Below are 72,089 nucleotides of genomic sequence, written 5' to 3' on the forward strand. Positions count from 1 at the left end.
AGAGCAGCCTCTGTGACTTACACCACAAGACAGATAAGTTTGACTACCATAATCTTTGTTTGCGAGAGTGAAGACAAGGGTCAGAAGAATAATATATTTTTCTATGACTGTATATTTTTCTTTAGAGCGCTCCTTTTAACAATACACACTTCGAGTTACAATAGCCTTTGTTGATTTAATCCGTCAAATAGATACCCGTTTGATCCCAAGATATATTTTCAGCTTCCATCTTTATTTTTAAATTCTTCAAATGGGATCTGAGAATTGTGAGCAATGAAATAAAACAAATCCTACATTCTTATGATATTGATCTCAACTTCCTTAAATGGGACATAAATTTTCAAATGGAAATGACATATCTCCTTGCTCCTTCTATGTAATCACACACTTGAGTCTGATACTTCATGTTTTTCCCTGTTTGAAGATATAAACTTCTAACACTACCTCCTTTATAAACGCACACATGACCATAAAAAAATCATATTTCATCAACAAATGTTAGGTGAAAGCAGTTATTATTTGGATCGATGAACTTTTACCTTATAAATAAGTAATACTTACCATTTCCTCCTCCCCTTCATTTCAGTGATCGGTCCATATTTCTGGCCCAGACCTTGAATCATCCCAAATTAATCCAGGTGGTGCAAATCGAAGATCAATTTTGCTGCCCTAAATGCAACGAGGATGTCCAGTTGAAGCATGACACACCCCATTTAAGCTTTCACATAATTCAAGAGGACAAATATGATTAACAATATATAATAGAATTATATGCACATAAACCAAGGTTCAACATATATGAATTATTTGAAGGTTAGTATTTCTAATTGCAATGGTTCCAATTAAGCATTCAGTGATGTTGATGAGTCAAAAAAATGGAACTTTTTCTTATGATTGAGTTGTTAGACCAAGTTATTTTTTAATTGAATAATTTCTCTCTCCTATTTTTATACATGTCCTATGCTTAACTGGGGGAGTGTTATAATCTCTCATCTCTTATCACCCTATAATTGGCTGGTTAGGAGGAAAAAGGGAATCCATAGATCCACAATCCTATTCACATTTTTTGTGACTCCTTTCAAGTTTTTAAATCCTATTCAACTTGATGATTTTAAGTCATCATAGCCAGGGTTAAATATACGCGTATTTGATTAAACATTGGTTTGATGAACATCATTTATCAGATTTGAAAATACGAGGGACCAGATAAAATTATATAAAATTATTCAGGGATTCCCTTTCCCATTTGTAGTTTTTGATTCTTTGACTGTTGTCTCCACTCTGAAATTCAATCAAAGATATGAAGGAATCTTATTTTGGAAATTAGATTTGGATCGTCTAGACCATCTCCTTGTTTTTTCTCTATCTTCTCATATATTTCACTCTTTCTACCTGATTTCTGTCCTATTTTTGAAATTGAACTCCTGATTATTTTTTTGGTCCCTGTGGGCCAACCCCTTCGTACGACTTCACTTGCATTGAGTGGGTAAGGTGAATTATAGGTATTATTAAATTTCCATAAAGCCTAACAAGAACATCGTATGTCGTCATTTTTAGACCTACTACACTTTTCAAGTAAAATACAGGGAGGTTCAAGGTGATAAGGATTTTGTAAAATAGATACCATCATATTATGTGGCTTGCAATAAATCATTTGTGGAAACAGAAAGGATATCGGATTCAATTATGTCCTAAGTGATTTAATTATCAGTTTTTGTTTCAGTTCAAAAAGGTCGATTATGATTCATTTTATTTATTTCTCTAAAGACATAAGCTTCAAATCACCATTCATGACCAACAAACCCAGTATGGAAAACTTGTTTCATGACTATGATTGTCCAAAAATAGCAGATCCATTGGTTTCGGCAGAATAACATTTTGTTCAATATTTCATCCATTCATGTGATACTTTAAGCACCAGATTTTTCTCTATCTCACATTTACATTGATATCGACAGATAATTAAGTGGCATAAAATTCTCACTTTCCTAATAATTGAAAATCTATCCTCTGGTGAAAATGATAATTAGAGGAGCATTTTTTTTAGAGAAGTTTATTTTCTTATCGTCTAGTGCATTTTTTATATAAAATGATCATGGTCCATGTCCCCTTACATTTTCAGAAATTGGGTTGACTTAAATCTTAGTTGGGTCAAGTCAGACATAGTTAAGTCTTTATTGAACTCTGCATGTCTTTTCTGGATTGAGTGGCCATGTTGATTCAACACCTAACATTGTGTTATCTTGATTCTCCAACCAATTGCCATTATCTCATTTTTAATTAGCTTACTCTGTAGCCCAAGCGCCTGACACATAGCTGCTAAACAAAGATATTTTTCATATAAATAAGAAAATAATATTTAATTTTTTTGAAATGTTAAATTTTATAAAGATACTAAGATGTACAGATAAAAATGCTAGAGAAACTCATTTTGTAGTTTTTGCATAACTTTGTCTATTCAGTCATATTTGAATGATATATAAACCAGGGGAAAATATGTTGAAGCATTAATAATTCATTAATCAATTTCATGAAACTCTGTATTAATTCATGCACTACAAAACTTGCAAACATGATAAATAACATGGAAATGCATATTTTGAATGTCTGTTACCTGATACCAACAGAAACTTTTTAGCAATTTTGAAGTTTTACAAATATATTTAGGCCCATCATGGATAAACTGTAGGAAATATCATGATTGAAGAAGATGAATATTACACATTAAGCGTAAATGGTTGAGAAATTTTGGAGAGCTAAAGAAAATATATTTGATTTTGGTATCCCCAATATTTCTTTTTGAGAAATTTGACTTCAATAGTTTTGGTATCCCCAATATATGTTTTTGAGAAATTTGACTTCTATAGTTTTGGTATCCCCGATATTTATTTTTGAGAAATTTGATTTTAGTATCCCGGATGTTTACACCACGGTGAGGTGTGATGTGAGGGATAATGTTTGACGATCCCTAACCTCAACATAGCCACGATTAACCATTCAACACGACAGGACAACTAAAACATCAAGATCAGCAGGGACTACATGTCAATCCGTGGGCCATTCCAATTGAAAAAGGGTAATACGCATGGGAACAGTTAAAAGGCCTACTGATGCCGACAGCAACGGAGAAGGGTTGGTGCCACAAAACTTTGGCAAATAGAGTTGGTGCCCCATCCTTCGCCTTCCACATCAGCCAACAATTTCTGGGTTATTGGGCAAGGGGAATTTAAGCACAGATTTTTTGCGTTAAATAATATGCTGAGAAGATTACTACCTGTTGTGATCTGTCGAACTGTTGAGATGGATATACCAAGACACAAAACAGGCCTCGTTGCCAATATGTCGAGATCTATTGATATGGGATTTTTTTATTGATAACTATGGGGATTTCTTGAATTTAAAGAGCTTTCTAATTTAGGATCAGCAGGATATTTGTGCGGTATAGTTTTATGGGGTTATATCATGGTGTGGCCCGAACTTTTTCAAAAATTCGAGTTACAGCCCTTACTTTTTTTTTGCCGCGACACAGCCCGAAGTCCCATTTGGTCCGCAGCCTGTGACGTGGAGTCTACGTGGCTACCAGGTGGAGTTCCGGCGGAGTCCACCTAGGCGGAATCCACGTGGCAGCCACGTGGATTCCATGTCACAGCGCGATTTGAAGAAAGAAAGATTTTAGCCCGCCCAATGTGAGTCACCCGGGCGAGAGCTGAGAAAGGCGACGAAGGAGAAGGAGACGGTGGAGAAGGAGGAAGAAAGGGCGCGAGGGAGAAGGGGCTTCTGCGCTGATCAATGTCATCGGCGCCGGAATCATTGCGAGCATGCCCTCGCCCTCGCCCTCCTCGATCGGCTGAAGCGGCCGCCCTACTTTGTCGCGCCGACGGTCCTCACCTACAACACCGTCATCAACGCCTGCTCTCGGGCCACGGAGGTGCCTTGGGATAAAGAGGAGATGGGAGAGCTAAATTCATGCTCTTCCATACCCATTCGTTCATTTGAGCTTGCTGTTCTAGGGTTCATTGAAATTTGATCTTCCATTCTTCTTCCTCGCAGATTCTTTTTTGCTTTGATCCACGAGTGATGGTAGACTGCGGACTGATTGGATCTCAAATTTCAATCTCTCTCTCTGTAGAACTCTCGCATGAAGGAGAAGGGGAGGAAGAAGAATTCCCGCGGATCGGAGCATTGTCTTCAATTTGCCAAGAAATCAATTCTCCAGACGCAGCGAATTTGTTTTCATATGCTTTTTTTGTCAAATTCTGTTGGAAATTTGGTTTCTCGTGATTTGAATCAATATTTATTTTAAGCAGTACAATTATCCGGCGGATGGATTTGTTGTTGAACAGATTCATCTTTGACTGATTTGCTTCTTAGTTTGATTCGTCCTAGGTTTGACGCCTTCTTTCCGCGTCGCCTTTTCTCTTGGTAGATCTGTGCCTTTTCTCTTGCGGTCGTCATGGATTTAGGCTGCTTCAGGATTCAATTTCTTGCTTCTTTAATTGGTGGGTCTCTTTGTAGAGCAGATTCTTGTGAGGATTGAATCGTTGACCCCCCGGTTCCCTCTTGGCCTATGCTGCAAGATCTAATGGAAAGAAAGAAGAACACGACGGATCTATTAGCCGCCGGACGGAAGAAGGTTTTTCTTGCCCCAATTCCCTTTCATGTTGCTTTTTCATTGTTCCAAGCATTAGTTTCTTGCTCTTTACGGATATTTCATGCTATTTTTCTCATTTTTTATCCTCATTTCTATTCAGTTGCAGCAATATAGGCAAAAGAAAGATCATAAATCTCCCATGGTTTGTCGAGCACCTTTGAAGATGTTGTTGCTAGAAATTACCTTGAGGAACGCCAAGCCCTCCAGAAGAAAGCAGAATCAATCAAAAAAGGAGAAACACCTCAGAATAACTTATCCTGCCTTTCCCAGATGACTGATGATGTACATCTGATTGAGATTCTGAAATCTCATCTTTATTTGAGCAGTGTTACTAAGGATTTTCTCCAGTCGCAGATTTCTGAGCTGGTCGATGAACAATAACTTAGTTCTGCTATTGAAATTTTACAGCCCCAGGATCTGGCCAAGGCGCATTACAGTTGAACATTATTTTTCCTCCTACAGATGTGAACCTGCCTTTATTTTATTCTCTTTCATTTAACGCTTTTAGATATGCACCTATGTCGTTTGAGAATTTATTGAAAAACATATTTCAAATTTCCTATCTCGGTTGATACCAAAATTTTCAGGCAAGAAAAGCAAGTGAGTTGGCTGGATTCTTTGTTCCCCACAGATAAAAAACTCCAACGTAGGAGACGGAGTTCCCCACAGCCGGGCTGCATTCTATGCCAGGTGAGACGAAAAACTATATTGCACCATGCGTTTATTATTAATAAACAGCATTTCAATAAAGTTAAACATTATTCTTGATTGGAAATTTGAATTTAAAATATGTTCTTGCTGGGTGAGAGCAGGGGACGGTGAAGGAGGCATTGAAATGACAGGGAGCATGCAGCTTATCAGCTTATCAAAGAGCTAATGACGAGGAGCATGCAGCTCGACCATGCCTGGAGGTTGACCCAGCACAGACCGGAGGTGGCCCGGAGGTGGACTGCTTGGCGTTCAATGAGGCCATATCAATTTTGCCGACATCTCGCAAGCATGATGGATCACTTGTATCAAATTGTGAATGAGGACGTATCATTTTCGCAGACTTGTGAATTATATGTTGTTCTGTGACTCAATTTTGAGGTCGCGAGGAACATAATGAAATATGTTTTATTGGAAGACAATTTCTTGGTTTATTGGAGAATACGTACTATAAGTAGGCATGACACTGGCCGATTTAGTTTGTAAGAACCTTTTGTTTTATTGTGAAAACATGGGCCACGACGAAGAAGAAGGGCGAACAGGAAGGACGAATAAGTACCGAAATGCATGGATTAATCAACGGCGATTCAGAACGGCGAACATGAACGAGAATTCTTTGGAATTGGATTACAAAGTTTTTATCATCAACCGAGAACTGAATCCTGTTCTAAAAATGTTTGTTTAGGGCGAGCGATTAATAAGCTTGAGCGCGTTGTGTTTCGTATCCGAATTGCAACTTCACCGGCGATGGTCTTCGACAATTGGCAGATATGTAGCTTCCTGAGATCCCTGCATGATTAGTGAAACAAGTTAATTGGTTAACGTTCGGGAAAAAACGATGACACATGTAAACAAAGTTAGACATAAAATTGAAATTGTACCTGGCCTCCAGCTTCCATTTTTGGTTGGGTACATGTCTTCCGATTATGCCCAACTTGGTGGTAGAGGGAGCACGTCATGTGCAGGCCTCTCCTCGACAATCTATGTACCGTGGGTTCTTTCTCATTGACGTCAATCCTCCTCTTCAGCTTGGACCTTCCAGGTTGTCTCCTCACAAGAGGAGGGAATACATAGCTCCCATCAACTTCACTGCATAGGTTTTTGCCATTCATTGGCGGGATACCATAAGTGTAAGCTAGTTGGTATACGTCTTTCTTGAACCATTCACTGACAAAAATGACGGGGTCCTCCTTGACCCAATGAATTCAACATATAGCATGGGGGCATGGAATGCCCCTTAACTCCCAATATCCGCAACTACATGTTCTGTGAAGTACATCGACCACAAACCTGCTTCCCAAGTCTGTGACCTCGAATTGATACTTCCGTGCATGCCTAAGAGTGCATCTCCTGGACTTCTTCTTGTTCTCTTCGACAACCTCCCTTATCCGAGGGCATAACGTATCAGTTCTATTTGAAAACAAGTCCCTTTTTTTTGCTACCCTCTGCATTACTGCACCTCTGACTTCCTCCAGCATGTCGATGATTGGCTTAGACCTGGCCTGTATGATGTAGTTGTTGAAGCACTCGCAAATGTTGTTGTTGATCACCTCACACCTTCTGTCCTCATTAATGTACGCCCTACAAAACTTCTTTATACCTATATCTTGGAAGTCTTGCGTGGCTTGTGGGTTCACACTGCTCATCTCCCTCATCAGCCGTTGGAAATCTTCGTGCGTGGTAGCCTTCGCAGCTTTCCAGAATAAGTTCTTCAAAAATGCCGTGGAATGTCCTTTCTTCTTCCAATTCGCGTAGATATGCCGAGCACAATTCCTATGCTCCGCATTGGGCAATAAGGGGGACACTGCGTTCTCTAGTCCCTGCACAATGTTAGACGGTACACATCTATTAATGTACTACACGTGTTTGACAGTAAGCGATAAGAGTCCAAAGAAATAAATTAAGTACCTTCTGCTGATCGCTAATAATCGTCCAGCCATTTTCGTCCACCATTCCTAGATCATTCATCAGTAGCTGAATAAACCACGTCCACGAAGATTGATTTTCACCTTCAACTACCGCCCAGGCGATGGGGAACATTTGATTATTCCCGTCCTTGCCGACAGCACTCAATAGTTGGCCTTTCAGTTCGGTCTTCAAAAAACATCCGTCCATTCCAATGACTCATCTACAGCCTTCAAGGAACCCTCTTGCTATCGAATCGAAACATATGTAGAGCCTCTTAAACCTAACCAAGGAATCTGGGGTCGCTCTAACGAGAACCAGCTCAAAAGTACCACGCCTATTTACCCTCTTTAACTCGGCAACATATGCGGGAAGCATGTGGTAATGGTCGTCCAATGTTCCTAGAAGCTTCGTGCGCGCCTCGGCTCTGGCTCTATAACATGTTTGTTTTGAAACAGTGATTCCGAACAGATCATTTATTTCACGCATCATCTCTGTCACCTTCATATCCAAATTCAGTCAAATTTTCTCCAAGAAGTGTTTCGCAACCAGTGATAATCAGCTTGGCTATTCCTCGGCGTCCTGCTGCACATATGAGTATCATTAAGCATTTTCACAACAAACGCCTCTCTCCTAGCATCCAAACTAGCATATATCCTCCACGGACAATTTCCCTTGCAGACGACCTCCACTTTTCGGTCACCGGACCTCGGAAAAGTGATGTTGAATCCGTTCCAAATGGCGTGGTCCTTCACAGCTGCCCTAAATTGCGACGCCGATTCAAACTTCATGCCCACTTGAAATATAAAACTCTCAGTGGGGCATCTCGGATCATACGTATTGCCCCTGTATCTGTACCTTCGATTTTCATCATCGTCATCGGTACCATCGGGGGTTAACATATCATCCTCTGAATCGTCATACTCGCTATGATCTACCAATTCGTCATTCCATTCCTCACTGGAATATTCATCTGGTGCACTTAAATACACGTCACTTTCCTCAACTTCCTTACAGATATCATATTCTGAGTTATCATCGCTATTATACTCAGAACCGAACACCTTGCACTCGTCATCGGCCCTGTTAAGTGACGGATGGTAAATAGTAAAAGAACATGCGTTAACACCATAAATTTTCGTCATGCAGGTTTTATAAAAAGATTATACAACCCACAGACATATTTATAACTCTGAAGAGAGTTCAACACCAAAAAAAGTACATTACCAATTTTAAAAATAATTTGAATCATCAACGCAAAGAGGGTTAGTATCGCGATGTACAAATATATCTCAAATAACATTGGAAATAATTAAAAATTAAAATTATAAGACGTGCAGGAAAAATAGAGATAATAAAATCTTACATTACTTGAATCCAAGCGTCCACTGTCGAAGAAGAGAAGAACGCCTAAAAGCGCAAAAAATAGATGACTATGATGAGAAGAGGACAACTCTTCATATTTTTCATAACAGAAAGCAAAACAAATTCAAAATAAATTAAATAGGGATCACACTTCTTGTTCTCACCAATAAGTATGAGAAAGAAACACCATATCCTCCGTGATCAATAGATAAACACCAACATCTTTGTCATGAAAATAATCTTATTCATCCAAGAGATATAAAGAGAGAGAGAGAGAATAATGATACACATAATAAGAGAGAATTGCACGAGTGAACTCAAAACATTTATCCCAAGCGAGAGAAAGGAAATGCGGGAGAGATAACTTATACGAATGCAAGAGAGAGAACGACACAAATTTAAAAAATAAACATGGTAAGATGAAAAGAAGAGAGAGAAAGTTAACTTTTACACCGAGTCAAAAAACGCAGCTCACCGTAAACATCATTTATGGCGAGGAACTGAAATTTTGAAATGCCATTGTATGAGATGTTTAAACTGATAGAGAAAGTTACATGAGTGGAGTGTGAAAGTTCTACATGAAGGCAAAAATAACAGTCATAAATAATCTTCGATGAAGAGAGAGAGAGAGACTAAAATTATCCAAATGTCATTGAACAAGATGTCAAAACTGATAGAGAAATTTACACGACTGTAGTCTGCAAGTTTTACACGGAGACAAAAAACAACAGCCCAAGCGATTCTTCATTTAAGAGAGAGACTGCAATTTCCCAATGTCTTGTTAATCAAAAGAGCAGCTCAAGGAAATCTTCCTTTAAGAGAGAAAGAGATCGTAAAATTTTCAACTGTCACTAAACAAGATGTGAAAAATGAGAGAAAGCTGCAAGAATGGAGTTTGAAAGTTTTACATAGAGACAACCAAACAGCCCAAGGTAGTCTTCATTAAAGGGAGAGAGACTGCACAATTTTCCAAATGTTACTGAACAGAATGCTAAAAATTAATAGCAGCCCTGGGTAATCTTTATTTAAGAGAGGGACAGAGAGAAGAACTTTAAAAAGTCATTGAACAAGATCTTAAAATTGACAGAGAAAGTTACATATGGGCTTCAAGAGAAAGAGAGAATATCATCGGTATTTTGAGAAGCAGTAATGCATGTCCATCTGGAGAGAGAGAGAAAGAAACCCACACGTAGCTAAAGAATGCGGTAAACCATGAAATCTAGAGGGAGACACAAAAAGTTACATGAATCGAAGAGAGAGCAATAAAATATGGGCTTCAAGATAAAGATAGAAGATCATCGGTATTTTGAGAAGCAGTAATGTATGTCCATCTAGAGAGAGAGAGAAAGCAACCCACACGTAGCTAAAAAAGCAGTAAACCATGAAATCTAGAGAGAGATAGAGAAAGTTACATGAATGGAACAGAGAAACCCTACCTCGTGGAACTCCCGTAGCCAGGAAGAAGCTAGCAACGATTCCCGTAGCCAAGAAGAAGCCCCTTCTCCCTCACGCCCTTTCTTCCTCCTCCACCGTCTCCTTCTCCTTCGTCGCCTTTCTCAGCTCTCTCCCGGGTGACTCACATTGGGCGGGCTAAAATCTTTCTTTCTTCAAATCGCGCTGTGACGTGGAATCCACGTGGCTGCCACGTGGATTCTGCCTAGGTGGACTCCGCCGGAACTCCACCTGGCAGCCACGTAGACTCCACGTCACAGGCTGCGGACCAAATGGGACTTCGGGCTGTGTCGCGGCAAAAAAAAGTAAGGGCTGTAACTCGAATTTTCAAAAAAGTTCGGGCCACACCGTGATATAACCCCTAGTTTTATTTGTCCAAACCATAACGAGTCCCCTACCTCGCTAACAGATAAGCACAACGTCAGCATTGCATCAACACTACACTGGCAAACATGTCAGCATTGTGTAATGGGGACCCGTCAACCAGTCTACTCATTACATGCTACGTCACAGACATTTAGTCATGGCGGGCTAAGTGGACAACGCATATAAGAGACAGTCAAATGGTCGCTCTGCCAGGACCACCACCACCCTACCATAATGGTAGAGTTTGGTTAGATGGCATGGTCGTTTTATTTGACTGCTCGTCGCATGCCATATGGATTGATATAATGCTGGGGTTGAGATACCCACCGCTAAATTTCTCATTAATAGGCCGATACAACCCGTATAAGGATACAAACCAAAAAAAATGGGTTGGTCCATTGTGACCCTTCTTGACCAATTATTTTTCATATCAGTCGTTTAAATCTCTTTTTGACTGCATTTTTTGCTCACTTCGAGTCCTGTGGCCCTTTATTCTTAGGATCCATTCAAGTTGTGACTTCTAATAGACATTCCGTCTCCTTTTATTCTGATTTTTAGTGTCGATTTCTCTTCTCTTTATCCACTTATAGTTCTTTTACACAATCTCCTTAACTTCTGTCATTCCCTGTGGGTGTTTTACCCTAGGATTAGACATAAATCTCGGGAACAAAAATCTTTAAATGGACGACGCGCTTACTCCTCCGCATGTGATAGCTGTTTCTTGAAGTTCAGAATTCGCTATCTTTCATTCGAGTATCTCTTCTCTATGAGAAGTTGCAGGTAAAGAAAACTTCCGTGCCCCTCTAGTTTGTTCCACTACACCAATAATTTTCAATAATTGAAAGCGTACTTTCTTCAACTAGTTATACAGTCAGTGTTCTATTTTTCTCATTGATCAGCAGGCTTTGATGATAAGAAAACATAACGACAAAAGTAACATCCAAATTTTAGCCTCGTCTGCCTTCTTTATCATAAGATATCAAATAAAAAAGTTTTCTTATTCTAAAGCATTTTTAATTTCACCTTCTTATCAACACAGCTTCCATGTCGTTTTAGGGTCTGGAGTCATTGTTATCTCCAAAATCCCTTTCTGTGATTAAGCCTCAACTTCTGCATTTTCATTGATCTCTTTTTGATGGCTTGATATGTGTCCTTGAAACAGAAAACAGATAATGCAACAACATTATAGCGCTTAGTGTGTGATGTAATGTAATAACTCTAATCTGTAGAGATAATCCAAATTGTAGTTCTCATCTTTGTCTCTCTTTTTTTAATTTTTATTTCAATATTTCGTTTATTTGAATGTTACGATTGGTAGATTTCGTTCAAAAAATAATGACCCATTTATGAGCTCATTTTACTAATAAAAACACAGTCAAATTTGACTTAAATTCAGGTAATTTTATTTATAATTTCTTTACTTTTACTTTTTGACTCCTTTTTTATATCGAATCGTTCAATAGCTTTCTATGTAGGCAGACTTTGAGAATATAAGTCGAACACATCATCTTTGTGGATAGAACTGGAGGGCTTTCTTGCCAATTCAAAGTTTGTACTGGGCAAATGTCCTACTTTTATGAATTCTTTTGTTTTTTAGACATTTTTTTCTGGGTATTTTCATAACGTTTCACTGTCACAAAGTTCTTTATATGGATTGGTAGTAATGATGGAAAATGTTTTTGCACGGCAAGCCAATCACACATTATGTTCTTGTTGTAATACATGTGTGATGCTCATAATAAAATTCCATGAATTCATTATGATGAGAGCATAATCCCTCTTAGTGAATTAATTATGAATAGACCATAATATAACTGACACATGGTGGTTGCAGCACATGGTGACCAGAAATAATCTCACATTTGAATGAAAAGATAAAGGAATATATTGTTTTTAACCACAAATATATTCCAAATTCCAGAAAATATGTAAAAATACTTTATTGATTACATTTATAAATAGAAGTTAAATTATTTGATGGAATTTTTAAAATGTAATTCTGAAATATAGATTACCCATTATTTGGTATGAACAATTTTAAAGTTGATTTGTTGATTTCAAATAAATTATAGAAACTCATAAAAACATGTATTCATTTCTTTGACTAAATACATTAATGGCTAATTTATTTGATGTAAACTATATGGAACGGCTCAAGAAATTAGTGATAGTCTAGCAGTATGTGTAGGTAGCCTTTGTCAATGTAAATGATGCTCATGTAGAGATGATAGTACATGTCCCTAAAGGGATATGACTAAAGATTTAAAAGTTAAGAGCCCACTCAAATAGGGTTCAATCTTACAACCCCTAAATGATCTATATACTGCGAAGACCTAGAATCTAAATCCCTGAGACACTATATGGGAGTCATTTGACAAGTGATGGGACTAATTGATATACATTATTAAAAATGTCTATTCAATGCTCACAGGGTCAAGGGATCTTCTACAAATGATGATGTGCTGAATGTTCAAAGTTCAAAGTTCATTATTAATCTTTACGTAAACAAAATTCAGATCAACCTGGTTTGAGTAATTAATTTGTTCAAAAATCTCAAAGTAAATTTTAGAAGTAAAGACCGAAAAAACCTTGGTTAGTATGACCAATGAGAATAAGTTTCATATCCTTGAGAAGGATAATAAAACGAATGATGTTAAGGTAGCTTTACCCCAAAAGGATATCTACAACATTGAATGCTTTCACTGTGTGTGAAATCTCACTAGATGAAATACCTTGTTGAGATAGCTGTGAGATATCTCAAACTCTGAAAATTGGATGAAATTTGAGGCTAGAAAATACTAGAAAGGTTCTGATGATCACTAAATGGATAGTCCACCTCAAACTTCACTTGGGACATGTAGCATCTTTAGAGCATTATTATGTTCCGAGCGGAAAAAGTAACATTTCATCTGCTATGAGCAGAATCAGATATTATCTAACTATTTTGAACAATAGGTATTCCATTTATATGAAAAATAAATGGATTTCTTTGGCATAAATAATAAAGGGAATAAATAAATTGGGTTTTGCCTTACAGTTATCTCCATATGACATTTCTACTAAGATGATAAATTATTATATGAATAAGGCTTATCTACATGAGCTAATGGAGTATTGATAAAAGGTATTATAGTAAGATGAATGGGATGCATACTTAGCACACTGATTTGAATTTTCTAATCAAACCTGTGGGTAACGTAGTCATTTCATACATTTTGAAAATAGAGAATATGCCAAGAACGTGATAGGTTTGTTACATGCTGATGTATGAGGCTAACTACCTAAAAGAATATTAAGATATTTTAATGGGATGGAGAAGAAGAAAACTTATGGGCTTCATATAGTTCATGAAGGATACTGCTATCCTAACTGGACTAGCCCAACCACATACATTTCAGATGACTGTTTCATCAAACAGGCGGAATAGAACTTTTTGGAGATAGTGTGATCTGCTATGAGCTTCTTCATACTGTTTGTGTTCTTATTTTATATGAAATTTTAGTTGCATACGTGATTAACATGTTCATATGAAATCATGAATTATAATCCATGAATGTTATGGAAATGAAAGGAAAGGAAAGGAAAATCAACTTTAATCATGATAAAAGTTTATTTCAGAAGAGGAGGCATAATTTCGATTAGCTAAGGATGCAGTGTATAAGGTACGGATTTTATAAATACCCAAATATATATTTCACTGAAAAATGGATGTCTTTTTAGTAGACACATATCTTCTATAAGAAGAGAATGGGAGAAAAAGTTTCACTGGAAGAGACTCCAGATTCAAAACCATCACAACTTGATTAGATGAGGACTGAATCCTAAACTTGTTGAGGTAAATACAAAAGAGCTTTGTGCATAGGGAGAAGACGACTAGAACACTTGATCACACTGATGGACATTAAAATTCAAGTAAATGCAAAGATAAATATTCTTAGATGTAAAAATGTCTAGTCTACGAAGAAGCTATTCCAAATTAGGGAATAAAATAAGAACATAATGGATCTTGAATTTAGTCCATGCACCTAAACCAACATTGGAATTTGGTACACATTCTGAAGGCAATGGGACCCATCAGGTGAGAGTGGATTTTTAAATAAATATTGGTACTGATGGAGAAGTTAAATTTTCAGAATTTTATGGAAAACTGGTTTTTCCTAGCTGCCATAATCATGGTATGATTCTGACCATAGAATAATACCACGATTATGGACTCTGAGAAATGGATGAAGGCATATGCAATACAGTCTAAAAATATATATCAAAGTGTGCAAGTTGTGAGAGTGCAATTATGGACTGAAGAAAGCTTCTCTAAGTTGGCTTATGAGTTATGATAAAGTGAATAAATATCATGTATTCATTGAATAATAATAACAAATCCATGTGTGTAAACATGAAAACCAGTCAGATCAAGATTACTAGTTATCCTTTATATAAAAGACGTTCTGGTTATTGAGAATGGCGTAGAAATGTTATCCTTGCTAAATGCCTGACTGTTAAAGATATTCTCCATGAAGGCATTTTTGAAACACAATTTTTGTATTTTGAACAATGATATACAGATAGAGTTCAAGAAGGTATTCACCATTCTGTAAATCCATGAACATAAAACCACCACCAAACGTGTTTTTGGATGGAGTAATCTATGAGAAATTCATTGTGCAATGATCATGCAATGGAATGTCCCTTTAAATATATGATTACTGAATATTCCAAACAAGTAAAATAATTATGATTTTAACAATCATTTTCTTCTATCATCTTTAAATTACACCGATATAAACATTCTAACAAGTTCACATTTTAACAATCATCTTTAAAATGAAAAATTTTATACTCATATCAACATTTAAAAATCTCATTATTAGTCGAGTAAATGACACCTTACAATCTTTAAAAATTTGTAGTGTTTTCATAATGTTCAGGAGGATGAATTCACCATTGTCTCCTTATTTAAATGTCATCTGATAATGAGGAGAATGATGATAATGATGATAATGATGATGTATTCATCATCTTCATCTCACATATTATGAAGATTGCTATATCATCCTTGGTATGATCATTAGTGCCAGATGACGAGGAAGATGTAGAGTAAATTAGTATACTTTTTATCATCCACTATATCACGACAGATTTACTATTTCAGCACCACATCAGTTGTTAGCCACCTTGCCTCATTACAAAAATCATGAAAAATATTATTCCATTTTTTAGATATTGACATTGCTGACTAGCCACAGATGAGGGCATTATCATATTTTCAATGGTACACAAGTACAAATTAGTATTAAGGCATTAACCATGATTATGATTTTTTTCTCTGCATACTTGGTCTTCTACTTCCTGAACCATGACGGAAGCCATTGCCCTGCTGGAGCCATTTCATTACCATCTAAGTTCATCCATGGAGATCAGTGACAGTATTCCACTGGCAAGGCACCTACATGTATACCCTTGTATAATTTTAATGGTTTGAGAGCCTCATTAGCAATCTTAATATGATTAAAGACATTTTTATAATGATGCTATAATTTTATGGATTTTGGTATTTTATCATTTTTGAAAACCATATTTTTAAAATACATATTCTATAGTCAGAATCTATTTTTGATATTTTTAAATATAATATTTTAATTAAAAAATTATAAACCGAGTATATAAATCTTTATTTGTTATTTTTACAAATTGAAATATATTTTCAAGAAATATATTTGATATTTTATATGCAAGAAAGTGATTTGATTATCCATCAAGTTTTCTTTGTGTTTTTTCATTGAGTGTACTTATGAATTGAAAGAGAAGTGCAGGGGCTCTCAGTATGTCATAAATTAGCCTTATATTTGTGGAATATATAGGTCTGTGGTGAGTCTTCTTGCACTTCATGAGCTTCTTCTTTACATCCATCCATTCATATTTATATATCCACATCCATCTCATCCGTCACATCGATTGGCAGCTATACATCAACATCTAATTCATTATTCACAGCCATTCACATCTATCCATCCAGATCCCTCTCCTCCACATCTATACATGTTGTTCATCTCTCTTATCTCTTTCATCATCATTCATCACACTAACGTATGCCATTAACTTTTCTACATTCACTAATGCAAATATCTATATTTAATTGTAATCCTCCCCATCTAATAATATTATTATCCATTAATCATCACAGAAAAAATTAAATAACTAATTTCAGTTCCATTTTGAGATAACATTTATCTCTTATTGTTCAAATTTATAAGAGACAAGGTTGATAAGATTTTAAGTATTAACTGAAATGAGAATGCCATGTTGAGATGACATGCGGCCCATTAGGTATGTCACTCTAACCTGGGCTGTACCTAGATGTCAATGAGGCCTAGGCTTACCTTTGGAACCTATTTACTCTGATGCCTTTCTCGCTCTAGTGACAAGTTAGAAACAAGTCTAGGTTATGTAAATTTATGGATAGTAGTGCGTTTGGAAACTCTTGCTTCTTTGAGTTATCATCCGAATGTACTGGATTTAATTTTCCAAAACCACCCAAATATTGGAATAAAGGTCCATTTAATTATTTTAATTTTATTTTTAATATTACAAGATGTTGGGCTGCTTTAATCGTTAACAAACTAAAAATTGGCACATGGCTTGTTCCAAGCCTATATTTTATCATTTCTTTCCCATTTATTTGCTCCCAAAATTAAACTGAATTTATTATATGATTTTTTAATGAAATTATTTATTCGATAAAACATACTTATGTATTGAAATTTTCATTTTTTAAAACTTTTGAACTCGGTTTTGCTTTCACTTATCTTAACGTGTTATCTCCATTAACCTTAACTCAAACATTAGATCAATGTCTAAAGGCCATTCCCTATGGAGATGACATTCCTCCCACTATACTTATGTGCCTCATTTGTTTTTGACAATAAAAACAAATGTTTTAAGCAATTAAAATTTCATTTTTTCTAAGCAAATAAAATTTACGATGACATCAAAAAAAACTAACAAATAACAAATAACAAAAAAAAAATAACAAATGTGCCCCATTTGGCCCCCAACTGAAAGTGAAACATTTATTATCTCCAGCAATAGGACATGGTCAGATATGAAATTTATGGGATATTACCACATTACACAGGATACTAAACAAGTGTTGGTTTTTAAGGACTATTTTTTCACTCCATTGTTTGAATGAAATCTTATCTCTGTAACCAAACTGGTTAAATATTATTGAAAATCATCTTTTGATTCATTAGTTTATGTAATATTTTAATGATGGGAAGTAATCATTTTGGTATATCAATTATAGATGGATAGTTCATACTAAACATTACTTCAATTTAGCCATACACTTCTGTAGTTGACAACAGCCATTCATAAACTAATGAAGGCTTGTACCACGTCTATAAGACAAACTCGTTATGATTTATGGACTGATAAAAAACCTTATTTTCCAGCTGCATATTTGAAGTTGACCAGCTGAATTGAAGATTTACAATCATAATGAGTGATATCCAGATTTGAGGGCAGTAATATCCAGAGTTATTTATATATTGGCTTTCTAGAGAGACCAAGAGGCTACATTTTCTATTGTTCTACACATACCACTAGGAATGATGAGTCTGATTGAGCAATCTTCTTAGAATAGAGGTGTATTAAAGTATACTAAAGAGTTTTTGCCTTTAAAGAGTTAGCTGGAGATACAATGGAACCTCGTCATCGTACAAAGGATATCGGTAGGTACCCGCCTTAGGAGAGATATTCATACGTACCACTTATTATTCTAAGAAGATCTACTTGACATTGAAGGCCACCAATTGCATCATATTATGTGGTATACTTATTGGATCGCAATATGTGTCAAGGAGAAATGAGCCTGGAACATGTTCTTAAGCCATAAACTCTACAAAATTCGTTCCTTCACTTCATTCAATGAAAGATGAGCTTGAATTGATGGACCATAACCAAGTCAATAAAATTTTGAACCTGCCACAAGGTAAGAAATCGATTGGCTATGGGTCTACACAACTATTCTTAATCTTAATGGGCCAATCAAGTAATATTAGGCCAGACTTGTTGCAAAAGGTTTACACAGAGAGAAGGCATTGTTTATTATGAGGCCTTTTCTCATGTCTCATCAGAGGACTCATTTTGAATAATAATGGCCTTGGTTGTTCAATTCAATATAGGGCTACATCAGATGGAGGCGAACATGCTACTCCTAGATGGTTAATTGAATCAAACAATGTACATGCAGCAACCTCGAGGTTTTGTGTTAGTGCAAAAGAAAACATGGTTTTAAGAAAGCTTCTAAAAATTGGCATCTCAATGTATATACCTTGAGAAAAGTGGAGTAGCCGGATTCTGTCAGTGCTCAATGTTGATGACCTATTTTTTGTGCTTCAAGATTTATTCTGTTGGAAGAGAACAAAGAATTCCTATCCAAACATTTTGATATGAAAGACAACAGTGAAGACAACTTTCTTACTACAGTCGAAATACAACAAGTTCGATCCCTATGTACTCTAGGACTATCAAAAGGGCTATATATATATATTGTGTTGTAGAGATGTTTAGTGGAAAATTATTTTCCAATAAAAGCCCCTATCATTAAGGGTGATTTTTCTGTTGAGTTGATTGGTTTCTCAACAATCTCCATATGTGTACACTAGTTGAACTAGTTCCATACTTGTTTCCTCACGTAGTAGATTAGAAGATAATAAAGTGACCCACATCATCATTAGTCATATAGTTATAGAACACGATGTCATATTGGAGAGTTATTTGCTCCGTAAAGATGCCCATCCAAGTAAATTATGACAATGAGGCTAACATAAGGTTCTGCAATAACTAGAATTGCTCAAGTGCTTAAAGGCACATAAAGGTCAAGTTCCTTGTTTTTAAAAAGAGAATAAGATATGGATCAGTGTCTATTGAGCACACATGTACTGGTTCAACTCTAGTTGACCAGCTTACTATGGCACTTCCAACTAATACTTATTATGGGCATGCCTTCGATAGGGGTTTGACTAGTTTTCCTTGATCTGTGTGGTGAAACTCTCACTCGAGATACTAATGTACTCACATGACATTTCTTTTTTTCTCTGATATACTCTATATGAATAAATATTTCTTTTCAAAATATTTTTGGAATGAAGCTCGAGTCATTGTCATAACAATACAAGTTCATCTTGTATTTTCTGTACTGATACATAATGTCTTACATGAGTATTTGTTGTATAGTTGGGATTCAGGCCATGGAGGTGTATTATTGATATGATTAGTTTTTAAATATATATAATGATCGCATGCTGTGATAAGTAATGATACCCTGAATTATAACCATAGGATTCACTATAATGGCATACCAATCAAATCAAGTGGGAGATTTTTCCATGTTCATCTTGCTGACAAGACACAAGGTTATTGTGATTTTTTTCCAATGGAAGATGAGTGCACATTATGGTTAAGGCATTGTGGGGGTATTATGCTTCATCTCCTTTTAAGGTAAAACGTCTTAGGGATCTCAGTAACTAGTTTTCAGGCTCCTTGCTTGGTCTTCCAGGTCCCTAAGCCGTAGAGGGAGCCACTGGCTTGCTAGAGCCATTTACGACCATCAGAGTCAAAATATGGAGCTAGGTGACAATATTTCAATGTCATGGCACCTATAGGCATGCTTTTAGATCCATCAAAAGTAGTATGCCTTTATACATGCTTTCTCACAGATATGCAAAACAATTTTGTTTTCATATCGGAAATAAAAGTCTGAAGATAGAATTATAAACACAAGTTATATCAACAAGCCACAGATAAAATTTTGAAAACCTCATATAAATTGAGATTCTACTTTGTATGCCTAACTAAAACTATCCCCAAAAGATTCCCAAAATACATGCAAGCAATATTTATTTATGAATAGCAACATGCACATCACTTATAACAAACTTAATGAAAAGGCGCAACAAACTATTTGTAAAGTCATTATCCAGATTCATTCATTTGTCATTGTCATCTATTTCTCAAAATTTACCGTTCTCATCTATTTTTCCAAAATTTTCATTGTCATCCATCACTTTGTTGTCTTCCTCATTATCAACATTGCTGCATTGAGTGGCTTCAATGTTGATACCAATGACATTGGTAACCCATGTATGGCAATGCAGATTTCATCAATAGATGACAAACAATACTAAGGAACGACAACAATAAAGGGTGAAGACAGCATGTTTTACTATTTCATTCTTACATTTTGTGAACTCATCAACTTATAATAATAATTTTTGTAGCATTTTTATTATTCTATTTTTCACACATCAACTCTAGTAATATTATATAATTTTGTATAACGCGTCCAAATGATTATAAAATATTTTAGATAACAGTATATTTTTTTTTGTTTATGCAACTCATTTAGCTTCCAATAGACATTAAAACTACCATGGGTGTGAAATATATTTCGCTTGTGTCCTGTAAGCAAACTTAAAGTACCTTACCACTTTGTGTCTATCCTTATTGTCACTAATGCAATTCAATAACTCTAAACATCTCAAAATACTATGCACTTTGTTATATCATAAAAAAACCATTTTCCAATATTTTTATTATTCAAGGGACTATTGTGTTGAGATTTAGTTTGCTTTTTGTAATTAGACCATTAGTACTACATAAACAGGTCAATTTAAAAATTATGTGCACCAGATGTGAAGTAGGCTAAATTACACATTATTCTGATTGTGTTTAGCCTATTTTTTAATGCATCAAAAGTTTATGACTCCTAAGATTCATGAATTTAATTAGACCTTTTGATCAAATGCATTTTTCATTTCGATAATGAAAACATCATTAATTAGGAATTGGGGATCAAATCAAATCAGATTGATTGAAAGTTTATTAAATGATTCCAACAAACATAAGCTAAGTCCGAAAAGATTCAATCTTTTGACCAAAAAAGAGTGTTGCTCTAGATTAATCTAAAATTTGAATAATTTTTTTTCAGAAATCGAAACCAATTATAATCTTATTTGGATTGTTAGAACAAAATCTAACAGTTCAGTTAAATGGCAACTCTCTCTCACTTGTTCTCTCTCTATCTTGCGTTCTCTATCTCTTTCTCATACTATCTTTCTCTCTCTCTAATTCATTCTCTCCGTCACTCTCGCTCACTCTCTCTCTCTCACTCTCTCTGTTGAAGTATCATTACATCTTGAGCCATGCGCTGCTATCAGTCACCTTTAAGTCACCAACTCCACTCAAGTTACACAATAGCATTATGGTGAGTATAAAGGTGAAATGACACATCACAGCAATGGGACACCTATCACGATGGCCTCCCTCTATTTTTTTAAATGCATGCCGTATGCTTCCTTTTCAAGTCACAACTATAAATCATGTATAAATCGACAATGTTGAAGTTCAGGGGACTCTTTCCTCCTATTACGATTATATCTAAATCTCATTCTCTTGTATCCAAAAAGTTATCATCTTCAGACATGAGACCAGAACATGGAGAGGGTGGAAGTGTGCCTACGGAAATATCATTTTTGTGAAACCAAAAGTTCACTTGATATTCTGCTATATTGATAACCCCTTCAAAGTCTATCAAGTCCACCCGAAGCAACTATTTCATTTGGAAAATCCAAATATTTCCCATTGTCGAGGCATAGGGCTTGGGATGGCAGCTTACAGATCCACTTCCACCTGACAAATGTGATACAAATAATGAAAACACTCCCTGGAAGAGGAGTGATCAACATGTACCACCCACTATTTTTGCTTATACAACTGACAAACTCTTTCCTATGATCTCATGCTTCCAAGCGCAAACGTGGCTGGGGATAAGCTTGCCGATCATCTCTCCTCTATGTCTGAATCATGCATCATGTAGTTAACCTAAAGTTCTGATTTTCTAAGAACGGTAATCAATCATCTAGAGATTAGTTATTACCCCTATCAAATATGTTACTGAATGCACAAAAAGTTTGTCTTCTTTAGAGGCCTTGGTTCAAAGTTTTGTTCCTGTTTTGCCACTCAAAATGAGAGCCTCTCCTTTATGTCCTGATAGTGTTTCTCAGATCCAAAGTCTCACTTTATAATTTTAATAGTTATAGAAGAAAATCCTGAAGCTCCAGTCACCTTAACGGAAAATTCAAGAAAACTCAAGAGGGTGCGGGGACTGCAATGGAAGTCATGGCAGAGACGTCCAATGCAGAGGCATTCATGGTAGATGGTTTACTCCCCATTGTCAACTCTGTCTTAAATAAGGCCATTAAGAGCTCAAAATCAGCTTTGGTGCTCCCAATTATCCGTGTACATCCAATCCTATTTTGATGTTTCTAAGATCACCATTGCCACAAGCTTTTGGAGGACCAATCCTTCTACCCCAAAGACACTAACCAGTTTTCTTTGGCCATCCATATCATGATGTCATGCAATACCCTGATATTGAGGGCACTCACCATGTCACGCTTTGATGTCCACATTCTGTATGATGCCATTCCATATGAAGGCTACGAGCAGATCTCCAGGGTTGATGGCCCAGATTTGCCCATTGAGTCATATGGCTCCTCCTCACTTCTCCCTCAATATTCCATAATTTTGCTACAAAATGTTCTGCGTGTAGCTAAGATTTCCAAAAAACTTACTTCCTATTCATAAACTTACGACAGAAAATAAGTTATATGTGGAATTTCACCCTAGTATATGTTTTATAAAGGATTGAATGACAGGGATCCCCTCCACACAGGAACAGTTCGTAATGGCTTCTACTGAATCAAACTGGGATGAGTAAGTTTGCATATTTTCCAGAACAACAACCGACAAATCTTTAGCATATTCATTTAGGACAGCCAGCTTTTGTGTTCTTTGACAAACAATCAAACATTTTGGTCTCCCTCTCTCTTTAACTCTAAAAATATTTGTTTGGATAGCTTGTAGTTAGGCTAAGACTCATTAACTTTCTTTTAATTCTAATTGCTTCAAATTATTTACTCTACTCATTAGGATTGGCTACTATTAAGTACTATCTTGTGCATAATTTACTGATGAAACCCGGAGGTACGCTTGGGTCTATCCAAACGGAACGCCAAAAATGAAATTTTACCCGCCTTTCTTCACTTCCAAAAACTTGAAATGATCATTCTTAAACATAATCAGGAACTTCATGTCTGATTCATGAGGTGATTTTCTAGCCCTCCATAAGTATCTACAAACTTGTGCTACAAAATATCAGGTATCTTGCCCTCACACATCGGAGCAAAACAGAACTATTGAGCAAAAGCATCGAAATACTATCAAAACTACTCTAAACATGTTCCATCAAGTCTCACTAATAATGAAGATCTGGGACGAGGAGATAGCGTCAAATTAAATCAATAAAATTATGCTTTATACTTTATTTTACCATATATTTTTAGTGTTGCACTAGTATTATTCACCTTTTAAGGATAAAATGAGAAATTTATGATTTGTTGTCCTAAGTTCTATTTTTATATATTTTATTGATTGTTGAGACTAACCCCACTTGACTCTTTAGAGTCAAGTGAATTTCTCACTTCATCTTGGATTTTTATTTGAAAAACATGACTTCGGTAAATACTATGGGGAATTTGAGATACAAATGGGAGAAAAGTAGAAATCTAATAGATAATAATAGGAGGCCCGAAACATTTTGAGAAATCATAGGTGGGTCATTGGTAATTGGCTTCCCTATCAATTGAGAAGTCTGGATGTCGAATCCCATTGGGTGCAATATATTTTTTGAGATTTATTAGAAAAAAAAAAAAAAAGGAGAAGGCCCAATTCCACAAGAAACCCATTCTAGAAGCCCATTCAAACGTCCTTAAAGACCGGGTCAACTAAAGGCAAACATTGTTGAACTAACTCACAATTGAATTTGAAAGGTCTATTTTCAAATCTGGGAAAGAGGGCGCATGGTTGCAGGTTGTAAATCAAGAAATCCTAGCCCTCCAATCCCTTGGAATTAAATCGAATGGCTGGGAGAGTAAGTGCACTTCTATTTATTCTCTTCTCCCTCTCTTTGTATCTCATCTTGGATTTATTCTCCCAACTTGTTATTTGAGGCCTAGTCCATCACAAATATTCCATTGATCAGTACTTGTTCTAAAATATTGTGGGAGAGAGAGTTCAAGGGTAATCAAGATTCTTGGAGAAAGAACACCACTTAGCCCTTGGGGGAAGTGACAATAAGGTTCATGTGATCTCCCGAATGTTTTATTTTATTTTTCTCACCATCTTATCTAGGTAAAAATTCCAAAGGATATCCTAGACTTCAAGCTTTCCAACGCCTCAAATAGCACTAAACAATTCCTCCTATAGCAGAAGTTACTATGTTTTAAATCTTCTACCCCCCCCCCCAACGTGCGCAGCCCACAAATTGTGGCCAAAGGTTTTCTTCGACGTTAAATCTTATTTCATGCCCCAAAACTGCTCCATAAATTTCCTTTAAAATCACATATTATTATTATAACTTATCTAAAACAAAATAAATATGTATTTCATTTATTTTAAATAATTTTAACTAATTTTCATTTATTTCATTGATTTATCTATTTAGAAAGTACTTTTAAAGCCATAAAAATATAAATCACCTAAAATAATTATTTTAAAATATATTTGAAATGGAATTTACTCTTTCAGTACCTGCTCCTTGTGGATTGAACCCTTACCCTATTCTAAGGAAAATTATATAAATATTGTTGCATGAACCAGAGCCTTAAAATGACTTATTTAACCCAAATTCTTGTTTATCAAAAGCCAATGTCAACAGAAACTCATCATGTTTATGCGCAATCTCTCGCTGGCTCTTTCTCTATCACTCACTCTCTCACTCGCTCTCTCTCTCTTGTTCTCTGTCACTCTCTCACTCGCTCTCTCTCTCTTGTTCTCTGTCACTCTCTCTCTTGCTTTCTCTCATCCTCTCTCTCTCTTTCTCTCCCTTGATCTCTCTTTTTATCTCTTGCTTGTTCTATCTCTCTCTCTCATTTTCTATCTCGCTCTCTCTCTCTCTCTCTCTCTCCTTTTTACTCATTTTATCTCTTTCACTTCCAGTCTCTCTCTCTCTCCCACTCATTCTTTCTCCACCTGGCTCTCTCTCTCTCCCACTCATTCTCTCCCCTGGCTCTCTCTCTCCCACTCATTCTCTCCCCCTGGCTCTCTCTCTCTCCCACTCATTCTTTCTCCCACTGGACCTCTCTCTCCCACTCATTCTTTCTCCATCTGGCTCTCTCTCTCATTATTTATTATGTTTATTTATTTTGAATTAACTCAAACAATTCAATCCTATCTGATATGAACCGGGAAGTTTGGATTGCATTAGTTATTCAATTGTAACACTGGGTCGGCTAATTTTATATGATCTGATCCAATGAGTAAGATCATGATGGAACTGATTTTCTGCCTGAATGGTTGAGGTTTGGATTCAATTGAAAGAATGCTTAATCTGATTAAATATTCAATCGATCATATTAAATCCCTGGTCACAGATCTACTAGATATCTATCATGTTGTTTTGCAGACTAAATATATGAAGAGATTTAGTGTTAACCAATCACTAAATGATACCAAAAAATCATGTTTAATAAATAAACATTACGGCATTTAACAAATATCAATTATTTTTAATGTTGCTCTCAAGATCAACAAGTACCATCCGTTCCATATTCTGATAATGGCCCACACCTTAATGAGGATAAACATTCATGAATGTAATGAATATTTGACAAATGGTTGAACCCTTTAGATTGTGACATCAGCTGTATGATCCGATGTTCTCTCATTCATTATCAGACATTAGCAGACTTAATACATGACTAGATGTAATGTCGACTAATGAACTGAGTTGATACCAGAAGATCACGCGACATAAAAAAAGCAACAAATGAATTTATCATCATTCTTGAAATAGGTAAATATAATTATTATAACCTGCATAAATGTACATGTTTTAGAGTATGTTTCCCGTAGCTCATTTTTACGATTTCCCCACTATTCTTGTATCAATTTTGACATTTAATTTAAGATTGAAATTCTAAGAGGTCACATTGACTGAAGAAATGATTTACGAAAATATGTTACCATATGAAAAATAGCACCCTTTCAAGAACAATAGTGCTCAAACTGTAGTGCCAAAGAGAAGAGGAATCTTGATCATTGAGTAATCGAAATTCAGTTTTGGGCACCTCCCTCTCCTACTGTTGAGCTTCAAGAAATGAGTCCTGAAAGAAAAGTCAACTTAAACATATAAAAGATTGGTTAAACCATTATTTCAGATTAGGCAAGATGAAGATTAGTTGGTGCACGATCGTAACCAAATTTGAAATTTAAAAATACTAAGTCATTTTGTGACGCATTTTACATTCTCGTGCAGCACATTCTAATATTCAAGCCATACCCAACGCTTTCTTTTTCATCAGCGATATTGTAATAAACAGACATTTACAACAAAGCTATAAATGGAACCTTCTATATGAATCGTGTACTGCTTTTAATAGTTATTTCTGTTTTCAATAGTTGCGTTTCGTTATTCAGCATAATGCATGTATTGGAAAAAAAGATGAATCTTGATCTTCCTTTATCCCACTACCAGTAACTCATATTTATGATTTATATAAACTGTCATAATTGACGGTGTGAACAATAAAACAACAAAATAAAAGACGAAACCAGAAAACTAAAACAAAAATAAATATCAACTTCAGATTTGACAAGACCAAAACAAGTCCAAAGAGTCAGAGGAAGGGAACAGTCTCAACTGTTTTATCGCATCATTTGGCACCGCATGAAATATAAGTATCACTAAAGTTCTCCAAGTAGGCGTCAGATTTCTCATTCCATTTCTCATAAAAAATATTGGCACCTACAAACCTTTAACTCACTGCGCGCCAACTAACCGACGGAAATATCATCCCCCTCGCTGTCGCTGGTATCCCATAATTTTCACTGCTCTGGAGTCTCGCCACAGTGAAAGACTGCCTGCTCATGCCAGACGCCATTCAAGTTCGACTGCCAGAGTCTGACTGCACCGTCTCCTCCCGTGGAAGCCAATGTCATCCCACTCATGTCCCACTCCAGTTGCCATACCTACCTCACCAAGGAGAAAAATATTGCAATTACAAGGGAGAAAAGCAGTTGCTTCAGTCAATACAGTAAATATCAGTTAACTTGTGAATCAACAGTGAATACCTCGCCATCATGTCCAGAGAGTAGTGCCACTTTCTCTGTGGATAGTCTACCACCCGTGTCAGGGGTCAAACCCAGATGCCAAATGGCTATGCCTTTACAAGTCGCAACAGCTATGAGATCGTAGGGCCTCCACATCAAAGACAATATTTCAGAAAGATTCATTCTGAAAAGAATTTTTTGATACGAAAAGGGTTTTGGGTCCTTCTCCAGGTTGAAGAATCCAAGAATTTTTACCTGCCGATATTAGGGGCCCAAGCGACTGCATGTACTCGGTCACCCTGGTCTTCAGGCAATGCTAACTCAGCGATTGCTAGCCAACGTTGATGAATCTCATCGAACTCCCAAATCTGAAACGAAACAGAAAACTTTGATGGGATTTTTCATAGAAGTAACTAGGTTAGTTTGATCAGCAATTTCTACGATCAACACCAGTATAATCAAGAAATACCCTCGCCAGTATCTAAGCATTGCAACAAGGAAAATGGGACAGGATAAACATTAAAAGAAAAAAACGCATTGTAATCGATAGCCCAAACTGTAAACAAACCTTCGGGGAATTTATTTGAGGAGAATCTGCGCTAAATCCCACAACAAATATTGATAGATGTTCATCCCCCCTTCTTGGACTCCATGCAACTGATGCGGAAATACATGTTGGCTTCTCAAATCTTGACGCAGAGTCAGTTACATTTTGGAACTCTGCCTGGAGGGAGGAGAGAACTAAGTCCAGATGTGGATATAGAAAAGAAGGAAAGTAAAAGCACGCATTGAAAATTAAATTAGAGAAAGAACCTGCAATTGCCAGGTTTTGAGTTCAAGAGGATCCAGGAGTTCGTAAATCTTTACAGTCCCATCTGAACATGCGGCAACCTTGGACACAGACAATTTATGCAGCACCAAAAAGGTATTAAATCATCAAGGATTACAATGTTAACAAGGACATTCCTTAAACGTAGGTTGTGCAAGGGTCGAATATATAAAAGATTCGTTATGAAAGGTTTGGCCGAGGCACACTAATATAGACCATAAGGCAACACAGTGACAGAGCTGAGACCATTCAACATAGTTCCCATTGAATAAGCCTCACATTGGCTTTCGCTATTGATATTATTTTATCTACTAAACTGAACGAAAGTTTTTTTTACATCACAATATAAGAAACTCCCGGCTACACACAAGAAACATACAAGGATAGAATGAAGATATTAAAGCGATTGACGACTGAAAGCAAATCACGGGTATCTTTCAGAACCCTCTGATACAGTACTAGCACTAATGTTACTATTCTCTATATTTTTACACTTTCAAGACAATCTTACTCACTGTAAATCTTTGCCTAATGTTACTAATCTATACTACTCCCATGGAGCAATATTTGCCTTCAACTAGCAATTCATGGATCCAGTAGGACTTTTGGTCGAGCACCCACTGTAAATCGCTATTCAGGACTAGTGGAGGGGGATGACCCCCTATTTAACCCTCGGCTTTCTGTAACCACCCAGCTTACGACATTGAATAAGACATCAGACAAAGATCGCGAGCTGAAGAGGTAAAGTAGTCTCTGGATTGAAGTTGGAAGCTGGGGGGATCACGAAGACAGCCTATGGAGGAAGACCGGGAAAACCCATCTGGAACTTCTTTAACAAATTTGAAGTGTGTCTCTCTCTCTTCTTTTTATTTAACAAATATGTACCTTTATGGAACTGATAACAGAGTTTCAAGATTCAGCACCCCTGGTCACAGTAGCCTCCCAAGAATTTTGTTGCCCATCTCCCCCTTGCAGACACTATGATAGCCCAAGCACTCTGAGAAGATTCTTGACCAAATCCAGCTGTTCCCCTCTCCAAAGTCTCATGCTTAAGGATTTCAAACAAGCCAACTTTTCCGCCTGAACTCCATATATATGCCATTTTCTATCCCCATCATCTGACTGGCCCCGTCATTGGCCTATTTCTGAGAAGTTGTCATGTGCTGCTGCACGTGCTGGCTCTACTTTCTATTTACTTAATCAAGTCAGGGTTAACTGCTATGTGCGCTTGACTTGACTGGTGTTGCCCCTACGTTTCTGTTTTCTCTTATATCCAATGTAGATAACAGTATTAGATTACTTCAATACCAGGATCATATTTAGGTATCAGTGAGAGATCCTGCGAAAACCAAAGAGTGGCCACAGGTTAAAAGTGGCACTCCCGTAAGGGGCCTACACAATTTAAGGTCATTTTTAGTCCATTATTTCCCACGTTTGAAATAAGTGACTAAAGTTAGATGGGCCCAGGCCCAATTTGTACAAGCCAGTATTTAACTGGATGACCCTCCTAACTACAACTTTTTGCGTCCCTAAGAGATAATAAACTAGATCCTAGCAGAGCTTAGTTAAAATAGGCATACTGATCGCCGAAATAGTCACCTGCCCAAACTCAAACTCCTCTTAACCTGCTCAAATCAAAAGCTTACTGACACCATGTGCTCCGCTAGAGTCCAATGTGCCGAGTATTATTGAGGATCATGGAGCTCCCAAGCATTCACACTGACTACTTTTACAATTTCCTTGGCCTTAAGCCCACAAGAATAAACCTGGCCCACCGGAATACATTCTTCCCGAGAAATTGGCAAAAGGTTCAACCAAAGGGGTGATAATGAAAACACACATATCCACATGAAATTTGTTTCTACTTAATGATGACTGAAGAGAAAACTAGAATTCTGGAGTTCAGTAATTCTTTTAACCTTTAATCATGAATCAGGGACCCAGAAAGAAGCGTTTTCTCCCACTTTAGCATCCTTCTCCATAGAGTTCTTGTAATACAAACCCCATTTCTTCGTGAGTATAGTCAACTCACAACTTAGCACATTAGATTTTGCTTTAATGCATAATTGAATACACCGTTTCTTACACCATGAGGAACAGAGTTAAGAGGAAAATAGTGTTTTAGACAGAAAGTGGAAGAGTCAAGGTGTTAATGACTGAACTACGATAATGATAATGCGTTATTAATGATTTTGGGCTTGAAGCATAAAGTAAACGGCAGCAAGTAAAAAGCATAGTACAAATCATAAGACGGTAAGTAAAATTAAAAGGACGTCTAATGACTCACTAATTTTAAACTTGTAGTGCAAACTCCAAATTGAATATCAAGAACTTTAGATTTTTCACCCTCAAAGAGCTTACAGAGCTTCCAAATGGGATTTTCAGTGTCTGCCGTCAGAAAAAGAAGGGTTTACTTATTATAACTATAAATCTCAACAATGTTAAAATGGAAATTTCAGAAAAATGGGAAATTAATTTACACTTCGTAAAACATATAGAAGTGCATCATAATAATGTAAAGGGTAGTCATTGAATTTAAAGGGAATAAACAGACAACATATGACATCTGGTGCACAAAGTCACAAGAGCTAAATAGGTTTTATTAAAGGAATTTGAGATCCCACGAAATTTAATTTTCTTTCATCACTGTGGCCAAGCATTTGGTATCTTATTTGGTTTTTCAAAAAAAAAGGAATCTTATTTGTCTTCTTTTTTTTAATTGTGTAACCAACGAAAATGGGAACGAGCGCTGAGATTTACAAGAATAATGATTCCAGTTGGAATATAGGGAGTGTTGAAAACTCACACAAATTTCACACGGAGAGCAGTTTTACGAAATACTGTAATAATTCTACACAAATGTGAACGGGTATGAGGTGATGTGTATAGTTAATGTATGAAAGATAGCCCTTGTCCGAATTAGCAAATAATTGTGATCCAATCTTGGGGAGAGAGCTGTGATTGGAAAAACGGTAGTTATCAAAAAATATGCGAAATCAGTAGTAAATATTAATACAAGTAAAAACATGGAGATGCCCAGCTTCTTACGTTTCCTTGTTCGGATGTAACATACAAGAAACAAAACTGGAATTATTATTAAATTGAGCATAAAGAAAACTAATAAAAGAAGTTTCCTCCGTTCATAGTAAGACGTCAAATAGCAAATAATCTAATAGGGCATCTTCCAAAACTTCCAAAGGAATGAGTTATACTTCAAAAAAAGGTTAGGGAGGAGGATAACCGCATCCACAATCCATTAGTTACTCAAAATTCTGATTTCATCCTTTGACATACCCATCGCCAACGACTATCGATTATGACAAACGGAATTTCACGTGTTCCGTAGAAACTGGTAGCAGAGAATATAATTTAAACGATACGTTTCAAAACAAACGGATGGAAAAACCTTCTTGCGTTTCCTCCCACAAAGATATTGTGCCATCAAGACAAATACTCGCAATCACATCACCGTACACCGGAGGAGCCCATATGACATTCCGAATCTTGGCTCCATGCGCCTGTATAAATGAAAGATATAAAAATATTCATTGTTCGACCAACAGACTAACAGACGTCTAATGCTCTGACCATCTCCACGATTTGTTCCTTAATGTATTTTTAGATTCTTCTCATCGATATACTCGAACACGATTTTCTAAAGGAGCTCACTCAACAAACTGATCTGAGATTCTTAGAGGATCCTAGAGTTGAAAACGCGGATCACACAAAATAATAAATGAAGAAATTAAAAATGAGAAAAGCGCGAGCCCGAAGGGTCAGTAGAGCCATAACTTTCATTCGGAAACTACTTAAATCAATGTCCATCTTCACCATAATCCGTAATAGTGGAAAATGTATGCATTTCAACTGAGAAATGGAATAGAGAAGAATCCCAAGGAAAACTTTCTAGCAAACCATGTTTTCCACCAGTACACGACCAATGATCAATTAGTCCAGCGAGAACAAGCCCAACGAAGAACAAACAATAAAAAGGCCGACGAAATAACCTAGAAACGGCGAATCTTCTATCACAGAGGAGACCAATCCGCAGAGAACGGCAAGAGAAGGAAAGAAAATCGAAAACTAACCGGCCACTGATTCGTGCGAGTGAATGACGTGGTGGAACCAGGCTCAGCGGAGTCATGCACAGCGATTCTTCCATCATCGAAACCCACCGCGATTCTCCGTCCGCAGTAGTTCCATCCACAACACAGCGCCCCTTCGTCTAGCGCAGCCACCCTCTTCTCCATTCTCCCCCCTCTCCCCCAAAAAACCCAGTCTTTACGAAATCCCACTAGACCCATTAAACTTTCACGAAGCTATATATAATTCTCCACCCGTCGCGACGTGATTGGACAATAAGAGACTCGTAACTCTTGGCAGGAACCCTTCCAGCCGGCGACGACCTTGGCCAGGGCTACGTGAGAGGCTCCGCCCTCGGCCAGGCCGCGGGCGGCCTCCAGCTGCAGCCGGCGCACCCGCTGGCGCAGACGCGACCCTTCCTCTCGAGCCATGAGGGTCCGCACCAGCCGAGCCACCTGGACGCGACCCACCAGCCCGTTCTCCTCGGGGGTGGCTCGCAACGCCACCCCGACCCCCTCGGCGAGCAGCCTGGCGTTCATCCTCTGCTCGGCGTAGAGCGGCCACGCGATCATGGGCACGCCATTGACGACGCTCTCCAGCACCGAGTTCCAGCCGCAGTGGGTCATGAACCCGCCGGTCGCCGCGTGGCTCAGGACCCGCGCCTGCGGGGCCCAAGAGGGGAGCACCAGGCCCCGGCCCCGGGTCCGCTCGAGGAAGCCCTCGGGCAGGAACCCGACCGGGTTCTCGGCGTCCACCACGCTGAAGAAGGCGGCGTCGGCTCGGTCCTCGCTAGGTCGGCGGACCACCCACAGGAACCGCTGCCCGCTGGCCTCGAGCCCGAGCGCCAGCTCCGTCAGCTGCGCCAGCGACAGCGTCCCACCGCTACCGAACGACGCGAAGAGGACGGACCCGGGGGGCTGCCCGTCGAGCCACGCCGTCGCGGTGCACGCGCGCGGCTCGGGGGACTGGACCAGCGGCCCGACGGCGTGCACCGGGGGGCCCCCCGCGAGGGCCGTGAACGTAGCGCCTTCCATGGCCTCGAAGCTGTTGACGAAGATAGCCTCGGCGAGGGGGTAGGAGCTGGCCTGGCGCAAGAGCCAGGCGTAGGCCTCGTCGGACCGGTCCTGGCACGGATCGACGAGGTCCGCGCCGAGGAGAGGGACGCAGCCGGGGAGCTGGACCGGGCCGGGGAGGTCCCTGAACTCGCCGGCGGTCCTCGCGTCGAGGTCGGGAAGGCTCAGGAAGAGAGAAAGCAGCATCGCGTTGGAGGGGAAGAAGATGAAGGGGCGGAGGCCGAGCTCGCGGGCGAGCTCCAGGGCTGGCCCGCCGAAGAGGTCGCACACCAGGCCGAGCAGGTTGGTGCGCGTCTTGAGACCGGCGATGACGCCGCGGAGAGCGGGCAGCGCGCGGACGACGCCGACGGAGATGACGGTCTCGATCTTGGCGTCCGGTGGGAGATCGTCGAGGGTGATGTCTTGCAGACCCACGTAGTCGATTCCGGGGGGAAGAGACGTCGGCGGCGATGAATGTGGACGTGATGCCGTGCCGGAGGAGCAGACACTTGGCGAACTCGGCCATTGGGGTGAGATGGCCGACGCCCGACGTGGGGAGGATCACCAAATGAGGGGCTCCCATGGAGTCTCGGAATGGTACGTCTGCGGAGGTTGGAGGAGTGGTTGGCTTTATAGAGCTCGTGTCCTTGCACGAGTTGAAGTGCTACCACTGCCGACGTAAGTGCGCGCGTATGGCTTGCCTCAGCTTATCTGGGATTAACCGCTTAATGCCATTTGACCCGGGTGGCGATGGGGAGGTCGAAATATCGCGTCCATCCCCCTTGCATGGCGTCGAAATTTAGGGCTGGCATCATTCTTCCATCAGCGTTGCGTATAAAACATCCATTTGTTTATTATTCTCTCTCGCGCGCTCGCTCCCTGGTTTAGGGAACCGCACATCCGGGAATTGACGCCCCGGATGTGACGAAACGGATGACGGAATGTGATGGACGGTGACGTGACAAAACTTTCATCGCGTCACCATCCCATCACGCGTCCCAGCATATGAAAAAATCCATCATGTTTCCGTCACCTCTATTGGGCGTCTCGTCACATCCCCGTCACCGTGACAGCGTCACCGTCACGGGTGACGTGAGGAAACCTAGTATTAACAGACGAGTCCTCTCTTCTCTCTCTCTCTCTTCTGGTTTTTACTGCTCTGCGTCTCTCCGTCGGCCAGAAATCTCGTGGTTAGCCACCCGTTCGAGGTGCCTAAGAAGGCGTCCTCTTTAATCGGCCTACGCTCCTGCCCCCTTCCTTTTAAAATTAAATTATGGGCCCTCTCGATGAACATCCCGGCGTGGTTTTCCTTCGCCGCTGCTTTCATCTTCGCCGAAAAAAAAAAACACCAGCAAGTCGCTTCCTGGTACATCTCCTTCATCCTCAGCCCAGTACACGGAGAGAGCTCCCGCTTCGTGGGAGAGCTGATTTCCAGCTCGGCAAATCAGGCCCCCCCCAAATTAACTACGGCTTCCTACTTCATGCACAATCAACTAAAACGAAGACTCTTTCTCCAAATCTCTCTATCTTTCTCTATCTCTCTCTCTCTCATTTTGAAACCCAGTAAAGTTGACAGAAATCTAAAAGGGTGTTTTTTGGGTCAGCGGAGGGCGGTCGGCACAATCTTGGGCATACTTACGATGACCAAACGAGAGTAGGTCAGATTCAATTCACACTGTTTTATTATCTTTCCAGTTGTATAATCTCTCGATAAAGATAAATAATGTGAATGCAGACAGTACTGCGAGATCCATCGTGTTTACAGACCATATTACCTGTGCCCGTCTGCTATATTGTCTAATTCTCTCCGTAGAACAATTTTAAATGAATTTAGAAATAACATCACGGCCGTCATCCGTGACAGCCATAACATCACGTCACGCGTCCTGGACTCCCCGTCACTGTCACGTCACCGTCACGCCCCCTCCGTCACCCACCGTCGTCATCGTCACGTACCCCTAAAACCATCACTGTCATCGTCACATCCTCCATCACAGTTTTGTCATGGTGACGTGTAATGTGACCGATGACGCTTGCCATTCCCTAGGCTCTCTCTCTCTCTCTCTCTCTCTCTCTCTCTCTCTCTCTCTCTCTCTCTCTCTCTCTCTCTCTCTCTCTCTCTCTCTCTCTCTCTATCTTTCTATCGCTCCTCACTCTCTATCTATCTCTCTCGCTCTCTCTCTCTCTCTCTCTTTGTCTCTTTGTCTCTTTGCCGTTCCTTTGGTACATCCTACATTCTAGGACATACCAAGTGATCCTACTTCCTCAGATAAATTCCAAAAAAAATTGATAAAATTCCAGAAAATTCTTAACTTGATCTCCATATTAATTATTATTATTATTAAGCAAAGTATTTAAACCTGCCAATTTCTTCGAAACATAGTTATTACAGGCTTCAGTAATTTCATATAATTGGTGAATTAACAGGAAATAGTGAAAAATCAGACATTGACTTGGAATAAATGGAATGTAAATATATAACCTATACATGTATAACCAATCTTTATTAAAACCTGTATAATCTGTATAATCAATATTTAATGTCACAATTTGATGCACCCACCCATTTTGGCTAGTGAGAATGAGCTCTGATAGTTTAAAATCTATATATAATCTTTCTAATCTGTATAATCGATATCTGTATAACCTGTATAATCTATATTTACTGTCATAATTTGATGCCCCCACCCATTTTAGGCTAGTGAGAATGAGCTCTGATAGTTTAAAATCTATATATAATCTTTCTGATATGTATAATCTATATCTGTATAACCTATATGTATTAAACCCTGTATAGTCTGTTTAATCTAAATTTACAATCATAATCTGATGCACCCACCCATTTTGGCTAGAGATAAAATACCAGAAAAATCTTAACTTCATCACCGTATTAATTATTATTATTATTACTATTAAACTAAGTATTTAAACCTGCCAATTTCTTCGAAACATAGTTATTCCAGGCTTCAGTAATTTCATATAATCAGTGAATTAACAGGAAATAGTGAAAAGTCAGTGGAAAGCTAGTACTGCTACTTTCACCCGTCTTATTGTATTCTGAAGGACAAGAAAACCAGCCAAGTTTTACTCAGGGGAACAATTAAAGAAGGACTTTACTGTCTAGAGCAGCCAAATACGGAACCAGTTGCCTTGGTTGGAGAAAAGTCATCACCAAATACGTGGCATTCAAGGCTTGGGCATCCCAATTTCGAGTTTTTCAAATAGTCATAAAGAAATTTGGACTTCCTTTTTCAAATTTTCAAAACATTTTTTGTGTGATTCCTGTAGAATATCAAAATCACGTAGATTACCCTTCTCACCTACTTATCATTGTTATGGGGGCCTTCTCCAATTCTTTCAAATTTTGTTTTTTCTTATTATGTTGTTTCTATTGATGGCTACAGTAATTATTCTTGGCTATATCTACTAAAACGAAAAAGTGAAGTACAATAAAAATTTGTTGAGTTTCAAAAAATAGTAGAAAATTAATTTTCTACTAAAATTAAATTCTTTCAATCGGATCGGGAAGGAGAGTATCAAGTACTTCATCCAATCTTAAATTCCCAGGGTATTGTTCATTGAGTATCACGTCCACATACTCCTGAATAAAATGGGACAGCAGGAAGAAATTGTAGACACATCATAGAAACAGCTTTGGCATTACTCAATCATGCTTCAATGTGAAGAAAATTTTGGGATGAGGCAATAGCTACAGCTACATTTCTCATCAATAGACTACCAACTACTACTCTGGAAAACAAGCCCCCTTTTGAGATTCTACACAAAAACAAACCAGATTACTCATACTTAAAGGTTTTTGGGTGTCTTTGTTATCCATATCTAAGATCTTATTCACAACACAGCCTGGATCCAAGATCAGAAAGATGTCTTCCTGGGATACAGCTCAATGCATGCTGGCTACAGGTGTCTATCACTCCGATCAGGTAAAATTTATATTTCAAGGCATGTTATTTTTTAAGATAGTTTTCCATTTTCATCAAATACTACTTAGTACAGAGGAATACTTGGATCTCACCCACCTGTAGCATCCAATATTCAGATATTATATAGAACACAAAAATATTATTATCCGAACAAAATTATGCACCTGATAATAATACCTCTGTGGTTTATACTGGTATCATTCCTTAATCACCTGGATTAGATGGTCAAGTGTCAACCACATTACTGAATAAAAACACAGAATCATCTGATCCAAATGGTCTCGTCCTGCAAGAAAGTTCCAGTACTCTTGATCATATTCCTCAACCATGTGAAATCTCAAAATTAAGAAACTTAGTGATAAATATGATAAAGTTAGCACTCATTTATCTTATCAGCTATCAAACATCCCATTCCAGAATGTTTGTTTACGAGTCTAAAATACATTGAACCATCTACTTACATCGAAGCATCCAAGGATAACAACTGGATGAAAGCGATGAAAGCTGAATACGATGCTCTTATGCAAAATAAGACATGGGTTTTGGTTCCCACAAATCAAAATCTTTATGTCATCGGGTGTAAATGGATATACAAACCCAAGTACAAACCCGATGGTAGTATAGATAGATATAAGGCTTGTTTAGTAGCTAAAGGATTCAATAAGCAGGAAGGATTTGACTTTACGGAAACAATTAGTCCAGTAATAAAACACACTACAATACGTTTACTTCTGTCATTAGCTATTAGCAAGAATTGGAAAATTCATCAACTTGATGTATCAAATGTATTTCTGCACGGGGAGCTGGAGGAAACTGTCTATATGGAGCAACCTCAAGGTTTCAAAGATACATGATGGTGCACGCCATCGGAGATCGTCAACGATGTCATCCGCGCTGCCCACCACCGTCGTCGAAGATTGGGTGACGAATGCTCAATTATCGTTTCTCTTTTTCATCGTTGTTTCTTGCGTGTTTTATGTTTTCTCGTCGAGTCGTTGTGTTTTCGTCGCGTTTGTGACTCATTCCGTACGTCCTTCATCGTCGTCAGGGGGAGGGGTACCTAGTCTTCGCCTTCCCCCTTGTTCTCTTTTTATGCTTTTCTTTCCTTTATTTTGTAATGGGGGGAGCCCATTTGTATAAGGTCTCCCCTAATGGACCTTCTTCCCCTTTTGTTGACCCACTTAAGGGCCCATCCCTTTCCCCCTTTATAAGGGAAGAGGGGGGGCGCCCTAATCTTTAGACCAGGAAAAGAAAGAAGAAATCGTGTTCATTTTTTTGTCTTGGTCTCACCTCTCCTTGCAGAAGGAAGAAGACGAAGAGGGGAGGGGAAGGGGTAACTGAGCGGCCACCCTGCAGATCGGGAGGGTCCCTCCTTCCCCACTCCTCTGCCGTGGCTAATCAGTCGAGAGACTTACGACCGCCCTGAGCGATCGCCGCTGATCCCGCGTGCATGTGCGGAGTGCAGAGAGGAACCACGTCGGGCGTCGTCTTCGAGTTGGAAGATTGGACAAATATTGGTCTGCGCTGATCCATTGATTGCACCCGACCCGAAGTTCGCCCGCGGACGGAGATTACGTTGGGGGGATGGCCCTCTGACTCGGTGAAGATCCGATCAGTCGGCATTTTCCCAGCCCCGCCGCCTCTTCACGACGCCAAGGGGGTTGTCGCGTTGACTGGTCGTTGATCCGACTCAACACCCGGGCAGCTGCTCTCATCAGGCAGCAAGAGAGTTCCTGGCCATCCACGACCTTCGAGTGCCCAGGCCCCACCGTGTTTTCCACGTAGAAGGGGGGGTCGATCGATCCGCCTGGACCCAGGAAGACCACGACTGCCCAGATCAGCATCAGGCGCCCTTTGGCACAGAGATTGCACCCCCGATTAGGACCTTAGTGCAAGAGGCCGGCGATCGGGATTCATTCCTGGTAACTTGTCTCACTCTCTCCTGGTGAACCTGTGCTCAACGAAATCTCCTGGTGTGCTGCCGAATCCTCTGGCTCAACCTGCCCGAGTCGTCGGAGCGGACGATACCTACTCGACGGAAGCTCCAACAACCTGCTGGCTCACTACTGGCCCACGCCCGCCCTCTCTCTCCCCTCTTCCAACTGCTCCAGCATTACATTGCTCGTCGAGCTGCCGCTCTCCGGTGCCTCTCTGCCCCAGCTGTTTTGGTCGCCACCGATCATCGACAAATCCTGCTCTCGAGCCCACTGACAAGGTACGCTGTCCTCTCCCGTCGCTTGATTAATTATCACTTGCAGTAGATTTTCGATTTGACTCCACCGCGCTCGGGCTAGGTTGGATAGAGAGGCATTGAGAGAACTACGACATTTGAGTGTATTACCGGTACGGACGAGTACGTCCGTTACGTGCGAGCCCTATGGAGAGACTCCATTCGGCCATAGACACCTTCGTCGCTCCGACGAGGTTCGAGAGGCCATCGTCGCCATCACCTGGCGACCCCGTCCAAGCTTGGGGCATGGCTCCTCCTTTGATCGGAGACTGCACGTACTAAACGGAGGACATTCATACTTGCATTGTAGTTACATCGACCCGTTAGGGTTACCCGTCAGACGACGAAACCGTCGACGTTTGATACCACTATCTCTTATCGGCACCGAGCCATCATACTCGGTGTTGACCGGACGACGTCGCCGACGCGGTCCGACATTAATGTATCACATCCTAATTTCGTTTGCATACTCAAGAAGTCTATATATGACCTAAAAAATACCTCGTGCATGGTTTTTTACAAATTAACTTCATCACTCTAGTCTCTTGGTTTTGTTGCTTCTAAAACTGATACATCGCTGTTTTTCAATCATGATGGAGTTCCAATTTTTGTTTTAATATATGTTGACGATATTCTGATTATGTCTCCATAAACTAATGAAATTCAAAATATAGTGATTAATTTGCATAAACATTTTTCAATTCGTGATCTTGGACCAGCTAAGTACTTTCTTGGAATAGAACTTGTACCACATCTTAAAGGATTTATTATTACTTAATCGAGATATGTCTTATCTATACTTAAGAGATCAAACATGGAAAGTTCAAAACCATTATCAACTCCCATTGCTCTGCCTTCAACAGTCAAGGTTTAAGACAAAACAAATGACTCTTTGAGTGATACTGAGTATAGACATATAGTTGGAGCTCTACAATATTTAACTCTCACAAGACCCGATATTGCATTTGCAGTGAATAAGGCATGCCAAAAAATGCATTCACCTAACTCTAATGATTGGATTGCTCTCAAACACTTACTTCGTTATCTCAAAGGCGGTCTTCTTCATGGATTGTTCATTCATATAATGTACAATCTTCTTCATGGATTGTTCATTCATAAAACACTTACTCTAACATTAGTGCTTTTAGTGATTCTGATTGGGCAGGTGATTGAGAAGACAAAAGATCAACTGGAGCCTATTTAATCTACATGGGAAGAAATCTTGTATCATGTAGTTCAAAAAAACAGTCCACGGTTGCCAGATCAAGCATTGAGGCAGAATATAAAGCAGTTGCAAACGCAACTGCTGAAATTCTTTGGATTCAGTCACTATTAAAAGAACTAAAAATGCAATCTGAATCCATACCAACATTGTGGTGTGACAATGTTGGTGCCACATATCAGGTAGCTAATCCAGTGTTTCTTGCCAGAATGAAACACATAGAAATAGATTATCACTTTGTAAGTGAACAAGCTGCTGCCAAAGCACTTAAAGTTCAATATATTAACAGTGATAAACAGTTAGCTGATTTACTGACGAAATCAATTGCGAAGATTCAATTTTCTTTTCTCAGGACCAAGCTCAACGTCGTCTTCGACGGCAATGATCTTGCAGGGGTGTGAAGGAGCTCGACTCGCCATTGGCCAATAGGATTTAATTTAAGATTAGGCTAGCAAAATACGGACACGTACCCTATACTCGCTGAGAGAATTAGTGGCTATGATTCAATATAAGAAAAGATAGATGGTTAGGATTTCACATAGTTAGGACACAGATAGACGGACAGGATGAAATCTAGACAGGACACAGATAGACGGTTAAGATCTGGTTCAATAGAGCCGTTACTCGACTTAACGGATCAGAACGTTTCAACCAACTCAACATCTTCATTTAGCTATCACATCAGTATTATAAATAGAAACAAACGTATATCATTTTAAGCTTGCGGATTAATGACGATCTTTCTCTGTTTTCTTTTGCATCTTCTTCTTCTCTCTGTCTTCCCAACACATTATTTTCTTTCTTCGTTCACGCTCTTGCACCAGGCTTAATGAATTTCAACATCTACATCCTATAAGTACCAACCCACTTGTCTTTCATTTTTCAATATTTTAGAAGAGAGGAATCACGATCTACATCCCGTTCTCATTCTTCTCATCATCTCTCCTTCTCTATCTCCATTCTTCTTCTTCTTCTACTACTACTCATCGTGAGTGATCTTTTCATGGAATAAGGGGAGGGAGAGAGAGAGGGAGAGAGAAAGACACAATGTGGGATAAGGGGAGGGAGAGAGAAAGAGAGAGAGAATAAAAGGGGAGGGAGAGAGAGAGGGAGACAGAAAGAGAGAAAAGAATAGGAGGGGGGAGACAGAAAGATATAGAGAGAGAGTAGAATTGGGGGAGGGAAGAGAGACAGGGATAGGGGGAGAGAGAGAGAGGGAGAGAGAAAGAGGCAGCGTGGATAGGGGGAGGGAGAGAAAGGGAGAGAGAAAGAGAGAGAGAATAACAGGAGGGAGAAATAAAGTGAGAGAGACCGAATTGGGGGAGGGAAATAGAGACAGGGATAGAGAGAGAGAGAAAGAGGAAGTGTGGGATAGGCGGAGGGAGAGAGAAAGAGAGAAATAATAATAGAGGGAGGGAGAGAGAGGTGTGAGATACAGAGAGAGAGAGAGAGAGAGAGAGAGAGAGAGAGAGAGAGAGAGAGAGAGAGAGAGAGAGAGAGAGAGAGAGAGAGAGAGAGAGAGAGAGAGAGAGAGAGAGAGAGAGAGAGAGAGGGAGAGAGAGGGAGAGAGAGAGAGAGAGGGAGGGGGAGGGAGCGGGAGAGAGAGAGAGAGAGAGAGAGAGAGAGAGAGACAGAGACAGAGAGAGAGAGAGAGAGAGAGAGACAGAGAGAGAGAGAAAGAGAGAGAAAGAGAGAGAGGGAGAGAGAGAGAGAGAGAGAGGGAGAGAGAGAGAGAGAGAGAGAGAGAGAGAGAGAGAGAGAGAGAGAGAGAGAGAGAGAGAGAGGCAGTGAGGGATAGGGAGAGGGGAGAGAGAGAGAAAGAGGCAGAGAGAGATAGGGGGGGAAAGCGAGGGAGAGAGAGAGAAAGAGGCAGAGAGAGATAGGGGGGAAAGCGAGGGAGAGAGAGAGAAAGAGGCAGAGAGAGATAGGGGGGGAAAGCGAGGGAGAGAGAGAGAAAGAGGCAGAGAGGTATAGGAAGAGAGAGAGAGGCAGAGAAGGATAGGGGGAGGGAGAGAGAGAGATAAAGGAAGAAAGAGGCAGAGAGGGAGGGGGGGAGAGAGAGAAAGAAAGGGGCAGAGAAGGAGAAGGGGAGAGAGAGAGGGAGAGATGGAAGAATATGGGCAGGGAGAGAGAAGAATAGGTGGAGCTAGAGAGAGAGAGAGTTATAGAAGGAGAGAGAGAGAGAGAAAGAGGCAGAGAGGGATAGGGGAAGAGAGAGAGATAAAGAGGAAGAGAGGGGTAAGGGGAGGGAGAGAGGGAGAGAGAGAAGAATAGGGGGAAGGAGAGAGAGAGAAAGAGGCAGAAAGGGATAGGGGAAGAGAGAGAGAGAGATAAGGAGGAAGAGGGGGATAAGGGGAGGGAGAGAGGGAGAGAGAAGAAGAGAGAGAATAATAGGGGGAGGGAGAGAGAGAGAACAATAGAGGGATGGAGAGAGAGAAGAATAGGGGGAGGAAGAGAGAGGGAGAGAGAGTGAGAAGAATAGGGGGAGGGAGAGAGAGAGGGAGAGTTAGAGAGGGAGAAAGAAAGAGAGAGAAGAATAAGGGGAGGGAGAGAGAGAGAGAAGAATTGGGGGAGGTAGAGAGAGAGAGAGGGAGAGAAAAGAGAGAGCGATAGGGGGAGGGAGAGAGAGAGGAAGAGAGAAAAAGAGAGGGAGAGAAAAGGAGAGAGAGCGATAGGGGGAGGGAGAGAAAAAGAGAGAGAGCCATAGAGGGAGAGAGAGAGAACTAGGGCGGTAGTGAGAGAGTTAGAGGGAGAGAGAAATAGAGAGAGGGATAAGGAAAGAGAGAGAGAGAAGAGGGAGGGTGAGGGAGAGCGAGAGAGCTAGAGGAGGAGAGAGAGAGAGTGAAGGAGATAGAGAGAATTGGGGGTGGGTGGACCGAGCAAGCATATTCTCATCTGGAGCCCAGGTAAGTATCTTTAAATTAGTTAGAGCAGGCGGGAGATCACGTTGTTTGGTGGGCTGGACGGAAGCGCGTAAAAGCACATGCCATGGACGTTTTCACTCGCCATCAATTTTGAAGGTAACTCTCTGGCCATGGAAGAAACAGCTTCTTCTATATCCGGAATTGTGGCTTCATCATTAACCGATGGTGGTGGACTATTAAGGAACAGGATTAAACCCAACGGTGACATCGGAATCAAAGGATAGAAGGAACAACAACAGACGCGATGACCTGAGTTGCTCGTAAATATTTGTTTGCAATTCTCATCTACGGCGTGGCGGTGCAGCACCCCTTCCAGTCTGCGACCACCTTGGCCAGGGCAACGTGAGAGGCCCCTCCATCGGCCAGGCCGCTGGCGGCCTCACGCTGCAGCTCGCGTACCCGCTGGCGCAGGTGCGTACCCTCCTCCCCCGCCATGAGGCTCTGCACCAGCCGAGCTGCCTGGTCTCGGCCCACCAGCCCGTTCTCCTCGGGGGTGGCTCGCAGTGCGACCTGGACCCTCTCGGCGAGCAGCCTGGCGTTCATCCTCTGCTCGGCGTAGAGAGGCCACGCGATCATGGGCACGCCGTTGACGACGCTCTCCAGCACCGAGTTCCAGCCGCAGTGGGTCATGAACCCGCCGGTCGCCGCGTGGCTCAGGACCCGCGCCTGCGGGGCCCAAGAGGGGAGCACCAGGCCCGTGGCCCTGGTCCGCTCGAGGAAGCCCTCGGGCAAAAACCCGAGCGAGTCCTCGGCATCCACGACGCTGAAGAAGGCGGCGTCGGCTCGCTCCTCGCTAGGCCGGCGGACCACCCACAGGAACCGCTGTCCGCTGGCTTCAAGCCCCAGTGCTAGCTCCGTCAGCTGCGCCAACGGCAGCGTTCCCCCGCTACCGAAGGACACGAAGAGGACGGACCCGGGGGGATGCCGGTCGAGCCACTCCGTTGCTGTGCACGCGCCCGGGTCCGGCCCGGGGTCGGGGGACTGAACCAGCGGGCCCACGGCGTATACCGGGGGAGCCCCGGGGGAGCCCGCGAGGGCCATGAACGTGGCGCCTTCCATGGCGTCGAAGCTGTTTACGAAGATGGCCTCGGCGAGGGGGTAGGAGCTGGCCTGGCGAAGGAGCAAGGCATAGGCTTCATTGGACCGGTCTTGGCACGGATCAAGGAGGTCGGCGCCGAGAAGAGGGACGCAGCCAGGGAGCAACACCGGATCGGGGAGGTCCCTGAACTCGCCGACAGTCCGCGCGTCGAGGTCGGGGAGCCGCAGAAAGAGGGAGAGCAGCAACGCGTTGGAGGGGAAGAAGATGAAGGGGCGGAGGCCGAGCTCGCGGGCGAGCTCCAGGGCTGGGCCGCCGAAGAGGTCGCAGACCAGGCCGAGCAGATTGGTGCGCGTCTTGAGGTCGGCGATGACGTCGCGGAGGGCGGGCATCGCTCGGATGACGCCCATGGTGATGACGGTCTCGATCTTAGCCTCGCGGGGGAGATCGTCGAGGCTGACGTCTGGAAGGCTCACGAAGTCGATCCCATGGGGAAGGCGGTCGACCAGGGCCATGTGAGACTTGGAGGAGACATCGCCGGCGACGAAGGTGGAAGTGATGCCGTGCCGGAGGAGCAGGCACTTGGCGAACTCGGCCATCGGGGTGAGGTGCCCCACACCCCAGGTGGGGACGATCACCAAGTGAGGGGCTGCCATCCTCTCCCAGACCTCTCACCCCGACGCCGTCGCAGAAGAGCCAGGAAACCTAGTAAAGTCTGGGGAGCCCGGACAGTAGGTTTTCTTTATAGAGCTCGTCCTCACCGCGGCGCTGCCTTTGTGGGCACCTTCTCTGAGACCTCACAAGCAATCCTCCAAGACCTTCACGATGGGTCCGCAAGTTTTGGCTGTTCGCTCCCGCTCAGCGGCTAGTTTAAGATGAGGTCAACAATAGGTGTCGGATGATGTTTAGGGTGATTAGGGCTCACTGGGATTTTCATTCACCGAGTTGAAGTAATCTATCATATCGTTTGGGACAGCACGAAAAATGCTGAGTGGATCGTGGTCCTTCTCCTGTCCCACGCTCTTGGCGCATGCGTGTGGCCTGTTTTAAGGGATGTCCGTGCTGTTAGAAGCCAAAATTCGCCCCAAGTGAGAAAAATTATTTTTAACATATGTCACCCTTGCCATGGTTGGCAGACCAACTCAGCATCATTCCCTTGCATTGGTACATCTTCCCATAAGCAGTTCCATTTTTATGTTTTGCGATTAGCCACGCCTTATTTTTGTTGGTCCTGAATACACAAAACTCGCCGCTCCAGGTGAACGCATAAAACTTAGCATATGGTACCATTCACGTAGTTTATGCTCTCCAAGGACTAGCATCATTCTCTTGAAGTTGCACTTCTTCTCCGTGAAGCAGCTCCAGTTCGGGGTTTGTAGATTCATAGCGCCTCCCTTTCTGGAAGGAACTAGGTCCCGAGTAAAAACATGCTCCTTAATCCCTTCAAATACCCGAGGGATATGGCTCATGACGCACCATAAAGAGAACTATCCCATAAGGATGGTAGAGTCTAACAGGAAAATTCTCTCACTTGGAGGAACTGTATTAAAGTGTGTCCTTTGCATATGTGTGTCGATGATGAAAATAACAGGAAACATGAAATAAGCACGGAAAGATCGTTGAGAAATGTCCCTTTTGCGTAAATAACAAGAGGTAATATCTAGGTAGGGGAAATCGATGTGGCTGTCACTCCACCAGCTAAGTTATTCGATGGATTGAGCACATGTGACAGCTCTCATGGGAATTTATTTAAATAGTTGGCCCATCGAAAGATGGTTGTGTCAAGTGTATAATTTTCTTGTATAATGTGGGCCACGTATAATTTTATGCCCACTAGATATAAAATCTTACTTCATGCGTAGATTCTAGACGTGTTTCGAGAAGTACACGCATTACCTTTTGATAATGTACTATTTTAAAACGCTTAGTGAAGTTTAAATGATACATTACTCTTTCTTGAATAACGAAAATATTTGACCTCGAAACATTAAACTACAAAATTTTGAGAAAATCCAATGGAATAGCATGAACTGTTTAATGGTACAGCCCTGGATATTAAAGTATTTCACTTGACGATGACCTCAGTCTCTAACGCCGATGGAATAAATACTCGTTATGATACGTTTCCATCGGAATCAAGCTGCCGTGTCCATTCTTCTTTCAGCCTGAGCATCTGGCTGACTTTTGTTTCTATGATATGATCGAAACATTAGCAAATTCATATTGTATCTTGAGTAAAATAAGGACGCATTGGCAATATCGAAACGAGATAGATCATACGCAGAGAATACAGCTCTGCCCTGATTCGGAAAAAAAAATCTCTTTGTACAGTAGCTCTCAGCACCAATACCTCAGCCTAGTGTTTGCCGTCCCGATATCCGTCCGATATCCAGTATCGGACAACCGAAATCCGATATCCGGAAAAAAATGGGACGGTTCTGGATACCGGATATCGGATATCGGGCGATATCCGTCTATCAGTGGTTAGACGGATATCGGTACCGGATATCGGAGGGGGGGGGACGAGACGGATATCCGGCAACTTTTTTTCAGTCGTAGATATAAGCAAGTCAAGAGAAGTCGAATAGAAGCAAATGTTTGTACCAATTAAGTGATGAAATTCTTTCAAGAAACAAATTCGAGTGGTGAAATATCTATTCAAGTACAAATCCATGAAACCTCCAGTTATGAAATGCTAATTACATATGTTGATTTCTGCAATCAAAGAATGCTTTGTTTGCTGAATCATTTATATCTATTGCCTGACTGAAAACCTTAGTATGTAAACCATCCAGAGAAAATAATGAGATGTACTCATTACGTAGAGAAATTACTCCATAGGAATTGAGAAAAATAAATGTGTCATAAAGATCAAGAGAATGATACTTGAAAATAAATTACTCTAAGAAAGTTGGGTTAGTTGATTTCATCACTACGCTAAAACATTCATAGTAGTAATCCTTCATCGCGCTGTCAGTATGGTGAAATCAAATTCTTGAAATTCATGCAATCAGACTGGAAAATTCAGCAATTTAATGAACAAGAAGAAGATGAGAATTGGTGGAAGAAGAAGAAGATGAGAAATAGTGGAAGAAGAAGAAGTAGTGAATTCCATGGCGAAGAAGGGGAAGAAAGGGAAGCGTTTGAACTTTGAACTGTGATATGTGAATAACGGGGAATATGGGGAGTGGGAGAGGGGAATGGGAGGGGTAAAGAATGGGAAAATAACTTACCAGCATCTGCCATCCGCCGATGCTGCTGTCGCCGCCCTCCGCCGATGCCACCGTCAGCCGTCCGCTATCCACCGACCGCCACATCGTCCGCTGTCCGCAAAAGCACCAAATATGAAATTTGGTATCAAATAAAAAAAAACACAAAATTATTTTAGAGATGTTGGATATTGAAATTCAATATGGAAAACCGATGTTGTCATCCTAAACCTGAGATGGAGGCAGATGATGACATCGGATGCATATCGACATTGGATATGGTCATTGTAGCAACCGATATCTGATATCGATATCCGATATCTGGATATCGAAAAAGAAAAATGGAAATTTGCTTTTCAGTATCCAATACAGCATCTGTCCTGATACCGGTATCGCGATGGGTGATCACTAATCACGTCTTTTCTAGACAAAGTCAACTATTGTAGAAACCTAAGCTGCATATATCTGCCTTTGCCAACGAATACGAACTTGCCCTACACTTGCGTTTCACATATGAGTCCGGCATATCCCCGTGCCCCGGTTGACATTTGATAAGAAAATTCGAAAGTAGTTCAAAGAGTTATTCTCCGTGAAAATTTTAATTGTTTTTAATGCATCCCCTACTCCAATTGGGAATCATTACTAAAAATAGAGTCGCCAACTTGTTATGTTTAATCACCGGTAACAAAACCATCTAGAAATTCTGAGGATATTGTACACCCTGAATATTTTGGATTGATGAAAATTTTCTCTGATATCATGTGATTGATTCGAAGCTTGGTGTAGAATTAAAATAAGATATTGCTTATATTTATTTTTACATCATGATACAAACCCGGATGTAGGCTTGTATTGGGGAAGGGGGCTAGATGAGAAGTCAAGTTCTAGGGGTGGAGGGCAGAATGGGAACATCTGAGGAGAGGTCTGAATGAGGAGGCAGGGATCTACCCGGAACGAGCCATCTGAAGATGCTGTAAGGTAGGAACATAGACATTGAGAGAGGATATTGAGGACTCCACCTTAATTCTTCTTGGTTAACCTCCTAACGGAAATGCTTCCCTATTTGAAGAAAATACATAAGTGGGAAATGAATAAAATGCCCTTATAGGCTAACATGACAAAATTACCCCTCGATAGGATTAGGATAGTATCTTTACACATTTAAAAACCAACTGGTCCTCAAGCTGGAACTGAAATTCATGGTTTGCTCGTGGCGACTCTTGGCAAGTTCATATGGAGCCCAAGGCAGTGTTGGATGAGTTGGCGGTGGCTCGCGGTGAATTGAGAGGCGTCTCGTGACAAATTCATGAGTAGAATATGACACATTTGCAGGTTGCTTGCACTTTGGTGCATTGGTGATAACACCCTAAATTCGGTCTTTATTTCATGATATTAGCACAATTTTATGCATTTAAAGAGCTTAAAATGGGGTTGTTATCATATATTTACATAAATTTAATGTTTCCAAGTGATTTCTGATTTTTCCCTAATTTTCTGTTAATTTTATGAATTTCTGAGATTTATTTGAGCTTGAAATAATTATTTTTAAATGAAAATGGCAGGTTTAAAATTTAATTTCGAGCTTAATTATTACGGGGATGAAATACTAAATTTTCTAGAATTTTATGGAATTTTCTAGAATTTATTTAGGATTTAAATGGATTTTTTGAGATTTATTTAAGTAAGAAATGAATTTTTTAATAGGAAAAGGATACATTTATAATGAGAAAATGAGTTTTAAAGCAATTTCTACTCATGTAGGGGCTTTTCGTAAATTTTAGTTGCAACAATGCCCTCAAAAACAGCTCTCAGTCGTGGTTGCAGGCGTAAAGATGTTATTTAAACTGTGCCAGTGTTTTCTTGTAATTATTTAATATTTTATTTAATGTTTTTAGGAGAAACCAGAGGAGAGAGAGTATACAAGGGGCATATACACAATTACTTTTGGGCGGCGTCCGACAGCAATTCCGGCCTTTTTAAAGGACTTTTCTGCAAAAAGGAGAATTCAAAATGCGCCAGCCAATGAGAGAGCGACACGTCATGGCGTTTTAAAAAAATAAATGAATAAATAAATCTTTTTAAATCCAATGGATTAAATTGGTTTAAAATTCATTTATTAATAACTTTTGATCCTGAAGTCTGATTGAGATGATTTTTTTATGGATTTGCTCATCTTGATTCCCTATTTCTATCTATATGTTGGATTATTCAGATACAGCCTACATTTATAGATAAAAATGAATTACTAAATGGGGGTAAAATAGTGATTTTTACCATGTAACCTAAGTATAAAAGCTAAATTTCGAGAGGGGGAGCTCATTCTTGATGGTACTCTATCACAGCTGCAAGACAGAGAGGAGCTCCAGCTTGGATCAACCTATTTGGTACTTTTTCCTTCTTTGTATTTGAACTTTTGGTGTATTTTGGATGTTGTTAGTTGAATTTCTTAATCTTTCTTCTTGATCCCTGTCTGAACTTCTAAATCGCTTGGCTTGAGCGGAATGTACAAGCCCTGACTAGGATTTAGAGGAGAAATTGAGAGATTTCCTAGCTATTCCAAGTGCATATAAAAGAAAACTATAAAAAAAACTTATAAAAAGGGTTAACATTCTAGGATATTAAATTTTCCATTTCATTATCCAATAGAGTAGTTATTACTGAATTGTCAAACCTAAAAAACCAACCAAAAGACGTCTAAATTTTCTTCCTAATCTCTCTAATTGAATTATTTGATCCTTTCAATTGGATCAATGAATTCAATTTAGAGCCCCTTATTTCATCTACTCCTCTCATCTCTTCTACCCCACCCCTTTCAAATTTCTCATCTAATTAGGGTGATTTAATCTCTGTTGAAGATTAAATTAACCCCAATTAGGTTCAAATTATTCAAGAAGAACATCAATTGGATTCCTTACTAGCTTCCCTTGGACGACACTCGTACTTATCACTACACATCTTAAGTAGAGTTTTTATAAATTTTATTGTATAAGCTAAAATTGGCAATGACAAGGATTTAAAATTGCATAAATTTACCCCTATTTTTGGCTTATCAATTGGCTGCTAGCAATAGGCATGCCAACAGTTCGCATCAGGTCTCGAGGCAGCTTGTTGAGGCATGTAGTTGGCCCACAACAGATGTGTGGGTGGCTACTAATGGGACTATAGGCGGCTTGCAAGGGTCTGCCAGAAAATCGCGGCTGGTCCATGTGTCACTTCTGCTGTGTTAAGTCCAAACTTAGGGATTTTATATCATTAATTTAATTTAGACTTAACCAACAATATTTAGGAAAAAATCTACTTAATTACTTTATAATTAATATAGGGCGAGTAAGGGGATGATCCACAAAGAGGCATAAATTTGATTTCATAATTTTCCTCAAGATTGGAATAAATAAAATGAGTTTAAAAGTGAAAAATATAATTTCTGGATTTTTCTAGATTTTTAGTTAATTTATATAATTTCCTATATTTTAAATTGAACAACAAATAGAGAGAAAACACACTAAAAACATCTTACACTAATTTTTGAACATTTTCTAAATCAAAGATAAATATTTTGAGAAATTTCTAAATTTTAATTTACCCCAGACACCAATAGAAATATTAAAAAACAAGAGTTAGATTTTTGAGCATTTTTGAGATTTTAAAATCACTGAAAATTTATTCTCTTAATTTTAGGGATTTTTCCTAATTTTTAAGTAGCGGTGGCGGTGCAGCGGCAGAGCGGCAACGACGGCGCAATGGCGACCACATTAGCGGTGACAAACCGGATGGGCCAATGGGCCCTGGTAGCCCAAATAAGGCTGGCCTTAGTGGGCCAGCCCTTTAAGATTCAGACCAATTAGGCTAAGTCAGGACTTAGTCAAATGGGCTAAGCCCTATTGGGCTTGACCCAATATGTTGAGGACTTAGCCAAATGGGCCAAGCCCTATTGGGCTTGACCCAATATGGTCAAGACGTAGCCAATTTGACTAAGTCCTGCATAGGGCTCTTCTATGCCTTGTGATCGCACCTGCTGCCCACGTGCAGACCAGCGGACAAAGGGGTGTCCCTGCTACATAAGCTCTGCACGGCACTGCACGTCAATGTATAGGGACGCCAATAGGGGGAAATGATTTTTTTCAAAGGATAAAAATGATTTTTTAATGGGATTGCTTTTGGGATTTGAAATGGAAATGGTAGAGGATTAAGAGAGAGAAATGAATGGATTTTAAAGAGAGAAATAACTGGGTTTAGAGAGAGGAAAGTTTGAAATGAGAACATAGAGAGAGAAAATGAAGACGGGGCTAGAGAGAGTTTGAGATAAAATTAGAAGGTGAAAATGAAGAACATTTTTTGTGAAATTATAGGGAAGTAACTAGTGATATGGATGAAGTTCTAGAGAGAGAAATAACCAATTCTAGAGAGAGGAAATAGGGAAAATGAGTGTTTAGAGTGAGAAAATGAGGGATACCACGGGTAAATGGATGGATAATGATTGGGTAATTTAAAACTAGGTTCCTAAAACCTCAATGAAAGTTTACTGAGCCCTTGATGATTCCTCTCAAGTCTGGATCCTTATATTTCACTAGGATCAGACATTTTCAATGCAAACAAGAGATAGGATTAAGAGAATACTACGATAAACTTAGATTAAGCAGCCTGAACGACCTGGATTCTTAAAAATGCCTTGTCCTTCTGGCCAGCCACTTGCTAGTGCATATCCAGAATGAGGGGAAATGAGGGAGAAAAAGTGTATTCATACATTGGGAGGGTTACAAAAATACCCGTTTGGGCATTTTCTATTCTCTTTTCTTGTCATTTTGCCTCTTTTTCTCCATTGGTTGAGAGCTTCGCCTTGTAATCTATAACTACTGTCTTTGTAAGATTTTTGAGAGCTCAATGGAGATGCCAGGTTGTGGCGCATCTCCCTTAGACCTCTCTTTTGAAGGCCCACAACAACTTTTGCTCCTTTCAGGCCCCTTTTGAGAATCCCTTAATTCTAAGAAATCTTCCAACTCTTTAAGAATTACCATCTTCTCATTCCTGTTAAATTATTTCTTGAAGGATATGTGTGTGCTTGAAGTTGTGGCAGTACTAGGTAGGGCAGAGGATGTCATTCAAGGAGGAAAGGAGTGGCCGTTGTAGGGGCCGCGGGCACGCTACACGATTGAGGTAATTGTAGAGGTATTAGGAAGCATGTTCATGTGAATGATTTTTGGCACCAAAGACACATTGTCCACATGAGTGTTGAAGGTAAAACATTAATCTCACTACTACAATGGCGCCAAATGTGGGTCTGGACAAGACCACTATGAACCCTTGTTTAATGGGAAAATTGAGTTTTGTGTCTGTGGGATAAGTTCAAGCTAAGATTTGTCTAACTAGCAGGTCACCTCCATATTGGGTTGTAGTGACCTAGAAGGCCCAGAGCCCAATTATGTGTAGGGCTCGTGTGGGGATGTTGTGTGTGCCCAGATTCACTTCCCTTGTGTTAGCTGGATCGAGCAATGGAGGACGCTTTTGAGAGAGCTGCGATGGGAAGGAGAATAGAGGAGGTGGCAAGCAGATGCTGCTGAGAGGGTGTCATGTGCATTAGAAGTGACATAGTTGGATGCCCCTAAGGGGGTGGTAGGTGCAAGGGCCATGCCAAGAGGAAGTGCTCACAATTGTTTGATACCAAGTGCAGGTTGAGGAGGTATGTGAAGGGTTGGATGTGCACAAAGCAGGACGTTCACAATATGGAGGCATCAAGAGATGACAACCCTCTCAAGGGCAACACCATCATTGTTGTATGTTGTTGCTAGAGGATGAGAGTTAGCACTCTCATCTACTTGGCTAGCAGAGAAAACTGGGACTGCATGGAAATTGTGATGGTTTTCACCAATGTCCATGTCATGGATGATGATACATTCCTCTCATGATGCATCATCTTCGATGTAATTTTGATGAGGAAAGAGAGTTTTTGGGATACAAAGAGAATGTGAATGTTGAAGAGAGAGGCTGAATGAAGGGGATAAAGATCGACCAATGATGAGCCACCTGAACGGGGACTGAAGGTGATATAATTACAAGGAAGGGGGATTGTAGAGGAAGAGATGAGGTTCATATATAGAGGGGATAAGCAATGAGTGCTTCCAATAACAAGATTCTTTCATGGTTGTGGTCCCAAAGGAGGGGCACCCTATGTAAAGGAAAACAGGTGGAAGGGAAATGAAGTGACTGCCCCTAAAATGGGAAAGGGATCATATCAACACTCCTCATTTTATGTCCATATTTTCCACAAGCTCGTAAGCAACATCTTTCATGGACCTAGATGGTCCTCAATAGGCATGGCATCGGGACCATTCTCAGTTAGTCCCATAGTGTTGGTGGATACATGATGATGTGTAGGTCCAGGTCATTGTCACATCTACGGTCTTGCATGAATTGATGGTGGCACAAGTACCATAGGCATTCGGCTTTATGTTGGACGAATTCATCTTTTTCCAACTTTAGGCTTAGGGCGGCAGGGGGCTGACCATGTGTGCACACTATAGTGCATTGTTTTGGGGGTGGTGTATGATCACCCAGATCCCCCAATTGAGCTAAGGTTGCTTCAACTTCAAATGCACATCTATGAACTTGGTAGCGGGCTGAAGATGAGAGCGGTTAATTTTGGGAGGAGAACGAGATGAAGAGTCACATGTAGTACATTCTTCGCTGCATCATCTGTTAATTCAGGTCAATAGCCCACCAATTCTACAAAGGTGGTGATGAATTCATCAATGGTTCTCATTTGTTGTGGATGAAAGAGGTTGAAATTGCCGTTCAACTACTATTCAAACATCTGCCAGGCTTAGAAGCTAGTGTGGTAATCTAGGTACCAATACCAGGCAAATGCTTTTTCATCCAGGTAGGATGAGACAATTTGCATGCGCTCCACATCATTGATGGGGATGGCTAAAAAATACTGCTCCATACAGTGCAACCATCGGTTCACATCTTAGTTAGAGAAGGTAGAGGGTTGAGCAATCGGATGACAAAGGTGAGCTCAATCATTGCAGTATTTTTTAGCCTAGCTCAATTTGGATGCAAGGTGGTAAGGACATCCTTCAGAAAGTTCTCTAGTGCATGACAGGCACCTGGATCCATCATAGAAGATAATGTCATCATCTAAGATTTGAACCTAGCCTAATTCTACAACACAATCATGCAAAGGAGCACTAGAACTAACCATTGGGACTGAAAGAGCAAAATCCCCTTCTTATATCAAGCATGTTCTCATCTGCTTCCATATGTATGATGGGATGAGGAGGACTGGTTCATTCTGTGATAACATCAAATTTATAATACTATTTTTATACAGATTCCATTTTTTGCAATAAATTATTTCAATTGCATGTTATCAAACAAAAAAATAAATTTATCTTTATTGTATTATCCAAAATTTTCGTGTTTTTCCCTTATTCTTCCATATTTTATATAGAAACTTTTAAGTGGAGAACATGAAGAAAAGAGCTCTAAACTGCTCTCAGTATTCTTTTCAGGCATAATCTCCAATTTGATTTAGATTTTTGGTATTTTAACTTGTCTCAAAAGACTAGAAGGCTTTTCCATAAAAAAACAGGTAAAATAGGATAGATAATGTACATGTTAGAGAACTAGAGAGGGTATTTTGAAAAAATTATAAGAAGAGCATCAAAGGGGGAGGGATTGTTCTGAAATTTTATGTAGAGAGATAAGCCAAAGTAATGTAACACCATAAATTGCTGCAGATGCGAACCTTAATATCTGAACATATAGCCATCAGATTGAGCTCAAAATTTGATGGGTAGTTCTTCTTTCCAACTATGTAGATAGATTGACCATTAAAGTCCAAAAGTACAGAAATTTAAGAAAAACCTACAGGCAAAAGAGGATTTTTCTTACCCCTCTACGCTTGGTATAAATTCCTGATTTTCTCTCTTTTTCATTCTTGGATACTTAACAACAGCCTACTCCCATAGGGGAGCTGACTTTGCATCAAACTTTATTGTGGTATTGTATTTGATTTTCAGTTTCTTTCTTAATTTATCTTCATATTCAAAATCGTATGGGCTAGGACAAAGTCTACTAGCGCATGACTTGATTCATGAAGTAAGATAGTTAGTTATCTAACTCTATTATGAAACATAAAAATACCATAAATTAGATGTATTATCTATCATTAACCTTATCTGAATCCCTACATTCTTCATCAAACATTATTGTTTAAAAAACCATTTACTTCAGTAGTCTCCTTAACGCATTTCATTTTTTATTCTAGATCAGATTAAATGTACTGAGGACCTAAATCCTCTTCATATTCTATCATCTCTCCTACATCCTTCTCTTGATTTCTTAATCATTATGATCACTAATGATCCACCACCCTTTATTTAGAAAGGAAATAAATAGATATCATCCTCATTACTCTTGAAGATCAAATATTTCCTATTCAATATTAGATATATCAAAATTTCATTCTAAATAGCATGAATTGAATCCTTGAATTAAGTCTCCCTATGGACTAATCTTCTATTCATCATGGATTTCTTAAGATAGAAGGTTCACTAAAAAATATTCGTGTACAGTTTGATTACGAACAATAATAGTAATTAACCTAGCAAATTACGAGAGAGTTCAGCTTATCATTCTTTTCCCTGGGGTGTACACCGTTTAGGTGCTTGTAATTAGATCCCTTTCCACCCGGCTGAAAACACAATGGGATGGGCCATGGCAAAAGGGAGTGAGGCTCTTGTGTAGCCTGCTAAGGTCCATCGAATGCTCCTTGGGACAATTTGGGTTTGCTATGTGATAACTGATGAACACAAATTCTGTATTAATTTTATGTGTCATTATACTTTTAATTTTCCTAAATCAAATAAATTTATTAAAATATAGAAACTCACTCAGATGTAAAGTTAGAGCAAGGTCGTCTCCACAAGGACTAGCCTTTAGATGTGACTTTAAGAATTGTGTTATATTAAGGAGGAGTAATAGAGTACTAACGATAGTGAATGTTATAAGGGATAAGTAGTTAGATGAGTGGATGAAATATTGGACAAATGAGACAACTAGATATGAGAGAAAGAATATCAGATATTACTTATATATTTCTTAAGAGACTAGAAATAATAGAGGAATATATTTCAAATGGAGTAATAGTTGTATGTTATCTTGATATATGTAGTGGAGGAAGAAAAGAAGATTAAAAGGATAAATAGAGTGGGAAAATACTATCAAAAGATAGTAATAAGATGTAACTATCAATATCCTATTAACATATAATTAGTAAGCTATATGGAAAATAAAAAGTGGATATAAGGATAATGATATTAAGATTTTAGTTAGATAGAGAATAAGAGGCTGTAGTATTAAGATGTAAGTAGTTACTTTGTTGAGGTATTTAGTTTAGAAAGACGAAGCAATAAGAAAAAAATTATTATAACAAAATTTAAATAAGGAATTATACATTTATTAAGATACAAATAAAAGGGATACAGAAATACTTATATTCATATATATATATATATGTATGAGTGTTTGATTTGAATTTTCTCATCATCTCCTAGGTAAATATTCTAATGGATAGCCTAGACTTCAAGCTTTCCAGACCATCAAAGAGCACACAAAAATTCTCATGTAGCAAAAGTTCCCACGCATGAAAGGTCCCTTTTTGTCTACTACATGCTGGTGCCCAATTGCGGGAAGGGCAGTGAATGTTATCTTTAACCTTAAATTTTTATTTCTCTCCCTAAAAGGTACACAAACATTCCTAAGCATCAGATTAAATTATTTGAACTTATCAAAACAAATTAAAATTTTATTTCATCTATTTAAAATATTTTGACGAATTTCCTTCATTTCATTAATTTTTTTTTTCTAAAATAATTAAAACTCAACAGAAATATATATTACCTAGAACAGTTTTTGTAAAATACAGTTGAATTGCAATTTAATATCTCGTTACCTGCTCATTGTGGATTTGACCCTTACCTTATTCTAAGGAAAATTTAACAAAGATTGGTTCCTAATAAACACCTTGAAACAAGTTAACCGAAGTTCTGGTTTATTTGTCCATTTTGTGGAATAAGTGGTTGGGCCAACATACCATCTCAAGAGGCTTGGAAGGGTCTAGTATCCCCTTCCCTCACATTGGCAGCCATCTAGGGTTTGTAGACACGAGCGGTTTGGGCGTAACACAATGTGTGCCGTGATCAGATTGCTCATGTTAGAACACAGGAAAGAAGGTAACTGAATGGATGAATGTAATGATGTGATGATATTGATAAAATTCAATGAGAGATAACCAGTGACTGCTGATTTAGAATATCATTTGACTAAAGTTCCAGAAGTGGGCTGTCACGACCAAACTCCCATTGACCCAAATGGATTAACTAGACGTCTATGGGTGGGGGACAACAAAGTGCCCAATGATGTCCTTGTCTTCCTCTGCTAATATACCAAGCTGATATCTCAAGAAAATCCTACCTCTCGACGAAGGTGGCTAATCCTATAATTCATCACTAAAATCTGGGAGAGGAGCAAAATAGGGAAAGATGGCACTATAACATGTAATAATACTGCTAAGGTGAGGGAAACGATAGAACTTGATCGGGTCCGTGGCTGTGCGTAGATCCGAAGTCCATGGTGAGGATGATCCAGACATCGTGGCTGGGCTGGTTGCATGATAAACCTAAACTTGGTGTTGTTAAATGCAAGTTTAGAAGTGTCGTTTTGATTAAACCTTATGTAATAAATTTATAAAGTTACCTTTTTAAAAATATAGAAAGTTTAGGATGAAAAAGGATACGGACCACAAGGAAGCACTTCTCATGAATTTGTATCCTAATTTCAATAACTTACTTCGAGAATGAATTAATTTTTGTATTAAATGGGCCTTGATTGTGTTTAATTTAGTTTTTCAATTAATCAAAAGCAAGCAAAACCTTAATACCGATCTTAATATTTTCAGTCAAGAATCTCTAGATAGGATAACTTTTTATTCTTGTGTCAAAGTAATTTGGATTACGAAGATTTAAATCAATATGATTTATCAACACAATTGTTTATCTATTAAAATTGGGAATTTATAAGCAAGAAAGGGATTTTGAAATTGGCTTGAAGATGGATGAATTTTTTAATAAAAATTTTGAATTAGCTTTTTTAAATGTTGAATTGAATTCTCAAACAATCAATTTCTATATCTAGAGAGGGAAAGTAGGTGAATTCATCTAGCAAAAGAAAGTAGAAAAAAATTGGGGAAAATGAATTAAAGATGAAATTTGACTCTAACTTAGTGATGTACGAAACGATATGAGATGAGAATTAATGTCAAATTAAGAAGAGAAAATCAGATCCTGAATCAAATTCAAATTGTAATGCTAATCACCATTCAAATCAACTCGAAGGGCATGTACATTTGGCACATGCCTTGGCATTTCGAAATTGTTCAAGAAGAAATTTAAATAGTGAACAAGAAACAACTTTGATTCTTGAACCAAGATCTGTTGACTTCAAAAGCAAAACTTGTCCTTCCCGGCCAGGTTATTGGGGGAAAGCTTCCACGGTGATTTTCCCTTTCTTCCTGACCTCAATTTAAAGATCTAACCATATGGATCATAGAGGTTGAAAAGACATACCTAGCCTCAAAATTTGGGTGCAATTGGACGGCTAGATCTCAAGATATCGCCATTTTACTGGTGAATAATCCTTGCCGTTGGATCTTTTTCTATGTCATTTTCTGTTTCGTTGTCTTGTTTTCTCTATACTCAGATCTTGCACTGCCACTTTTTTGTGCGCTTCCAAAGGGCAAAATCAGTTGTTGGTGAATTTATTGAGTAGCTCGGAGGGCACCACGTTGCCTATTCCACATTCCTGTAAATGAGTTAAAAAAACAAGTTTTCTTTTGTTTTCTGAAAATAAATGCATGGGGAAATGATTTGCCACATGCATTTATTGCACGCCACTGTCAATTATCTGCGTGCATTAAATGCACAAAAAATCCAGAAGGGAAGGGAGAATATACCATTTTTATCCTCAAACCATGTTTGCCAACTAAAACTGAGACATAGATGGGCTAAGTATGGCATTGCTCATCGTGATGCCATAATTAGCCTATGACAAATATGCAGATGGCATCATAAATTGCAATGCCATTTTTTTGAGACGAATGACGTGAAAGCCACAGATTTTAATAAAAATCCTTTTGCTTAAATGTGAAATAATTCATAAAATATATTCTATTAATTCTAAAAAAATATTTCTTGGCTCTGTAATAGTCAGAAAATTATAAACAACTATGCAAATTTCCAGAAAACTAGTAGAAGCCTTAACAACCTGTATCCAAGTATTTTATGCGCTGCAAAAAATAAATCTTCAATGCACTGAGAATAAATGACATGTAAAAGATACTTAAAAATTTAAAACAATCATAAAACTATAGTGCAAGCTATTTATGTCCATTTAATTATGATAATATGCAAATGTGGCCTGTAAAACACATATGTGCATGTAGTTTTCTTCAATTTAACATTATAATTTGCTAGTTATCATCGCTTGGGGGCGTAATGCGCAAGAGATGCAGGCAACCTCAGCTGACAAGACTGATGAGCGCCACATGTGCCTATGCACGACACGTTGAGAGATGGGTACGACCACACATGGGTGTGGTTGTGCAAGGTCGTGGAAGAGCGGATGACAGCGTGGGCGCAAGGGCATGCTGATGCGGTGGCACGCAAGTGCGGCGGTGTGCAGGCGCGAGGGCAATGAGTGTGCGAGCGAGGGTCGGCCGAGAAGATACTGGGGGGGGGTGTTCTTGGCAGAGAGAGAAATCAAGAAGACCCCAGTGGAATTTTCTTGAATCTGTTCCGAGAAGCTCCAAGAAGTGGTTTCTTGGGAATTTTATCAACTCAGAAAAGGGTTATTGGCAGCCCGGATGGAGAGGCAATTGTCCGGTTTGGCGCCGTGGGGAGGGCGAGCAGTGAAAGTGGTTGGGGCATACTTATTGCAAGCCACACATTCTTGGAGAGGGCAACTTCTTGAATCTGCTCCAAGAAGCTCCAATAAGTGGTTGCTCAGGAAGGTTGTCAACCAAGTAGAGGGTTCTTGATGGCCTAGGCAGAGAGGCAATCATGGGGTTCGACGTCGTGGGAAGGGTGAGCAGTGAAGGTGGCTGGGGCATGATTCTTGCAGGCTGTGCATTCTTTGGAGATGGTGACTTTTTGAATTGGCTTTAAGAAGCTACTAGAAGTGATTTCTTGAAAAGTTGTCAGCCCAGAAAAGGGTTCTTGGTGGCCGGGGCGGAGAGGTGATCGTCTAGTTAGGCGTTGTGGGTCGTGTGTTCTTGGAGAGGGGAACTTTTTGAATCTGCTCTAAAAAGCTCCATGAAAGATCGAAGAAGCTCTAAGAATGCTCCAAAAAGTGGTTATGTTGTTCAAGAAGTGATGATGGTGGCAATGTTATTCTTTCATAGAGACATGCTTCAACGTGGTGAATCTGGCGTTGCAGCATTGCGAGACTTCCTGGAATTCTACCCTAAAAAACGGTGAAGGTAATTCCCAAAGGGAGGAGGCCCTGGATTTCTACCCTCGAAAATGGTGAAGGTAATTCCTAAGGGGAGGAGGCAGGAGCCTTGATGAGAAAATCTCTTTCAACTTTAATTGAACTTCACGGCTTCCTTGGGCATGTCATCCCTTACTATAGAGAAGGGAGGATGCCCAAGTGGGCCGAAATAGAGGAAATCCATCTCGTGGCGAGAGATTTCCGCTTAAATGTACATCAAAATGAATCAAATGAAAATAAAAACAAACAAGGCCCAATTATGATGGCCCATCTGATATTTCATATATCAAAATACATGAAAATAAAAGGAAATAAAATCAACGCTCACGATCGTTGCTATGCCGAGTACTTGAAGTCATGGTCGCAGACGTCTGCTAGGGATGCATGGTGAGGTTGTTGGCGTCCCATGGTCTGGCTGGTGAGATGGTCCCCCATGAGGTTCTAGGTCTTAATAATGGAAAGGTCACGCAGTGGTAGTTATCAATGTAGTAGTAGTTGATGACTAAGAGGGGGGTGAATTAGTCTACTTTTGTATGCATGTAATATATTATTCTTTGTAAGATTCGTTGTTTAATATTGTCTCTCAACCACTCTTCTCACCTTAACAGAGTACTTTACATTGTTTGAGGGCACAAAAGTGCCCTTAATGCAGCCCGGGAGATCATCTAGATCTTAGGACAGTCACAGGCTCAAAGGCCCAGTGGAATTCGTATAAAAAACTGCAATTCACTATATGCGGGTGAGCATCACTCTCGCCTAACAATTACACTTATGTCAAGAATAAGGAAACTAGAGATGCCTCCTCCACAGCACCACGGAGCTCCTAACGTCCAACCTCCTTGTCCTAACCAAAGGAAATCTTCTCAGCCTCGGTGACACCTACCTGCAATAGAACAAAACCCAATCTTCCCTAGTTGACCTTCTTCTAGGCTCGTAACGGGGAAGGGCTCTAGATGAAAAGTGTAAATGGTCTCGGGTTGGAGGGTAAAGTGGGAATGATTGAATGAGAATTTTAACAGAGTAGGATGTGATGATATAGGGATGAGCCCACTGAAGACAGAATGAGGTAGAGGTGACTATTCAGGATGGGGATCACATAGGGCGAGGAGAGACTTAGGCATAGAGAAGAAAACTAATGATCCTAGTATCATTATTCATAGGTGCCCTCGTTAAGGGAGGGATGCCATATTTAAAGGAAATAGTTAAGTTTCAAATGAGTACAATACCCTTGTGGCATTACAAGACTATCTGAGATAGCATGCCGATCATATCACATCATAAAATGAAGAAGGTTGTTTCTTCAAATATTTCAACTGCCTAATCATCTAGGAGAGGATTCATCCTCTAACTTAAAATAATACTGAAATGCGACATGGATAATAATCAACACAACTACTTAAGTTCCCTCCTTCCATACTGTCTAACTTGAAATTCATTATCTTCCAATATGCTCTAAACTTCCAATTGAAATGATATTCTTTAACATAAAATATTCTGAAATTAGGTTCAATGTGGTTTGAGTTCTAAATTTGGTTGGTTCAATGCTCAAAATTCCTCTAATTTAATTATAATTGTCAATTGTATAAATCTGAATCCACTACTTCAGTCAAGACTTCTTAGTTTTGGAAATTTATTTACATAATTCCTCAAATCATCTTACACATCAACAATTTTCTTTTCGTGCTATCTCAATCATACCAGCTTTTCTTGTTCTTAAATTTGAAACCTTGAGTGTTGAATCCCGAACTATTTCAGTGAATGCAGTTTTATAGCGTTTATCGGTTCAATTCCAATTCATCACTCGTCACATCATTTTTCCGTATTTATAAATCAAGTCATAGAACTATCAATCCCCAGTGGATCCCTAAAAATTTATTTAATGACCAGACAGCAATCTTCTTATTAAAAGTATAATATAGTTCATATAAATCCAATAGATATATAACTATATACTACGGTTCTGAACATCAGTAATTCTTACTATCACTCTTTCCTTCAGCATTGAAATGAAAGATATATGATGGTTAAATATTAATAATGTATGTTACGATAGGCAACTTTATTTATTCTTGATTTGGACACTATTTATTTCACCTGAACATTACAAGCTTCACAACAAACCATATTTTTCAAAAACAATATTTATACATTAATTTTGAAAGATCATGATACGGCTAGACATATGCCCGTGGCGGACCATGGTTTTAATAAATGTAAGCATTGTTGTCATAGGGTAGACCATTCCATATTATATCTAATTCAATAAACAATTAAAAAGTGTATTTTATTAGTAACCCATAATTCAAAATAACATAATCATTTTCTGCATCAAAGGGCATATACATTCATCGAGATATCAACCATGGGGTTACAAATGCAAGGGAGGGGATCTCCTGACTTTAAATGTTAAGTCTCATCGTGGTCTCAAATTTCATCATATTTTATTTCTTGCACCAGTGAGAGGACCAAAGTGATGAAGTCCCATTGATTTTCCTTCACTCTCATGTGAAAACAGAGATACTTGAGGAGGTTACATATTTCTAGTCTAGGTGGGAGATTCATTTTGCTTTCCTGATGGTTATGATTGTGTAACATGGGCAATAGATATCATGATTAGAAGGTATTTTTAAGGCCGTGGCATCACAACTAGCATGCATTCCTCTTTCCCTTTCCTCTGTGAACATTTTAATACGATCCTAACTTTTTATCCGTGATAAGTTAATGTAAAGGTATTAAATAAGAATTCACTAAGGCACATTTATTCAGATTTGTTATTAAATCTATCTTGGAGCATGTGGATTTAATGAAATATCATGATAGAACTCTCCTTATATATTTATCTTTTATATGGTATAAAAGTATAGTTTTTTTTACTTAATGTGACCCACTTGGTCAATCAGCCAAGAGGCTGAATTTAACCTCTTCCTTGGAAAATTTTGGACCTTTTTCAGGACTAGGAGAGTTTCTCTTATGAAAGGACCAAGGGACTCTTTATAAAGCAAAAGGAGATCTCATTGGGTAAATGGGCTTTTGGGCTTTTCTTTTATGAGAAGCCCCAAGAAGGAATTCCCAGAGACCCTTTTAAAGGATTCAGATCTTGTGGAGGGGCACTAATGGGCCTATGGGCTTGGCCTAAATCTCACCCATCAAATTGATCCATCATCTATGCCATGCCCATAAATGATTTAGACTTCTTTGTAAAAGACATCCTGCATTTTCATTTGTAATTTTAGTGAAAGGGTGAGAGGATTCTTTTCTTGATCTTTCTATCTCTAGAATTCTGAGAGTTAGTGAGGGCCAAGTGGAAGGTGAGCTGATAAGGCCTAGGTGGGAGAGAAGTATTTCTCTCTCTACTCCTCTTCCAAGCATTCCCCCCCTCTCTCTCTACATTGGAGCTGCCAATTGATCCAAGAAATGAGAAGCATCTAGATCTTGTGGAAATGGAAGGAGAGGCCTGTTGGGTTCTGGAGCCCTTGACATGGATGAAGAAATATTGAAACGATTCGCAGCAGAAGACTTGAAGAGAATCAAAACGGATCACATCCATGATTTCTTGGATCCCCGAGTGAGACGAGTCGAGCTACTCACGTTACAGCCTCTAGACGTGTCCACACAATCCTCGGAATGCTGAATCTCCTCCTTCTCGTTGACGAGCCTCGTTCTACCGCCACCGTCGTGGTTAAGCCATCCTAATCGCATAGGGCATGGGTGAATTTTGTTCAGGGCCTTCCCCTATATATAGTAAATGGGTTTTTTTCATAAAACCCCCAAAACTTAAGTATATCTTCAGACGTCCAAAAGACCATTGGCGTGTGACCTTCTAGGCCCATGTATCAGTCTAGTTAACGTCTCCAACAGCCCAATAACCTTTATTGGCCTTTCAAATTAATTATCTATATAGTCATATAGATTAATCAATGTCAAATCAATTTAACCCAATCGATAGGTCGTGTCTCCAACACGTCGGGTACCAAGCTACACCTTGTGTTCTAGAAGATACAAAGGAGTGTGTATCAGCTCACTCATGGAACCTGTTAGTCATCGGTTACCGTGTATGTATAATCCCTTATCCACTTGACGCTCCTTGCACAACGTAGAGTATGGTGAACTATCAAACCCTAATCGGTCGTCCGAGTTAGTACTGATGCATTCAGAAATCATCAGAGAACTCTTCTCCGATATTTCACTACCTTGGCCAAGGACTTCATCGCATCATCTTCCTTGAGCTTTCACCTCTTATACTAAGGGTGGAGGATCCCATCTTGACCACTCAATTGTCTTTGTGAACTTCTTGATGTACCCGAACTAAGACCGTTTAGAATCCCATACTTAGAGACTCGTTGGCCATAGCCAAAGTACAACTGTTCGTCCACAAGACGTTTTTGGTGTCTCAGGTCTAAGGATCACTTACACAAACATGATGTGAATCAACCTGATTGACAGTTCTGTATAATACCATTTAGGGATTTGTACGGATCAATTTAGTGAACTCTTTCCACTAAAGAGCAACCACTATCTATCCTTATTGTCTCTACACTAATGGCTATGGGAACAGCCATACTCATCATATGAGTGAGGCTATATTAGATCAATCTACCATTCTCTTCCTTGACTAATCTTTATTTCTTGTAATAGACGTCAATATTAGGGGTTCTTCCTCTCTCTAGACCACCTGCCCATGTGGGAATTGGGTGTTTTTGGCCCAATAACACACCCAATTCCATTCTCAACATTTGGCAGATCCCACAAGTGTTGAGTGAAAAAGAATCTTGCAAATCTTTGTCGAAATTACATTTTTGACCAAGATTTGTTCAAGAACAAGTCAATTATTTTCTTTTGAATTTCTTCCCAATTATATCCCAGTAAATTATATCGGATACACATTATATAAAACACCTAAAAATCACTAAAACTTGTTCATAACTTACCTGAACTTTTGTACACTTATTAAAAATATTTTAATGGTGAAATTCATAATTTATTGTCGTTTACACACCATTTAATCAAAATAAAATTGAATCTAATTCCTAAAATTCATACATTCCCTTTTTAGCTTATATGGACTCAAAGTTGGTATAGTTGGTCTCTGTGGTTAGATCCTCACTCTCGTATTACTAAGGAATATAAATTCACTGATAAATCTAGGGAACTCCTCATTCAAACTAGGTTAGTGATACTTAGTACCAATAACCTAGAACCCTAGTTTTCCAGATTATCAATCACTAAACATTTGGGTATTATTATATGAAACTCTGTAGACCCTTCCTGAAAAGTGAATTCTATCTTCGTATTCAGATTACTTTAACTCCGTTGATCCCTTTTTGTCTCTCACATGTGTGTTATTTTCTACTTATATAAACAATCTTATTTTCTAATGATCCATTTCTTTGTTGTATGTATTTTATTTCCTCCCTATTATCATATATAGGAAAACCAATGGGATTTGTTCAATGCTAAATATGTCTTTCATGATATATTTTTGTATCTATATCAAGAAAAGGCCATAAATGGCTACTTATTCATTCTAAAAACCAAATTAATACTAGTTTTGTATGCAATCTTCGCTAATGGGGTTTAATCATTTATGAGGTAACCCTTCTTGATTCACTTGAATCAAATGGTTTATTTTTCTCAATGTTTTCTCTGAATTTTATAGTATGACAATAATTAGGTGACTGGAATTAATCGTGGATAGTAGAGGGACCTAAAATTCAATGAAGCTAACAATAGTAGATGATGGTTTGCCTCTACCAAACTTTGGCGTACGACTCAGCGCTCCTTTGTGCTGGCTGGGGAATGACAAACGTCATCTGCCATGTCATTCAGAGCCGTGACCGAGGATGTGGCAGTGACGAATGACAATTTTCAGCCACAGAACAGTCATGGATCATGTGACACAAAACCTGTGATTGCTGATGTAATGGTGATGGAAAGAATCGAATGTGTGATGTGACCAGACATCAATGGCTGATGTCACATATATCAGTGGCAGTAGAAATTTAAAAGCATAAAAGGGTGGATAATATTTTTAAAATTTTAAAATATTTTAAAATACATTATATTATAAATAAATGGAAAAATAAAATTAGTGCCCCACTATTTTTATTGCATAATTTAGAAATAATACTGTGTCTAATAGTTAGTATAAGATAATGCCAAAAAATAAAGAAAGTATTTAAAAATAAGAGCCTATATGATATTAAAATTTTAAATTATGGAAAAAAGAAATATAAGGAAAATTAAATTTTATACACAGTTATAATGATAAGAGATATATGATGGTCGAAAATTACATTTTAAAGGATGTTAAAATATTATAATGTGTACTCATAGTGGAAGCAAACAAAGATTGATTCCGATTAATAATGCAAAAAATCTATAGAAAGTAATTATGCATGTGTCAATATAGCCCTATCATACGTGTAAATATTTTAACATGACTATTATTGCAAATAGTAGTCTGTATTACTATCAAATGAAACTTTCATTCGATATAAAATGACTTATTACCCTATTTATACATTCTTTCTATAGACTTGTTTCCTTAATCATTTATTCCTGTTTTACAATGAAAGTCTCCAATTTGATTTTTGTTCTTCTAATCATAGAAATATAAAGCTAATATTATTGCTTTGATTATTTAATGGAGGTTCCACTATTTAATGAAGCTTATTTATATAACAGAACATTACGATATACTAGCTTTCTTTAGTCAATGTAACTTGATTTATTTAATGGAGCTTGTCCATTTAATATACTAACGTTACAATATGTTAAGAATATAAAGCATTATCGAGAATTATCATATGAATATAAAGCATTATCTTATGTTAAATATATTTAAATTGTTGTCAATAATAAAATTCTTGATTATTTCATTAGTCAAGTCAGCATCAAATTATCTTACTGCCTTGATAGAAAACATTGATCCTACTACTCAGTTATAAGATGTATTTGGACATACAAAAGACTCACCAGTAAATTCAGAACCAAAACTACATCAAGTGATACGATTGCTCCTCCCCACCTTGGTACGCTCCCAACTATTGTGACGTGAGACACATTGTTCACTGAAAAAAGATGAATGGATAAATGACAAAAAATAATTTACACAAAGCAGTGTGAGAGTCAAAGATAAGACTTATTACCTCACACTACTAGTCACTGTCAACAAAACCCCTTGTCATTATCCATCACAAAGTTGAGGATTCTCAGTACATAACCATCACCATGTATTGACATGTTGTTTTACGGTTTCTGCATTAAGACACACCCTTTTGAATGTGATGAATGCACGTCCTACAGAGAACAAGCACTCCACTAGGGCACTAGTCACACATAAAAAAATAAACTATCATGCAAGCATAGTTATTCGAGGGTAGCTCTATGTGCCTAGTGGGGCCACCATTGTAATATAGTCTTCCTTCATCTCAAACACTTGGATATAAGTTTCTGATAAGCCAAAAAAATGCGTGTAAATATGTCGTTGATTTGATGTTTAGACTTATACAATAAAATTTATAAATACCCTTAATCACTTAATATAGAATATAGAGCAAGAAAGGGGTCAAACCACAGGGAGGCATCAAGTAAGAATTATTATCCAATTTCAATGAACTAATTCAAAAATGAATTAATTGTGCAATTAATAAGTCTTAATTATGCTTCATAGTGTTTTGAATTAATCAAAATCAAGTAAAAAACTTAATTTAGATTTTATATATTTTGTTCAGAAAGGTCAAGATCGAATTATTTCAATTATAAGATCAGATTAATTCAGATTATTAATTTCGCAATTATTATAAAATTTTAAGGCAATTTTTATGAATTAAAATTGGGAATTTAATAATCAAGAAAGGGATTTTAAAATTGGACTTCGAGATGAATGAATTTTTGAATCAAAAATTGTTTTTACGTTTTCTATATATCAAATTAAATTTCCAAATAATAAAAATTGAAATGTAGAGAGAGAAACTAGATGAATTAAAATAGAGAGAGAAAGTGAAAAATTTTGGGAAAAGATGAAATCCGACCCTAAATTAAAAATCTAATGATGTAGAAATGTTGAAAATTGATGTAGAATTAAAGACCAAAACCAGATCTTGAATCAGAATCAAAATGCAGTGCTAATTTCATTCAAAACAACTTCTAGGGCATGTACATTTCGCTCATGCCTTGGCGTTTTAGAATCGTTCAAGAAGAAGATTGAAATAAAAATCAGAAACTTACAAATTTGAGTTTAGAATCAAGAACAGTCGACTTCCGAAGCAACTCTTGTGTCCTTCCTGGCTAAATCCTTGGAGAGAGCTTCAAAAAGTGAATTTTGCCCTTTTCCACACTCATTTTGAAGATCCAACGGTAGGAAATGTAGAGGGGAAAAAGACAAACATGCCTTCAAAATTTCAGCCCAATCGAAGAGCTAGATCTCGAGATATCACCGTTTTACTGAGGGTTAATCCTAGCCATTGGATTTAATTTATCTCTCCTCCAATAAGTTAGGAAATGGCGCTTCCTGATTGGCTGCCGCATTATTTCCTCGTTGTCCCACATCTTGGATCGTGATCTGACACGTGGTTGTCCGCGTCCGCCACCCAAAATCATTGGAGAATATTCGTTCTTTTTAAACGGCCACGAAGAAGCCACATCGCCCTTCTCTTATTCTTTCTAAAAAAGGCACAAAAGGACAAAATAAGCCGCAATATTTGATCACACACGCGTTGTTGGCGCCTGAAAAAATAATAATATAAAAGTAAAAGACGAGGTAAGCTTACTGCCGATTAATTTAAAATACACGGCGTTGATTTCTGCGTGCATTTAATGCACACGGCGAATCGACACCGCAAAAAATAAAAAAAAACTTACCTGTTTGCATGTGCATGTCGGTTGCCACATGCATTAAATGCACACGGCTAACCGATTCACGTGCAAAAAACACATGCGTGTCGGTTGCCGCGTGCACGCGGCTAACTGACAAGGTATTAAGAAAAATACCTTCGCCAACACGCCGACTTTTGTCTTGTTATATATGTATACATATAAAAATGCATCCACGTATTTACCTGAATTTCGGGCAAATGACGTGGATGCCTCTTAATATATATATATAATTATTATTATTATAAAAATGCCAAATAAATAGCATATATATTATATAAATACGAAAAATTAATTTCTTAACTAAATATTGGTCAGAAAATTATATAAAAATATGGAAAAATTGCAGAAAAAATAGGAAAGCCCTTACCAAACTTTAGCCAAGTATTTAAGGCCCTGTAGAAAATATTTCTTCACTGAAATGAGGTTAAATTCCATGTAAAAAATGATAAAAATTAGAGATCAAAGTGTAAGTCATTTATCTTCATTTTTATATGATAACATGCAAATATGGTCATTAAAAGACATAAATATAATGTGAAATTCATCAATTAATCATGTTAATTTGCAAGTGATCAGTTTCCAATTACTTAGTTTGGTTGAGTACTCTTCACACCCCTTTTCCTCACTAAGGAGTTTAGATCTTGGCCATTTGAGGCAAAATCTTTCATACGAAGGGCTACTAGTGGTCAGATAAATGTCACATCATCATCATTGGCACAAGGATATAGTGATTATGATGTGAAACGACGATGGCCGGGATCGATCGGCGCGTTTCACGTCACAGGATTATGATGCGAATGTATGGGATGTAAGCCGAATGATGAGAAAATACAAATGAGCAGATAAGGACTTGACGGATAGCGACGTCGGCCCAATGACCCGCTGGACATACTAGACGTCTACTAAGTGAGGGGCGTCTAACAGCCCTAAAGCGTTCGGCATCCAAGTCGGATGACAGTGCGTCTACCACAAGAATCCCTACGCTCGACAAGGTGGCTAGTCCTATCCGATGATGTTCGAGAATATCGCGGTAGCGGACGCGATAGGGGAAGAGGAGACTGTCGAAGATAATAATACTGGAGTTTATGGAGGTGAGACGAGACTGACCTTTGTATCGCTTAGTCCAAGGTGTCCAAGTCGTCGAGCGGATGCTTAGTGTCGGATCGTGCGGGCGAGTGTCGTTGACGAGGATGAAACCAGGTGTGGACAGTGCGGTCATAACTACCAGCAGAGAGCTGAGTCCATGGGTGGCATGTAGCAAGAGTCGGAGCAGAGGGCGCACAAGGCGCGCACTTGGCTGGCGCACGATGCAGCCGTGTGGGCGGGCAAGACAACGAACCAAGCATCGTGGGAATAATCGTGTGGGTGGGGCAGAAAACCAAGAAATCGGTTATGGCGTAGAGGGTGGGAGTCAAGAAATCAAGAAAGATGAGGGCGATGGGAGGGTGAAGGGGAGGACGAAGGGGAATCAAGGTGATATGGTGAGACCAAGAAATCAAGAAATCATGAAATCAAGAAT

At 39.2% G+C, this 72,089-nt stretch overlaps 2 protein-coding genes, 2 long non-coding RNA genes and 1 pseudogene across 5 annotated transcripts; 2 read left to right on the forward strand and 3 right to left on the reverse strand.

The window, feature by feature from the left end:
* The first annotated feature begins 3,880 nt into the window (after nt 1–3,880).
* LOC144703673 (uncharacterized) lies at nt 3,881–4,893 on the forward strand. Its single transcript, XR_013581591.1, has 3 exons — nt 3,881–3,928; nt 4,516–4,633; nt 4,766–4,893. It is a non-coding gene; the product is annotated as an uncharacterized LOC144703673 (long non-coding RNA).
* Nucleotides 4,894–26,499: 21,606 nt separating this feature from the next.
* Nucleotides 26,500–32,745, reverse strand: SEH1H (Transducin/WD40 repeat-like superfamily protein). Of its 2 annotated transcripts, XR_013581519.1 has the most exons (9): nt 32,537–32,745; nt 31,855–31,966; nt 30,736–30,836; nt 28,433–28,510; nt 28,188–28,343; nt 27,875–27,987; nt 27,641–27,767; nt 27,323–27,538; nt 26,500–26,673 (listed from the first exon to the last, which is right to left on the reverse strand). XR_013581519.1 is itself a non-coding variant. In XM_078575472.1 (8 exons), the coding sequence occupies exons 1-8, from the start codon at nt 32,696–32,698 to the stop codon at nt 27,395–27,397; spliced, it is 993 nt and encodes a 330-aa protein (XP_078431598.1). In that variant the 5' UTR covers nt 32,699–32,745; the 3' UTR covers nt 27,118–27,394. The 2 variants fall into 2 exon arrangements, 1 of the variants encoding a protein (XP_078431598.1); XM_078575472.1 differs by lacking the exon at nt 26,500–26,673 and having other exon boundaries at nt 27,118–27,538.
* Nucleotides 32,729–33,932, reverse strand: LOC144703324 (hydroquinone glucosyltransferase-like). The gene has a single exon (XM_078575473.1). The coding sequence runs from the start codon at nt 33,788–33,790 to the stop codon at nt 32,768–32,770; it is 1,023 nt and encodes a 340-aa protein (XP_078431599.1). The 5' UTR covers nt 33,791–33,932; the 3' UTR covers nt 32,729–32,767.
* Nucleotides 33,933–38,771: 4,839 nt separating this feature from the next.
* Nucleotides 38,772–41,291, forward strand: LOC144703325 (uncharacterized). Its single transcript, XR_013581520.1, has 2 exons — nt 38,772–39,742; nt 40,906–41,291. It is a non-coding gene; the product is annotated as an uncharacterized LOC144703325 (long non-coding RNA).
* Nucleotides 41,292–44,014: 2,723 nt separating this feature from the next.
* LOC144703326 (hydroquinone glucosyltransferase pseudogene) lies at nt 44,015–45,810 on the reverse strand (annotated as a pseudogene).
* Nucleotides 45,811–72,089: the final 26,279 nt, after the last annotated feature.

The sequence above is a fragment of the Wolffia australiana genome, chromosome 5 (assembly GCF_029677425.1).
Source record: "Wolffia australiana isolate 7733 chromosome 5, ASM2967742v1".
Lineage (NCBI taxonomy): Eukaryota > Viridiplantae > Streptophyta > Magnoliopsida > Alismatales > Araceae > Wolffia > Wolffia australiana.

Bases quoted from the DNA above. Each gene is read 5' to 3' on its own strand.
- SEH1H (XM_078575472.1), bottom strand. From the start codon at position 32,698: ATGGAGAAGAGGGTGGCTGCGCTAGACGAAGGGGCGCTGTGTTGTGGA. The intron at 30,837-31,854 runs GTTTTTCCATCC...TTCTGACGGCAG, and splicing joins GTGGGAGGAAACGCAAGAAG to ACACTGAAAATCCCATTTGG. The intron at 28,344-28,432 runs GTTCTTTCTCTA...TCCTCCCTCCAG, and splicing joins TCAAAACCTGGCAATTGCAG to GCAGAGTTCCAAAATGTAAC.
- LOC144703324 (XM_078575473.1), bottom strand. From the start codon at position 33,790: ATGCTGCTTTCTCTCTTCCTGAGCCTTCCCGACCTCGACGCGAGGACC.